At 31.4% G+C, this 72,089-nt stretch overlaps 3 protein-coding genes across 7 annotated transcripts; 2 read left to right on the top strand and 1 right to left on the bottom strand.

Annotated features, from left to right (window-relative positions):
• Positions 1 to 24,800: 24,800 nt before the first annotated feature.
• Positions 24,801 to 45,616, bottom strand: LOC107416512 (structural maintenance of chromosomes protein 3). Of its 3 annotated transcripts, none has more exons than XM_048467926.2 (30): positions 45,288 to 45,616; positions 45,075 to 45,120; positions 44,905 to 44,980; positions 44,001 to 44,039; positions 43,803 to 43,870; positions 43,625 to 43,696; positions 42,097 to 42,176; positions 41,914 to 41,992; positions 41,687 to 41,804; positions 41,419 to 41,594; positions 39,407 to 39,652; positions 39,183 to 39,304; positions 38,468 to 38,612; positions 36,730 to 36,902; positions 36,551 to 36,650; positions 35,224 to 35,360; positions 34,880 to 35,081; positions 31,168 to 31,255; positions 30,935 to 31,084; positions 29,979 to 30,130; positions 29,677 to 29,868; positions 29,404 to 29,587; positions 29,247 to 29,317; positions 29,021 to 29,172; positions 28,545 to 28,713; positions 28,294 to 28,440; positions 26,461 to 26,553; positions 25,980 to 26,154; positions 25,389 to 25,580; positions 24,801 to 25,075 (listed from the first exon to the last, which is right to left on the bottom strand). In XM_048467926.2, the coding sequence occupies exons 2-29, from the start codon at positions 45,087 to 45,089 to the stop codon at positions 25,390 to 25,392; spliced, it is 3,612 nt and encodes a 1,203-aa protein (XP_048323883.2). In that variant the 5' UTR covers positions 45,090 to 45,120; positions 45,288 to 45,616; the 3' UTR covers positions 24,801 to 25,075; position 25,389. The 3 variants fall into 3 exon arrangements, with proteins under 3 accessions (XP_048323883.2, XP_060667725.1, XP_060667724.1); XM_060811742.1 differs by lacking the exon at positions 45,288 to 45,616 and adding an exon at positions 45,238 to 45,259; XM_060811741.1 differs by lacking the exon at positions 24,801 to 25,075 and having other exon boundaries at positions 25,099 to 25,580.
• Positions 45,617 to 55,256: 9,640 nt separating this feature from the next.
• LOC107416507 (protein disulfide-isomerase 5-1) lies at positions 55,257 to 60,121 on the top strand. 3 transcript variants are annotated; one of them, XM_025073201.3, is made up of 7 exons: positions 55,257 to 55,559; positions 56,132 to 56,251; positions 56,399 to 56,561; positions 57,199 to 57,257; positions 57,372 to 57,547; positions 59,538 to 59,641; positions 59,848 to 60,121. In XM_025073201.3, the coding sequence occupies exons 3-6, from the start codon at positions 56,448 to 56,450 to the stop codon at positions 59,630 to 59,632; spliced, it is 444 nt and encodes a 147-aa protein (XP_024928969.1). In that variant the 5' UTR covers positions 55,257 to 55,559; positions 56,132 to 56,251; positions 56,399 to 56,447; the 3' UTR covers positions 59,633 to 59,641; positions 59,848 to 60,121. The 3 variants fall into 3 exon arrangements, with proteins under 3 accessions (XP_024928969.1, XP_024928970.1, XP_015880479.1); XM_025073202.3 differs by lacking the exon at positions 56,132 to 56,251 and having other exon boundaries at positions 59,818 to 60,121; XM_016024993.4 differs by lacking the exon at positions 56,132 to 56,251 and having other exon boundaries at positions 55,261 to 55,559.
• A 2,879-nt stretch (positions 60,122 to 63,000) lies between these two features.
• Positions 63,001 to 70,972, top strand: LOC107416523 (exocyst complex component EXO84C). Its single transcript, XM_016025018.4, has 7 exons — positions 63,001 to 63,173; positions 64,624 to 64,718; positions 65,220 to 66,261; positions 66,842 to 67,360; positions 67,975 to 68,163; positions 70,317 to 70,453; positions 70,538 to 70,972. The coding sequence occupies exons 1-7, from the start codon at positions 63,078 to 63,080 to the stop codon at positions 70,782 to 70,784; spliced, it is 2,325 nt and encodes a 774-aa protein (XP_015880504.2). The 5' UTR covers positions 63,001 to 63,077; the 3' UTR covers positions 70,785 to 70,972.
• The last annotated feature ends 1,117 nt before the right edge of the window (positions 70,973 to 72,089 follow it).

Here is a 72,089-nt window from a genome sequence, read left to right as displayed (position 1 = left end):
TTTCTAGCTTAATGCCTTTTTTGTCTAGTTGCTGGAATTGTATTTCCAGCAACATAAGTCCACTTCCTTGGATTCTATTTGAAGTGGGTTTGGTATTTGGACCTGAATTTTGGATATGATAAACTAGATATGCAGAGAAATCAGCCGAAAAAAGAATGGCCCAATTTGGAGCTGGGAAGGCTGAGTTAAGCCCTAAACAATCTGACCCTTGTGCAGTGTTGTTGCCCAGAAAACTGGGCAAAACTGCCTCGGGTTTGATTACCTTTGAATGGCTAAATGGACTTTGTTTTATCTGGTTTTTGGATAGAACATAGTTTAATATTCAAAAAGGCTTCCCTCCAATTTTCAAGTCAAATGGAGCTGGTTTTCAAATTCAAATGCCTTAGACAAGCTGAACTGCCCATTAAAGAAGGTTTCTTGCATGCCCAGCACATTGATTAGTGTTAGTTGAGGTAGTTTGGCTTGGTTGGTTACTTTTAATGCTTTTGCATTTATTGCTCAATATGGCAGCATGCCTTATTGTCTTTTTGATGTATTTAAAAGTATGAAAATTGTAATGAAAAACGTTGAGAAAGAAAATATTCAAAAAACAGATTTTGAAAAACAACATTTTTGGCTCTCTCTCTCTCAACTACTACATTTTTGGTTTCTTCTTCTTCCCAAAAGCTAACAACCTTCTCAAGAATCCTAAACCTCCATTAAAACCAGAAACAAAACCTAAACAAACCAAAAAAAAAAAAAAACAAAATCAAGAACCAAGAACCAAGAACCAACAACAATCATTCTTGACTAACACCTTAAATGATTGTGCTCTAGGGTACAACAACATAAACCTACACCAAATTCCATCAGTTTATCCATATCTGAAGATATAAGACCCGTGATACGAACCTATGATGACCTGTGCCTAAACCCGTATTATATTAGCCTAGATCTAATTATGTTCAAGTTCTGATGGTCACCTTGATCCCTAACCAATTTGTAATTAGAAACCTTGGTATATAATGAAGATGACACAATAGGTGATGGAAGGCCTCTTGATCAGTCAAACTAAAATATTCATTCACTAATGGTGTTTTAGATGTTCAAAAGAACAAAGAGAATTCAATTTCACAAATAATTTTCTGTATAAAATTCAAGCTTGATTTCTCATTGAAACTAAGCCTTGAAATAGGCTAAGATTACAAAGCAAAACCCTAAAAAATTAATTCAAAACCGAACACAAAGTGTTGAGAAAAATAAAGTAGAGAAAAGGAAAGTATAGAAAAGGAAAGTGCCTAATTTTTCTTAGTTTCTTAAACTAATTTGGATTAATTAATTCTTTTATTTTGAATTAAGAATTAATTAATTTACAATTGAAATACTAAAATAATAACTTTCCGAAACTTATTTGTCCAGAAAATTAATAAATAAAAATAAAAATAAAAGACTAATTTCCTAAGACGAAAGGTTAAAATCAAATTAGGAAACTACTTGACTAGTTTGGCTACTAAGGTATTTTTGACCAATCTCCAGCTTGTTTGGACTCCAAATCAGCTTCTATATGCCATGTAGGATGCCAAATATGATTAATAATGATTACCACAGATTGCCCCTTGATTGGAATAAGTCAAACAAGAAGAAAAGTCAAAGCCAGCGGCAAAACAACATTTTCAGCCAAATTGAGAGGCTGTCCATACAAGTCCTTTTTAGATGCTTTTGATTCTACCTTGGCTGGATTCCATATCCTCTTAATGATATTCATTGTGTTCATGAAGGGTTAGAACCATTTTTTACTTCCCGGAGTCCAAATTTACAAGAAAATAGCTACCCGGGTCGATATTGGTCTCCATCACTTGAAGGTTTAAAACGAGTCTTGCATCTTCAGGTATTGTCACGCCCTCTTGAGATTGAATCACTCCATGAATAAATCTATCCAATTTGTCATTAAATCTCTTAATTTGTGCCCTAGTGATTGGCCCCATCTTCATTTGTATAGGATCCGTACCCCAGCGGGTAGTCAGTTGAACGGGCACGAGCGGAATCACATCAACCCGTTTTATGCATCCAGGTGGTGAAGGCCGATACGGACCCAGATAGCTGTTTAAGTATATTTTTGGATCCCGGGCAACAAAGAATGGCTCCAACACTTCATTAATTCAATGAATATTAATAATAAGTCATAGAATCAAGACAAGACAGAATCAAATGAATCTAAAATGGTGGTTTGCGCATAGAAGGAGTTTTTGGTTGAAAATACTGGTCTTGTTGCTGGTTTTACTATATTTTGTTAATTTGGCATTTTCTCTTTATTCCAATCAAGGAAAATGTATGGGGATCATAAATAATCCTATTTGGCATCCTACATGGCCTATGGGAGCTGATTTGGAGACTTTACAAGCTGGAAACTGGTCAAAGATACCTTAGTGGTCAAACTAGTAAACAAGTTTCCTAATTTGAGTTTGACTTTTTGTTTTACAAAATTAGTCTTTTATTTGGTTTTTATTTATTTATTTTCCAGAAAATATAACTTAGGAAAGTTATTATTTTATTGTTTCCATTGTAAATTAAGCAATTCTTAACTCAAAATAAAGAAATTAATTAATCAAATTAGAATTAGGGAAGGGAAGGAATTTCGGCCACATTAGGAAATTGACAATGCTTGGCCGGTTTTGTCTTATCTTTTTAGGGTTTATTGTTTGGTGATTTTAACCTATTTAAGGGTTATTTTTAAAGGAAAATGGACCTTCAATAATTTTCAAAAAATTATCTGTGAGATAAAATTCTCTTTGTTCTCTTTGACCACCTAAAACACTCACTATCTAATGGTGTTTTAGGTGTTCAAAGAGAACAAAAAGAATTATATCTCATAATTAATGTTTTGAATATTATTGAAGGTCCATTCTCCTTGAAAAATAACCCTTAAATAGGTTGAAGTCACAAAACAATAAACCCTAAAAAGCTAAGACAAACCGGCCAAGCATTGTTAATTTCCTAATGTGGCCGAAATTCCTTCCCTTTCCTAATTCTAATTTGATTAATTAATTCCTTTATTTTGAATTAGGAATTAATTGATTTACAATGAAAATGATAAAATAATAAATTTCCTAAGTTAAATTTTCCAGAAAATAAATAAATAAAAATCAAATAAGAGACTAATTTCCTAAAACAAAAAGTAAAACCCAAATTAAGAAACTAGTTGACTAGTTTGACCACTAAGGTATCTTTGACCAGTTTTCAGCTTGTAAAGGCTCCAAATCAGCTCCCATAGGATATGTAGGATGCCAAATGGGATTATTTATGATCCCTATACGTTTCCCTTGATTGGAACAAAGAGAAAATGCCAAATCAACAAAATACAATAAAGCTAACAACAAAACGAACATTTTCCGCCAAAAACTCCTTGCATGTGCAAACCACCACTTTAGATGCATTTGATTCTGTCTTGTCTTGATTTCATGACCTCTTAGTAATATTTGTTGAATTCATGAAGTGTTGGAACCATTCTTTGCTGCTCGGAGTTCAAAAAAGCACTAAAACAGCTACCCGAGTCCGCATCGACCTTCACCACCTGGATGCATAAAATGGGTCTTGTATCTTTGGATATAGATAAACCATTTTTAGAATTGATAACTCCCTGTATGAATCTAGCCAGGTTGTCCTTAAATTTCTTGGCTTCAGCCCTAGTGATTGGCTCGGATTTCAATTTTATAAGATCTGCACCCCGGCGGGGTTGTCGATTGAACGGGTACGGGAGGATTCTCATCATTCCCCTCTTCTTGAAAACAATTTGCCCTCAAATCAAAATCATCACCTGTATCAAAAGGAGATAAATCAGCAACATTGAATGTAGCAATAACATTATACTCACTCGGTAAGTCAAGCTTGTAGGCATTTTCATTGAACGCTCCAAGAGTTGAAAAGGTTCATCCCCATGTGGCATAAGCTTTGACTTTCTTTGTTTGGAAAACCTCTCCTTTAAATGTAACCAAATGCAATCTTCTAGGTCAAACACTATCACAAAAAATCCTAGAAATACCAATTTATCTTTATGGAAATCACATATTTTAAAGTTAGCAAATAATCTCTCCAAAATTTTCAAATTTTCACTAAGTAGAGCTCTTAACAATGCAGATAAAGTTCTATACAACAAAAGCACCTTTAAATGAGCATCTTTATAAATCATGACCAGTAATGGTTTCTTATTCAAAATTGCTTTATTAACATCTCCAAAGCATAGATAAAAAAATTTATTTTTCTTTTCTTTCTTCTTTTTTTCTTTCTTTCTCACAGCCATTGCTTTCTTTCCTTCACTCTTGGGTTTCTCACTATTCCTCTTGGCTTTCTCAAGTTTCTCCTCACTCTTGGGTTTACCTTGGTTTTTCCACTTAATTTGAGTTATATAAATCTTATCTGGTTGCTCATGTTCAGCCTTGCCCCCTTGAATGGGTGTTGAAGCTGTGGGTACCTACTATTCCTTTCTTTGAGCTTTTCAGCCTCCCTCCTTTGTTGCATTTGAAGTTGATCTCTAAATACCTCCTTTGGAGTTAATGACTACAGCTTAACCTTTTTCCCTTTAAATTTAAAAACAATGGAATTCTCTCTTTCATAATGTATGGAATCCTTATCAAATTGGCATGACCTACCCAACAAAATATGACCTCCATGCATTGGAGCAACATCACACAATACTACATCCACATATTTGTCAATGCTGAATTTTACTTTGACTTGTTTATTTACTTTCATCTCACCACTATCATTAAGCCATTGTAATCTATATGGTTCTGGATGTTTAATTGTTGTTAATCCTAATTTCTCACCCACAATAGCACTAATTACATTACTACAACTTCCACTATCAATTATCATGCTACAAACTTTACCTTGGATTTCACAATAAGTGTGGAAGATGTTCTCTCTTTGTATTTGATCCTCATCTTTGTACATGGTCAAGACTCTCCTACTCACCAAACTCAATTTGGCATTTAAGGCATTTAAGGTCTCAGCTTCATCTACAAGTTCTTCCTTTGCTTGCTCGGTTTCATTTCCACTTTCTTCACTTTCGGATTCTAACTCACCATTACCTTTCAGCACCATGATCCTCCTGTTTGGGCAGTTATTGGCAATGTGTCCTCATTTCTAGCACTTAATACAAACAATATCATGAGTTCTAGAAGTTTAAGGATCAGATTTACCTTCATTCCTTGGTGCTTGGACAAATTCGGTTTTAGCCTACTTTTTTGGTCGATTGGTACTTTCATCATCTAGCTTCAATTTTGGCTTATTGTCATATGTGGGATTACTTCTTCAAACACTTGGATTTGACCTCCCACTATAGGATACTCCTCCAAGCCTTGTACTTGTGCCCCTCCTCCTGAATTAATTCTCAAGTTTGATAGCCACATGTAACATCTCTTCCAACTCCACATATTGTTGTAATTCCAATTGATTGGTTATCTCTCGATTCAACCCACCTAGAAACCATGCCATGGTTGCTTCTCTATCCTCATTCATGCTCAATCTCATCATGAGCATCTCCATCTCCTTATAGTAATCCTCCACGGTCCTACTACCTTGTGATAATAATTGGAGTCTTTGATGCAGCAACCTATGGTAATGACTTGGTACAAACCTCTTTCTCATGGCTCCTTTCATTTGTCACCAAGTAGTAATCAATTCATCACCTGCTCTCCTTCAGGTACTTTGTTCTAATCAATTCATCACCTGCTCTCCTTCAGGTACTTTGTTCATTTACTTTGTTCATTTACTTTGTTCATTTATCCACCATTGGAGTGCATAATGACTGAACTCCAAAAAGCTGCCAATTAAACTTTCTTAGCCTCCGAATAGTTGTGACAATCAAAGATCATCTCCATTCTCTCTTCCCACTCTAAATAGGCTTCTGGATCACTTTTTCCCATAAAAGGTGGAATGTTGATCTTAATATTTCCAAGATCTTCATCCTCATTCCTTGCTGGTCTCCCATGGATTGGTCTTCCTTGGAGTGCAAAAATATCATCCACTTCCTCTTCAAAATCATCTCCAAAGTTACCTTCTCTGAATTCTTCTCTAGGTCAACCACGGCCTCCTCGACCTTGACCTCGGCCTCCATGAAATTCTTGTCTCAAATTCAGCCCACCTTGTGAACTCTCTAACATGTCCATCCTTTGATCTATGTGGTCAAAATGAACATTCATCTGCTGCAATTGCTCCAAGACCCCCATCATGTCTGTGTGCTCACCTCCACTCCCCGTAGCTCAGGAGTCACCCTTGAATCCTACGTATTCCTCTTCATTATTTCTTAATGAGCCATCCACTCTTCTCATTCTTGAATCTGACATGTTAGTAAAAATATTGCAAAATAAAATAAATTCTCACCAAGATTCTCTCGCTCACGTGTTTTGCTCAAATAAAGTCTCGACGTTCATGTTTGCACATTAATTTTGGCTTTTTAACCATCGTTTAAGCTCACACTCCCTTGCCTTTTTCCACTCAATGAATTAACTCAAAGTTCTAATTAAAACATACTTTAACAGACACAAGATCACAAGTGTACCTTCATTTAAACTTATCAACAAAATAGCAAAAAAATAATAATAATAATAATCAAATACCGAGCGGAAAGAAAATACCTATTCTCGGCTTTTCTAAGCTAAAACAAGGTAAATCATAAGCAAATTTTTGGAATGAAATAAAAGCTGTCTAGAATATGAATGAACTGATAATTCAAGGATAAAATATAGAGAAAGAGATTCAAACATGAACAAGAATCAAATTGAACAAAAATATAGGATAGTTGTTGGTTGTTGTTCTTTGTAATTCAAGTTTTTGTATCAAATCCTTTAATTAGTTTTAATCCAAATAGTTTTAGCACTCAAAATTCAAATATCCAGCAACAAATTGAATTTCCATAAACTACAAATATTGAATAAATAAGCAACAACTCAGCAGTTCCAACAAAATTTCCAGCAAACAAATTCAAACTCAAACTTTAAGCAAACCGGCCTTTTTTGAAAATTTTTTTGTTTATCACTCGGCTTTTCTTCTTCTTCTTTTTTCTTTTTATTTTTTATTTTTACTCACAAAACTTAAAACACAACTCTAGTAGCAAAAATCAACAACAAAATTGCAATTCCAACACCAAAATTTCAACAAACCCGTGGCCTCCAAAATTCAACGTGCAAATTTTGTAATTTTTTTTTTTTGTTTGTCGTCGCAAACCCCCTTTTTTTTTTTTTTTTTTTTTTGTTCTTCTTCCTTTTTTTTATTTTTTTTTTATCACAAATAGAATAAGATAAACACAAATCCCAGCAGAACAAAAGCAATATTATTCACAAACTTCAATGTCAAATTCAACAAACTCGATTCTCCAACAAAAAGTAAAAATAATTTCACAATCTTAGATTTTTATGCAATATGCTTTCAAAACTCTTTTTTTATTTTTTTGAATATATGAATGTAGCTAATTAAGATTAAAATATCAAAGAAAAATTGACAATAAACTAAATTACTAAGAACAAAGATGGAAAACAACCACCAAACTAGGAAGCAAAAATACAGTATAACAAGGAACCTAATTTCGGCTATGAATGAAATTTTTTTTTTAATATGCAGAATGTGTATGATGATAGAAGCAACCTTAACCTAATCCTAAAATCACAGATTAACACAAAACAAATAAAGCAAATAAAGATAGATCAAACCTTAACAAAATCTTGGTTCTGATACCAAATGATATGAATCTAGATCGACTCGTGCCTAAACCCGTATTATATTAACCCGGATCTCAATGAAGTTCAAGTTCTTATGGAAAAAAATTAACCTAAAACCAACCTGTGATTAGAAACCTTGGTATAATGAAGATTTCACAATAGGTTATGGAAGTCCTCTTAATAAGTTAAAACTAAAACACTCACTCTCTAATGGTATTTTAGGTGTTCAAAGAGAACAAAGAGAATTCTATCTAACAATTAATTTTCTGAATATTATTGAAGGTCCATTGTCCTTAAAAAATAACCCTTAAATAGGTTAAAGTCACAAAACAATAAACCCTAAAAAGCTAAGACAAAACCGGCCAAGCATTGTCAATTTCCTAATGTGGCCAAAATTCCTTCCCTTTCCTAATTCTAATTTGATTAATTAATTCCTTTATTTTGAATTAGTAATTAATTAACAACTTTCCTAAGTTAAATTGTCCACAAAATAAATAAATAAAAATCAAATAAGAGACTAATTTCTTAAAAAAAAAAGTCAAACTCAAATTAGGAAACTAGTTGACTAGTTTGACCAATTTCCAGCTTGTAAAGGCTCCAAATCAGCTCCATAGGCCATGTAGGATGCCAAATAGGATTATTTATGATCCCCATACATTGCCCTTGATTGGAACAAAGAGAAAATACCAAATCAACAAAATACAGTAAAGCTAACAACAAAACCACCATGTTCGACCAAAAACTCCTTCTATGCTCAAACCACCATTTTAGATGCATTTGATACTGTCTTGTTTTGATTCCATGACCTATTAGTGATATTCATTGAATTCATGAAGTGTTGAAACTATTCTTTGCTGCTCGGAGTCCAAAAATGTACTAAAACAACTATCCAGGTCCGTATCGGCCTTCACCACCTGAATGCATAAAATGGGTCTTGTATCTTCAGATATGGATAAATCCTTTTTAGAATTGATAACTCCCTGTATGAATCCAGCCAGGTTATCCTTAAATTTCTTGGCTTGATCCCTAGTGATTGTCTTGGAATTCAACTGTATAGGATCTGCACCCTAGCTGGTTGTCGGTTGAAGGGGTATGGGCGGATTCTCATAATTCATACTCCTCAAAATTGTCCCCAACTTCTTCAAATTCCTCCCGATAATCTTTCTAGCCTCCTTTACCTCGACCATGTCCTCCTTGTGGTCCTATCCTAGGTTTTGGCCATCCCTGCGAGTTTTCAAACCTGTCCATCCTTAGATCGATTTGATCAAACCAGGCAGTCATCCTTTGTAACTACTCTAGTACTGCCTACATGTCTATAGGTCTTGCTGAACTACCTGATGCTTTAGATTCCCCTTTGTACCCCATGGATTCCTCTTTTATTACTGTTAACACTTCACTTCCTTTTTCTCCTTCTTGGATATGTCATGTTAGTGAAATATTACAAAAAACCTTACTAAGTTCACTCCTTTACATGTATCACTCAAATAGGGTCTTGTTCACTCATGTTTAACACTAGTTTTGGCTTTGTCCCCTCTTATAAGCTCACGCTCTCTTATCTTTTTCCACTCTAAAAATTATCTCAAAGTTCTAATAAAACACACTTGAAAGAGCAGCTAGCTCATAAGTATATTCTAATTAAACCTATAATAAACAGAAGCAAGAAACAAGCAATTTTTCGAGTGAATTTATCAAACTTAATTCACGGCTTTACCATCCAACAACGAGGAAAATAATAAGGCAATTTTTGACTTCAATAAGAAAAATAAATAGAATATTCAGAGACCAAAATTCAAGGATAAAATTTAAAAAAGGATTTCAAACAATTAACATGAACCCAATTCAAATAAAAAATGAGATAGTTGTTGGTTGTAGTTCTCGTAATTAAGTCTTTCTCTCAAATTCTTAAACCAATTTTAATCCAATCAATGAACACACAATATTTCAATGGCTAGAAGCCACTAATGAATGAATAAACAACAACTCCAACAATCACAATTGAATTTCCAATTCCAATCCAAACTCAATTTTACAACCTTTCAAAACTGGAATTTTTACGCCAAACTGTTTTTTTGATTTTCGACTTTTTTTTCGTTTTTTGTTTTTTGTCCACTAAAATAATATCTAAAACTTTTCCAAGAGCACAATCACCACAAAAATCCAAACCTTGAATGCCAAATGAATTCTCAAATCCGATTACACCTTCCAAGTAAAACAAATTGCAAAATTGAGGGTTTTGTTTTGCAATATGTTTTATGAAATTCTTTTACTTTTTTTTTAATATATGAGTGAAACTAATTAAATTAAAACAAACAAAGGAAAATCAACAATAAACCAATTATGAAAAACTAATATGCAAAACAAACCAACAAACTAGAAAGTAAGAAAAATTCGCTAAACAAAAAGAAACCCTAATTCGGCTATGATGAAAGAAGAATGAATTTGTTTTTTTTTTTTTTTTTTTTGGGAATATGCAAAAGGTGTTGGATTGATGCAACCTTAACCTAATGTTAAAATTGTAGAATAACATAATAAAGAAAATAAGATAGATCAAACCTGAACTGAATTTGACTCTGATACCAAATGACATGAACCTAAGTCGACTCGCTCCTAACCCTGTATTAAATTAGCCCGGATAGAAATTAAGTTCAGATTCTAATGGCCACTTTGATCCCTAATTAAACTATTATTAGAAATCTTGGTATAGATCAAAGATACCACAATAGGTTATGGATTGTCCTATTGATGAGTCAAACTAGAACATTTGTTCTCTATTCGGTGTTGTAGGTGTTATAAGAGTACGAAGAGAAAATCTTTCTTACAAGTATTTTTTGAATGAATAATGATTTGTCTATTATTAAGAAAATAAGCCATTAAATAGCCTAGAGTGATAAAAATCAAATCCCTAAAGGAATAGATAAAAACTGGCCAATAATACTAATTTGTATTATTAATTCCTTAATTTTTGAAAAAGGAATTAATTAATTTACAATAAGTTATATTAAAATTCGACCTTCCTAAATTGATTTGTCCAGAAAATAATTAAAGAAAAACTACAAATAAAAAGTATTTCCTAATATAGAAAGTCAAATTCTAGATTTCGAAAGTGGTTGACCAGCTTTCCAAATAAGTTATCTTTGTTTAATCTTCAGCCAATTTTTACGCTAAATCCGATCCAATATACCATGTAAGATGACTAATAGGATTAGAACTTGTACCACTGATGAGGATCATCATGGAAGCACTCAAAGATGGAGTCATGAGCCATTGGAGTTGCCAACTGGAACAATTATTAGACCTTATGCAAAGCGGTTTAAAGAAGCATTGAATTGTCTTATCTGAGAGATGTTTCTCAATCAAGAAATGCAAGAGTTTTGCTAAGGAAGAATCAAAATTAGCAACGATATTGAGCATGGAAGGCTGCGAATAGGAAAGCTTGAAGGAAGACAATGTTAGAGGCAATTTGGTAATTTCTAAATAGCATGATGATGTGGCACTTTGATGACATGGCATCTCTGACGTGTGGCATCTAAGAGACTTTCCAACATGGCTTGAAAAGAAATAAATCAGCTTGTTTCCTTTTTAGGCCAATTAGGTATCTTACTTGATCATCAAGTTACTTAATCATTAAGTTTTACTATTTTAGTGTTATTTTAATTTTAAGAAACCTTTAATTTTATTATGTTAATTATTTTTTATTGGAAAATTAACTAGTTTCCTAATCTTAAGTTGCTATGTAATTAGTCACTTTCCTAAACTATAAAGGAGTTGACTAGTGAATTTTAAATTAAGAAATAAGTTAGAATTTAGGTTTTTTAGTTTAGAAAGGTATTTTGGATGGATTTCTTATTAATTTTGCATGTATTATTTGCCTATAAAAGGCTTCAATTTCATTAATACAATAACTTTTGATTTTTAGCAAAATTTAAGAAAATTATTTTAATGATCAAACTAACTTTGAAGAACTTGAATTGCCAAGTTCAATGATTTCTCTTTTGAAGGAATTTGGAGATGTATTCCCAAATGAAATTCCAAGTGGACTACCACCTATTCAAGGGATAGAACATCAAATTGACTTTGTTCCAGGGGCTGCCATACCAAATAGACCAGCTTATAGGAGCAATCCCGAAGAAACAAAGGAGCTACAAAAACAGGTTGATAAAGGATACATTCATGAGAGTTTAAGTCCATGTGTTGTTCCTGTTTTGTTAGTGCCAAAAAAAGATGGTACATGGAGAATGCGTGTTGATTGTAGCTATAAATAACATTACCATCAAATATAGACATCCCATTCCTAGATTAGATGATACGCTTGATGAGTTGCATGGTGCTTGCATGTTTACAAAAATTGATCTTAGGAGTGGTTATCATCAAATTAGGATGAAAGAAGGTGATGAATGGAAAACCGCATTCAAAACTAAATATGGGCTGTATGAATGGTTACTTATGCCTTTTGGATTATCCAATGCACCTAGTACTTTCATGAGGCTTATGAATCACGTAATGCGTCCATTTATTGGTAAATTTGTGGTTGTTTATTTTGATGACATTCTAATATATAGCCGAAATTTGGATGACCATGTGGATCAGCTTAGGCAAGTTTTGCAAGTTCTTAGAAAGGAAAGATTGTTTGCTAACATTAAAAAATGTGATTTTTGCAAAGATAACTTGTGTTTCTAGGATTTGTAGTAAGTGCTGCAGGAATCAAAGTTGACCAAGCTAAGGTGCAAGCAATTCAAGAGTGGCCGGTTCCTACTTCTATCACCCAAGTGAGGAGCTTTCATGGCTTGGCAAGCCTTTATAGAAGATTTGTCAAGGATTTTAGTACCATAACAGCACCATTGAATGAATTTGTCAAGAAGAATGTCGGCTTTAAATGGGGGAAAGTACAAGGAAAATCTTTTAATTTGTTGAAAGAAAAATTGTGCAATGCACCTTTATTAGTTTTGCCAAATTTTTCTAAGACTTTTGAAATTGAGTGTGATGTTTTGGGTGTAGGTATTGGAGCTGTCTTAATGCAAGAAGGAAGACCCATAGCCTACTTTAGTGAAAAATTAAATGGAGCTGCCCTAAACTACCCGACTTATGACAAGGAGATGTATGCTTTGGTGAGGGATTTGGAGACGTGGCAGCATTATCTCATGCCAAAGGAGTTTGTGATTCATATGGATCATGAGTCTTTGAAGCATATTACGAGTCAAGGAAAGCTCAACCGAAGGCATGCCCAGTGGATTGAATTTATTGAAACCTTTCCATATGTGATCCACTACAAAAAAGGTAAGGAAAATGTGGTTGCCGATGCATTATCCTGAAGGTATGTACTCTTTTCTACCTTAGATGCTAGATTGCTTGGATTTAAACAATTGAAAGAACTTTATGAGCATGATAGTGACTTTGGAGAAATTTTTAGAACCTGTTTGAAACATGGATTTAATAAAGTTTACATATTTGAGGGATATTTGTTTAAGGAAAACAAACTTTGTGTGCCTAATTGTAGCATTAGGGAATTATTGGTTTGGGAAGGACATGGGGGTGGTTTAATGGGTCAATTTGGTGTTTTAAAAACTTTATCCTTGCTGCAAGAACATTTTTATTGGCCTAACATGAGGAGAGATGTTGAGAGAATTTGTGAAAGATGTTTGAAGTGCCGAAAAACAAAATCAACATTGAAGCCACATGGATTGTACAAGCCTTTGCCGATTCCTACCTATCCTTGGGTAGATTTGTCTATGGATTTTATTCTTGGGTTGCCTAGATCAAAGACAGGTAAGGATTCAATATTTTTTGTAGTAGATAGGTTTTCTAAGATGGCACATTTTATTGCATGTAATAAAACTGATGATGCATCCAATATTGCTAATTTATTTTTCAAGGAAATTGTGAGATTGCATGGAATGCCAAGAACTATTGTCTCGAATAGGGATGCTAAGTTCTTAAGTTATTTTTGGAAAACTTTTTGGGCTAAGTTAGGTACTAAGCTTTTATTTTCAACTACTTTCCACCCACAAACAGATGGGCAAACCGAAGTTGTGAATAGAACCTTGTCCGCTTTATTACGTGCTTTAATTAGTAGAAATTTAAGAACTTGGGAAGAATATTTGCCACATGTTGAATTTGCTTATAATAGGTCTTTACATTCAGCTACTAAACATACACCATTTGAGATTGTTTATGGTTTTAATCCTTTGACTCCATTAAGATCTAACACCTTTACCTTTGAGTGAGCGTGCTAATCTAGATGGAAAAAAAAGCTGATTTTGTAAAACAGATTCATGAGAAAACAAAGGCAAATATCGAGAGGAGGACCGAGCAATATGCAAAGGTGGCTAATGAAGGCTGAAAACCCATGGTCTTTGAACCTGGAGATTGGGTGTGGCTACATTTGAGGAAATAAAGATTTCCCGAACAAAGGAAATCAAAACTCATGCCGAGGAGTGATGGACCTTTTCAAATTTTGGAGAGGATAAACGACAATGCCTACAAACTTGATCTACCGGGTGAGTATAATGTTAGTGCTACCTTCAATGTTGCTGATTTGTCTCCTTTTGCTGCAGGTGATGACTTTGATTTAAGGGCAAATCCTTTTCAAGAGGAGGGGAATGATGCGAATCTACCCAAGACCGTTCAACCGACAACCAGCTGGGGTGCTGATCCCATACAGATGAAGGTGGGGCCGATCACTAGAGCCCAAGCCAAGAAGTTCAAGGAAAATCTTGCTGTCTTTATACAAGGAATAAGTCATAGTCAAGAGGAGTTGCCCACATCTAAAGAACCAAGGCCTATTTTACTCATACAAGCAATAGAAGCCAAAACGGGCCCGGGTGATGTTTTTAGTGCCAAGATGGAGGTCGGGTTGTATGAATTGGATCCCCATTCTTATGGGTTCAATTCATATGGTGGATGAGTCATATAAACCAGCCAAAGCAGCTTCAAAGCCGAACAACATGGTGGTTTGCGCACAAGGGGAAGAAAAGGCCGAATTTGCTGTATTCCTTGCTGGCTTTACTGTATTTTACTGTATTAGCCTTTTTCTCATACTTCCAAGCAAGGGCAACGTGACGTGAGGAATTTCACAATAAGCTTATTTGGCATTCCACAAAGACTATTGAAGCTGATTTGGAGTCCAATTAGGTCAAAGAAGGGTCATTACCATCATGGCCGAAAATTACCATATTTAGTTTCCTAATTTGTTTTTACTTTTTGTTTTAGGAAACTCTCTTTAATTTTGGATTTGTATTTATTTACTTATTGAACAAATAAGTTTAGGAAAGTTTTTATTTATTATTGGGTTTGTAAATTAATTATCCTAATTGAAAATAAGGGAATTAATTAATTAGGTTAGGAAAAGGAAAGGTTCGACCAAGCTAGAATTCTTCCTTGTGTGGCCGATTTTTCCTAGGGTTTTTAGGGTTTATTTTGTTTCTTTCAAAGCCTATTTAAAGGCTTATTTTTCAATAAGAATACAACTTTGATTTGTTTAAGAAAATACTTATGAGATTAATTATCTCTTTGTTCTTTGAGAACACCTAAAACACCATTAGAGAATTGGTTGTTTTAGCTTGACTTATCAATAGGTTTTCCATCCCCTATTGTGGCGTCTACATTATACCCAGATTTCTAACCACAGGTTGGTTAGGGGTTGAGGTCCATTCCATTAGAACTTGAACTTAATTAAGATCCGAGCTAATATAATACGGGTTTAGGAGCAGGTCGTCCTAGGTTCGTATCAAAACCCCTCTTGAACAATGATGTGATTCCGCCCAAGCCTGCTCCACCGATAACCCGCTGGGGTGCTGACTCGACACGGATTAAGACTAGGCCAATCACAAGAGCTCAAATTAAGAGATTTAAGGACAACCTGGGAGTATTTATACAGGGGGTAATCAATCTCAATAGAGCTTGTCCATACTTGAAGATACAAAGCCTATTCTAAGCATCCAAGTGGTGGAAGCCGATACGGACCCGGGTGACAGTTTTGGTACATTTTTGGAGTCCGGGAAGCATGAAATGGTTCCACTGCTTTATGGGTTCAATAAATATGCCTAATAGTTCATGGAATCAAGTTAAAGCAGCCTCAAATGCAATCAAGAAGGGCTTGTATGGACAGCATCAACAATTTGGCCGAATTTGCTGTATTGCTTGCTGGCTTTACTGTATTTTACTGTATTAGCCTTTTCTTATTTTTCCAAGCATGGGCAACGTGTGGGACTTCATATTCAGCTTATTTGGCATCCTAAAAAGCATCTAGAAGCTGATTTGAAGCTCAAAGAGGTCAAAGATTGATCAAAGTCAACTTGACCAAAAGGCTAGCATTTTTAGTTTCCTAATTTGTTTTTACTTTTTGTTTTAGGAAACTACCATTACTTTTTGGCTTTTATTTATTTATTTTCTGGACAAATAACTTTAGGAAGGTTTTTATTTTATTCTTTCCATTGTAAGTTAATTAATTCTTAATTTAATATAAAGGAATTAATTAATCAAACTTAGATTAGGAAAGGAAGTATAGTTTCAGCCAACTAGGTTTCTTTATGTGTGGTGGCCGGTTTTCTTTATGTTCTAGGGTTTTATTTCATGGATTTTTAGCCTATTTAAAGGCTTATTTATCAATAAGAATTAACTTTGATTTGATTAAAAAAATACTTGTGAGATTAATTATCTCTTTGTTCTTTGAGAACACCTAAAACACCATTAGAGAATTGGTTGTTTTAGCTTGACTTATCAATAGGTTTTCCATCCCCTATTGTGGCGTCTACATTATACCAAGGTTTTTAACCACAGGTTGGTTAGGGGTTGAGGTCCATTCCATTAGAACTTAAACTTAATTGAGATCCGGGCTAATATAATACGGGTTTAGGAGCAGGTCGTCCTAGGTTCGTATCAAACAATTAGAATTTTATTTAACAGGGAAACAAAATTAGCAAAGAAAATGAAATTCAAGCATGGAAAGGAAAAATGAAAAACAATTACTTTTTTCTAAGAATAAAATTGGAAAAAGATGGAGATTGGGAATTTCAGAGGAGGAAGATGATATGTAATTAATATCAAACTAGTAATCTTCTTGTTCTCCTAGTGGATGACTTATATATGCACCCACAAAAGTATATCCAGAGAGATTCAATTGATCAAAAGAAAAATAATTAATTAATTAGATATGTTGATAAATGTACACATATATAGATATATAGATATACATATATATACATATATGTATGGCTTTTTGTGTTGGAGTTTGGTGTGGTTTTGGGTTTACTTGGCCAAGAGTGTTGTACACAAGGTGTTAGACTTGTGCACAACCTTTAATCTGGTTTTCTGTTTGATGTATAGGTGATTTTCGTGTTTGTTTTTGGTATGGTGATATTTAGGATTGTTATGGTTTTGGTTTTGAAGGAAGAAGAAGAAGATGAAGCAGAAGAGAAGATGTTAGAATAGGCCACACTAATACATTTTTCTTTTCATTCATTTGTTACATATATAGATACAAAACTTGTCTCATACATGTAAGGTGTGTGTGGGACCAAATGAAAAATTATGATACATAACCGTTCAACCACCAGCTCACATATGAGTGCATAATTATGACAAGGGTTGTTCAGATTTGAATTTAAAAAAAAATTGTCTCCACCTAATCCTGTACTACTACTTTGACCAAATCGAAGGCTGGGATATCTTCATCCAAATTGCTTGAATTTTGGCATGTGACATGTTTAAATATCAAGGATGAAATCTAGAGAAGACCAAGTCCAAAATAATTGGGTAAGGCCTCCAATTCATCTCAAACCCGTGGGCCATAACTGCTGGAAATCTCAGCAGTTATGCCAACTTGCAACCTTCATATCTTGGCCTTCCTAAGACCTTTTTGAGTCATTCTTTTTTCTATATTTTTTTTTACATATCTATTACAACATATCTAAAAATCATAATCTTGTTCTAAAATCTCAGAGAACGCCAGTCCCAGCAATAGACCTATATTGCTGGAAACACTGTTTCCAACACATGGCCATTTTACAAAATAAAATCAATACCCAACAAAGAAACAATTCCTAAGCTAAATCTAATAAAACCTAGGCATTCAAAAGACATTGAAAGGAATATAAAATATAGACATAAATATTGCATTAGTTCATTCACAAAATATTTTTTTTAAAGAAAGAAAGTTGGTGCAAACCTTTGTGGATTTTGGTTTGCACAAGGTGGCAAGATTACCACATTTTCAACATTTTGGTCATCTTGATTAGCAGCTAAGCGATGGGGCAGAGCGTAGGATGAAAATTAGAGTAATTAGAAAGAGCCAGAAAATAACTATTAAAGAAGTAGTGATTGATTAGATTCTAATCGAAAACCTCCTAATATTTTTGTTTGATTCCTCTTTTAGATTTCAATTCAAACCTAATTACAAATTATCCAAGCCTATCAAAAACCAAATCCCAAAAATTAATTGTCGTTCCATCCTCATTGTCATCGCCAGCCCCAGCAACATGTTGCTTGTCATATTTGCAGATTGGGATTAGACGAAAAGAACAAAAGAAAAAAAAATTTGGAAAAAACCCTTTTTTAAAAAAATTTGTTCAATCTCTTTTTGTCTCCTACAAAGTTTTCTGGAAACCATAGATCATCCATAGGTTTAAAAAAGGGATTAAAAAAAATATATGAAACAAGAAGGCATGGTTTCCATCTATAAATTTATAAGAGGAAGAAGAAAAAAATTGTTTTTCTTTCAATAAAAATAAATTCATTGTTAAGTCAAACTGTCTAACAAACTCTCTAAAAGTAGAAGGTCATTCGAACAATGTCTATTATTTTTTTTTTCCACATCAGCTTGATAAAGCTTGTAAGAGCATCTACAGTAGTTCTGTTCATTGAAACTTATGAGGTAAGAGATTTGAAAAGAGTTCTGAAAGTGTTCAAACTTAGGTGGTATAGTATGATATCCCATGTTGGTTGGAAAGAAGAACGAAACATGCCTTATAAGAGGGCGTGGATATATTTCTCTTGCGAGGCCTTCCCATGTGGGAATGTAAAACCTTGAGGTTATGGTGAGCCAAGCAAAAGAGGACAATATCCTAACTTGTTGAGTGGGTGGGACCCCTAACTCGTACGAAGCCTTTTAAAACTGTGCGGACCGAGCCTAAAGCAGACAATATCGCATACGGGTAGACTAGGTTGTTACAGTTGGTATCAGAGCCAAACCCAGATCGGTGTGCCAGCAAGGACGCTGGACCCCAAGGGAGGTGGATTTTGAGATCCCACATCGGTTGGAAAGGGGAACGAATCATGCCTTATAAGAGGGTGTGGATACCTTTTCCTTGCGAGATCTTCCCATGTAGGAACGTAAAACCTTAAGGTTGTGGTGAGCCAAGCCAAAGAGGACAATATCCCATGTTGTTGAGTGGGTGGGACCCCTAACTCATGCGAGGCCTTTCAAAACCATGCGGACCGGGCAAAAGCAGACAATATCGCATACGGGTGGACTAGGCTGTTACATATAGTATCTATCAATAGACAATGTTATTTAAATTATTCTCGAATGGATCATATTTAGAATTTTAAATGAAAGAAATTGGCATGCTGGGAGGGGAGATAAGAGGAGAGAGAAAAAAGAAAAGACTGAATTTATAACTCACACTAATATACCTTCCACAAATAGAGGACTTGTTAGACAACTTCTATTTCACTTTTTTTTATTGTCATCTCACCCAAAGAAGAAAAATCGAAGATGTCATCGAGATATCGCTGACAACATCGAGTATCGCTGGCCACCGACAACGATAGAGGGGGAAGAAGTTTCTATCAGTAATGTCATCAGAAAGTCACTGGTGCCGTTCAAAGTCTTCGTTGTCTGAAGAAGTCGCCGAGATGTAGCCGAAATCAGTGGAAAGCCGATGAAATTTCATGGAATGTCGCCAAAATCAAGTGGGTTTTCAAGTGGGGTGCAATCGGTCCTGGATTAACAAAAATGAAAATCTAGATTCTAGAAGCAGAGGTTTGAATCCAGAGACCAAATCAAACTTTGAACCAAAACACCCGTCCTTTTTCTCCCTCTCCTCAACCACACAAGTCTTTTCAAGTTTCAACAAGGTCTTTCTCTCTCTCTCTCTCTCTCTCTCTCTCTCTCTCTCTCTCAGTTGTTCGGGACCTTTCCTTTTCTTTGAAAACGTGAAAAAGAAAAAAAAAAGAAAAAAAGAAAGTCAAAATGTGAAAAAGAAAAAAAAAAAACCCTAATTAATTTTGTGTGGGAGATATTTTTTCTCTCCTTTGTTCTCAGCTCTCTCTCCTCAACCACATGGGCCACATGGGATTCTATATTTGCTTTTGTGGCAACCAATTTGATTCTTTGTTTTCGTAGGGTTTTGAATTGAAGCTTGTTAAATTAAAGAAATAAAATTTTAAAAAAAATTACTGGGAGGGAATTTTTACATATTCTTTTTTTAATACTCTTTTTGATATTAATTTTGTATTATGAATTATGTTTGATAATTTTATGTATCTTAATATTATTTATTAAATTTTCTATATTTTGGTGATAACAAATATTATATTTTCTTTACTTATAATAATTTTTAATGTTTATGGACTATATTACTATCCTTGTATTCTAAATATTATATTTTTTATATTATTTTACTGTATTAAATATCTCATATGTAAAAATCTGTATTCTAAATTAAATATTTATAATTTCCATAATTTTGTCGACATTTCCATCAATATCGATATTTCTATCGATATTTCCATAAAATTCTACTCTCAACATTTATGTAAATATCAATATTTTCATCACTGATCTCACCTTAACAAACCTCTTGATATCACCACTGGAAAATGGATTTTTTTTTTAAATGCTATCGATATGATGTGGCAAAGATTTTTTTAGATGAATAGAACCAATAGACATTTCACTGGATATACTCTATGCAAACCCATTGGAGAGATTTATTTTTAAATGGTTATGTGTTTGTTTGATGTGGCAATGAAACGTTAATAATAGATAGAGTGATTATAGATGCTCTTAGAATCATTAAATCATGAGGATTCATATGCCATTCTACTTCCGCTATGAAATTTTCAATCAAATTTTTATGGAATCTTCAAAGAATTTTTTTGGTATCTTGTGAGAATTCTTATAGAATTTTTCTAATGCATGTTCTAATTGAGCTAAAATCTTAATTCCCATCATTTTTAAATGCAAAAAATTTAAATTTGGAGTTATTTCTACCAAATTCCTTATTTTTCTTCTAAAATTTGAAAAAAAAAACACAATTAATAACTTCTTATAACAATTAAGTACAACTTAGCAAATAAAATAGCATAAAATCATAGATATTTATGTCTAACAGTAGCTACTTTTAGTCACAAGGGGGAGAGAGAGAGAGAAAGAAGTGGATAATTCTTTGAGTTTGACTTAAGTGGGAAAAATGGCAGAAGAAGGTGAGGGCCTTCATGAGCAAGAGTATAAGAACACATTTTTAGCTCAGAAACCAATGAAAAAAAATTGGTGATCAGACAAATGCCCGTGGCTTTTTCGCAATAATTATGATGTTTTATGCCTAACAATAGCTGCTCTCAATGACAAAAACAATTGAAGTGGATAATTCTTTATTTATATTTTTATTTTTACTTTTTCATCCACCAGAGTGGTGTGAATTTGATTTAGAGGGGAAAAAGGGTAGAAAAAAGTGAGGGCTTTCATGAGCAAGAGTGTAAGAATACCAATAAAAGGTTTTGAACACAAAAATCAATGGAAAAGAAAAAAAAATGGAGATTGGTGGAATGCGCGTGGCTTTTTTGCAAGAATTAGGATTTTTTTTTTTTTTTCTTTTCCACTTTTCAGAAGATGGTAATTTTAAGGTGCGGTTTCATTTTAGCATGGAAAGAGAGAGTGTTGAGTTCATGAAGCAAAAGCTTTGGCTTTTGTTGGTAATTAAAGAGCATGTCATGAATTGAAGGTGACATGTCTCCATGACTAATTTTAAGCTCTCTATACAAATTAAATAGGAAAACCTAACCCTAATTCAATAAAAAAAGGAAGAAAATAAGGCAAGTTAGTAAAATTAGTTTTATCAGACTATATGTAAAGTTAATTTGGAACTCAAAAATAACCCCAAAAAAAAAAAAAAACTTCTTTATTATTTTCTCATACCTCAAAAATACATATTAACATTGTAAATGTAATGGCTAAATTCTCATTTGAAAAGCCTTATTTAATAAGGAGTTGCCTTATATACCATAACTTCTAGATCCTAGTAAATGAAATATCCAACACTTTAAAATTGTCTCAACCAAATAACCAAACAATGAAAATTTCAATAATTTAGAAAATAGTAATGACATCTTACATGCATGTACGAAAATTATTCTAGAAATTTTCAAAAAGTTTATAGAACAAATGAATATGACTATATATTATTTCTTGCAAAACCTAAACCATGACAAACAAGAAAAACAGTGTAGTAACACCGAATCTCACTTATCTCATGATATTATCCATAAAAAGTAACCCTCAATAGCTGAGAAATTATCAACACAATATCGAGCATGTACAAACACATACAAACTAATAAGCAATACAACATGGCAAAGAGGGATTAAAAACATCATTTGCCTCCTTCCTTCTTCATTCGGTTTATGTGGTCCTCACTCCCCCTACCTTGCAGCCAACATTTTCCTCCTCTTCATCTCTTTTCTTCTTGTTTTTTCATTCCTCTTGAACATGTGCCTTGAACTTTGATAAAGTCTTGAACCTTGAAAAAAGCCTTAAACTATTAGTAACCACTTGAAGAACTTTTATAATTCCTCACAAAACCATCTAAACCTACACCACCATGTTGATTTACACTTTAAAATTTGTCTTGACGTATTTAACCTCCTCAAGTCAAAACATCCGCACCTATTGTGACCTTTCATTCCACAATGATGACAAACAAGAATAAAACTGGATATAGGAAGATGATAAATAGAAAGATATTTTTGTATCGAAGGAAATCTATGGCTATGAAGGGCTGTTACTCTTAAGACATTTTTTCTTCACTTGAGCTCTGCAAAAAATCTTCTTCTTTTCTAGCCCATCAGCATGAGTTTCGCTTTCAAGAAGATCTTTCACTTGGTTTTTTACCTTTTCTACTTTTCTACGACTTTCTCACATGTACTGGAAACAATGGGAACACTGTCTTGGAACTAGAAGCAGAAGAAACTTCATCAACAAAACCCATCCCTCTTTTATCACTAGAACCTTTTCTAATACTCAACAAGTTGCTCTGCCTTGTCGTACCAGTAACTAACTTTTATGTATGGCTTTCTTTAATTCATCAAGCTCCGTGATATCAAAAATTTCTTTCTTTTTCATCTCATCCATCACCAATTTCGCTTCAAGCAAACTAATCTTCAATGTCTCCAAGTTAGATTCAAGCTCAACTTTGAAGGTCTCCAGAATTTTCAACTCATCACTTTTGAATTTCTAAATTTACAAATTTTTCAACATTCTTCAAGGATAAGTTTTTTTTTTTTTTTTTAAATTTTCAAACTCCACATATTTCTTATCCTTCTTTTTCAACTCAATCTTCAGTAATTTATTCTCCTTTGATCTCCTTTGATTGCTTCTAAATTTCAACTTGATCGTAACAAATAAATTAACAAGCTCTTAAATACTTGGGAAATTAGGAGGAACAACGAGCTAAATGGGGAACCACAAATTGAATATGACTTGAGCCAAATTTTGGTCCAAAGAAAGATATATTATAATAATAAAAATTTTAAAAAATTAAGGAAAAAAAAAAGATTTAGTGTTAAAAAATAGATTAACAGTTTCCATTAATTAGGGGTATAAATAGGCTCAAGTAACTTGATCGACTCGATTTTAGTTTATTCGAACTCGACTTGTAAAAAAAAAAAAAAAAAATGCTAATCTCGAGGAAGAAATGAACCTTGTGAACTAATATTGAATAATAAATCAAATTGAAAATAGTTCAAATTTGTTATTTATATACATTAATATATAAATTATATTATAAATGTAAGCATGTTTAATATTTATTATGCATAAATAATATTTTATACTTATAATTTTTTAAAAATAAATTAATTTTAGAGTAAATTAATAGAAAAGTAAAATTTATTAATTATTAACGTTTTAAGGAAATAAAATGTTCAAGTTTTTTTCAAGTTTTATATTATAAGTCGAGCCAAGCCGAACCAACTAAGCTTGAGCATTTATAAACAATCCCCATCGAACATGGTAAATTATTTTAATATTTGACTCATTTACCCCTCTACCATTAACGCTAAACGGTTTAAAACTAAAATGCAATTTTTTGAAATTTAAAAAATGTTAAATGTAATATATATATATATATATATATATGTAATCAGACAAATGATATCATTAACATGGGGATTAATATGAAATCTTCACTTACCATTACTTAAACCGTATCAAAAATTGACATTTAAACTTACATTTATTAATCACCGATTCATTATAGAATTAAACTTTTTTTAAATAAAAATTTAATATATCATTAAATATGTATTTGATCAATTTTTAAATTTTAAATTTCAACATTTGATGTAATCTAATAATTAACAAAAACATATATTACTTTAATAAAATAAAATAAATTTTATTTGAAACTGACTATATAAATATATATACAAAAATAAGATGGTACGAAGCTTATGGAGGAAAACTATGAAAGACAATATTTACAATTATTAAATTTACATTATTTTGGATAATTGTTCCTCATAGTTTCTCTCCATAAATCTTTAACCATATCAAAACATATATGTATATATATATATATATATACATGGGCACTTATGGATAATCGTTCCTCATAGTTTTTCTCCATAAATCTTTAACCATATCAAAACGTATATATATTCAATAAATCTTCCATCAAAATGCCTAGATGGAGTCAACATGCAAACTCAAGCATATCTTAATATACAAAATATACTTGAGCCAGCACCATAACTCCATAAGAACGTCTAAGTATATAATTAGGAATATAACCTCCATTCATATTAATCACCAGAGTCGTCTAGAGACTAAACACAGGCTCACATTATTTCTTTTTTTTTTTTTTTTTTTCAAATGCAACTGAACATCCAAGATACACAGCAATGATAACTGCGACTCTGTTAAAATGTACAAGCAACTGTATTACAAATATTATGTGCTGAGATAAGATGAAGAAAGGCATTCGCATTAAAAGAACATCAAACAACGAAACTAGAATCTACTTACAAACGTCTGCTTCCTACATATTTAGTGGCTATAGCAGCAAACCTATATAGTTCAAAATTTGAGTTGCTTCAACCTCTTAGTGTAAACATCTAACATAGAAGAATAATTCACAACACAAATATGGTGCTTCCATGGAACCTCACTGCACAAGCCAACGCATTTAGGTAGGTAAGGAAAAAACAATGTCATCACTGACAATCCACTAGAATACAAGTACACAATAAAAGACACGATGAGAGTCTCAAGACACATTCCACAACCACAAATTTAATGTTTTGTTTCATACAGTTGGGAGATCAACTTTTCCTTTATACTAAAGCAATTCCACGTAACACATCATAGCGATCTTTCTCAAACTAATTCTTGACCAGCATTTTTAACAGACTCAACAAATCTTATACCCCAAATTATATTTTAAAAAAAAATAATAACAATGAAAAAACAATGGTCTTTACCTTAATCAGTATTGTGAGACTGGTCATGCTCAATGAAATCGAGTGCATCATCCTTGGAGACAACGTTCACACGGCTCACCCTGTTTTTATGGGTGACTCCATATATTTTGTCAGCAACCTTCACAAGTTCTGGTCGAAATGTTGTAGTTATAAATTGAGTATTTGCCATATCAGCCAACCGACGAATCATGTCTAAAAGTATGTAGTAAGTAAAAACCTGGACCATTATATGTTACAAGAACAGAGAGCTCACATGCATGCTGAGAATGTTCAAGACAAAACATCAATGGGGAAAGAAATGTTCAACCACGGGTAAACTGACTAAGCATGCACCACTAACCACCAGATGAAACTACTTTAAAATAGGAGGCTGAAAGTTCAAATCCCCATGGAAAGACATAGGGAACAGGACATTTTGAGGCAAGACTTTAAGATAAGAGCCCATATTTGACCATGGCACAGAAGTGGTTAGGGCATGTCTGGTGGTCTTGGTTTGTCGTTCAACAAAAGAATTACTATTATATAGAAAATAATGCACTAGAAATATTAAAAAAAAGGAAAAAATAATACAAATATGTCAAAAAAGGATACTTCCTACGGCAGTCCTGTACTGAGGATCCAGAGCAGCATCTATCTCGTCAAAAAGATAGAATGGAGCTGGATCGCATCGCTGGATGGCAAAGATAAGTGTCAGTGCAACAACAGTTTTCTGACCGCCGGACAATTGTTTCATGGACTGAGTCTCCCCTTGTCCAGTAAAAGAAACCTGCCAGAACACAAATAATCTAATTTACATAACTTACATAAAATCAAAATGCTTAGAACTTTGTTATGAGACTTTGTAGTAGTAGCTAGAAATCCTAGTTCGAAGTCTCCCAAGAAGCATCCATACCTTCCACTTGCTACAATTGTAGCCTTGTACAATTCAATAACTAGAATGGAACTCATTAAGTTATCAATTTTTTTTCAATTAACAGGCTCCAATGTTTGTACAGTACATCAATACAAAGATGGGATAAGAAACTTATTTTATCGTAGTGGAACTAGATGCTTATGTCAAGGAAATACATACCTTCACTTTCACACCAACATATTTCTCAACCCTACCCTCCAAATCCGCTTCACGAGGTCCATCCTCATCATCATCATCAGCGTGTTCACCATCCTGTTTAAATCAATAACCATAATAAAGAACATCAATCTTCTTAAACATCTTTCCAATTGTGAAGCACCAAAGATGCAAATCAAGCAAAAATAAACATCACTCAACCAATGAATGATGGGAAGATTACAAACCAACTTGCTAAATTTTCCCCATTCACTTTCTGAACAAAAAGTAGAGAAAAAAGCGGGTACATCTTTCAGGCACATGTTTTTCCCAATTCTTGTGTTCATCTCAAGAAAGAGGAGCAAAATTTGGTTGCTTTGTAATCAAACTACTAAAAGCTGACCTTCAACACTGTTTCAAAAAATTTTATCTTAAGAAACCTACACCAATCCAAGCGGCAACAGAGAACAAAAAGAAGTCTCACATTAGACTTCCAAATTCAGATGCAAAGAATTCTTTGTTTTTCGGATAACAGTAAGTCGGTAAGTCATTTTGTCTCGACTCTTTTTATGAGTTTTAGCATCACATCAGGCTCTACATTCTATAGGATAAGACTTTTTTCTTTTAGGTCTACCTAGCATATCTTGCGTTGTCTCTTCTTTCTTTTGCCATAGACAGTCATTATTAGATCAATATAAAAGTTTTTACAACTTCCTAAATCGCTAAGATCAAATTTTCACATATTAATTTCATTTTTAATGACATCATTATCATCATCTTTAAATGCAAGAAATTTTCACCTCCTAATTTTGACCAAATTGCACATATTACAAGAAATGTCTATTTTACACAAGAAAACATAGTTTTTTTAAATAATATAGATCCTGCATATCAGTTTATCTGGCATACCCTTACCAAAACTATCACGTAATGAAAACAACAATGTAAGATATCCAATATAATTTATGTTACATTTTGTTCTCTAAACAATATGACATTGCGAGGATACCATGTTAATTTACTATTAATACCAAAAACATAAAAAAATTTAATGTGAGCTTAACTATGTATATGTTTATGCAAACACAAACAACTACATGCAGCAAGCTAAGCCCATTGTTACATATGAAGGGAGCCCAACCAAAAATATTAGCCCACGACCTAAACATTACTCTCCTAATTCAGGACCTTCTTCCAATTGTTTTCATTCTCCCTCACCCCATAACTGATGCCCTTGTCAGGTGGGTTCCATAATCAATGTAGGACGCACTGACTTTTTGGTTTGTCTTTGGTTCGTATTAAAAGGCACGACTTAGACCCGGTGATTTTTTTTATTTTTTATTTTCACTTTCAAGATAAGAAATTTTATTTGTTTTTTTTTTTTTTTTTTTAAACGTAATGCTTAAATTAACATATTTTTCTTAATCGAAAAGGCTAATAAAAGTATATCTTAATCAAAATGTCTCAAAAATTTTGTTTTGAACAGAATTTCCAAAATGATTCTGCCCAATCCATCAATCATGAACTATCCCAGATCCAGGTTCCAGGACTCCGGACCCCAGACATAACCCTGGACCCAAAACCCAAACCTGCACATGGGACCAAAGGTCATGGTCCAAATCTAGGGTCCGAGTACAGGAATCAGGACTTTGTTTTAGGACAAATTTTCAAATATATAATTTGTATCTATCTTAAATGGTGGTTAACGATTCAGAGTAATTTTATAGTTTTAATAATCCAATTCTATTTTAAACCCATGAACTTTCTCATGTTACTATTTAGGTGGTGCTTTTAAGCGAGTAATAAACCTCATGATTGAAAATAAAAAGAAGATTCAGCTTAAGTTCATTGACAAACCTTTTTCTTCATCATAACCAGGTGACCATGCCCACCTTGCACGAGTTCAGTGAAAACTTCTCGGAAGTGCCTAGCAACACCTTTGAAAGTACGCTCAATTGATTCATCCTTCCTTTGATCTAAAACTGATATAAGTTCTCTAATTTTCTGCAGAACTTGGAAGAAAGTGTCAAGAGAATGGAACCTTAGGAATTTGATACACAAAATGATTCAAGGAAATCCCATAGGGAAATAGATCAGTGAGTTAATACCTCATCCCCTGCATCAAGTTCTGCTTGCCTTTTCTGAAGTTCTTCACGCTGCTCTGTGAAATTTACATACTGGTCAAGTGCTTTCTTGTTCACATGGCTGAACTGTTGCAGCTGTTCATTGCACCTATGGAGCATTTTCAGCAATTCTTTGACATTCCTTCGCTTATACCTACCATTTTCAAGAGAGAATAAAATAAACCAGAAGCAGCCAAGTGGCTTACATCAGAAGTAAACAATATTATAACAAGACTACAAAGAGTTGACATCAATGTGCTTAAGAGAGAATGGGTAGAACTACATTAATATATAATTGCAAAAGTATTCAAAATAATTATGAAAAGTAATATATCCAAAGGAAATTTACAAAGCTATTATCAGAGAGACATTAGAGTATGAAACACATGTTATGTGCTCCAGGTATTAATAGCACTTAGCAGTTAAGATTCGATAATTGATTTAAAAGTAGAGAAGGTTACGTTTCAAAAGCATCTGATGATAATGGACCCAATTCCCTGATTTTCTTTGAGTACTCATCTTGTTTAGCAAGAAATATATTCCTTTTACTTAATAGTTGTTCCAACTCTTTGGCTTCATCCTGAAGTGTCCTCTCATAGTTATCTTCCAAATTCTGCACTTATAAAAGATCATCTTAGAATTAGGAACAGACATCTGTGGCTACAACTTCAACCCAATAAAGACTACCTTTAACTTGATCTTTTCATCTTTAATCTTCCTGAGTTGTTTTGTTCGATCATCAATGCTTTCAGAAACTCCTGATGGAAACAACTTTAGTATAAAGAAAGAAAGAAATATTAAAACTTGAAAACTTGGAATACCATGGAAGCAGACAAGGCCTCACTTTTAAGCTGCTCTGTTGCTTCATCAACTAATAATTTAGCATCATCCAATTCTTGCTTCTTTATTTCAGCTTCACCACCAAAATTGTCATTTTCTGCAGATGCTATTATAGCCTCTAATTCTTGCCTCCGTCTCTTGAGGTTGGTTGTTAAATTAGTCTCAAGCTCAGCTTTCCTTGTTTCCGTCTATCATTTGCAAATATATGCACTTGAGGAACAAGACGGACATATATTGTTCTATATATATATACATAGAAAAGATTTCATATACTAACCTCAATGCGATCCGTCTTATATGTAATAAGAGTCTCTTTAAGATCTGTTATTTCAGGGTTCAATCTTGAGAGAAGATGCTTTTCCTCTGGTGTTAAGTGATCAATGAGTTCTGTTCCCATTTCAGCCCGTTTCATGGCCATACTGGCTCTCAGCTGGTCAATCTGAGTTTGTACATCTGCAAGTGATTTTTCCTACAAGCAAATAAAAGATTTTATGAAGCAGAGAAAATTACAAACCCACGTCTAATGAATAATGGATCCGTAGGCAAGGCATATGTGATCAGCTGGAAGCCCGAGAGCACCTTATTTTCCAAAGCTTTAGAAATCAGTTGTTTCTGCTTATTAGCATTAGCAATATCTTGCTTAAACTGTTCTAATTCTGACTTGTCATGACCTCGCTTGGCATCTATTTTCTGCTGCTCAGTCACAAGTTCAGTAATTCTCTGGTCTATCTGTGAGATACAGTTAATAGACACAAAGCAATTGGCATACACAAAACAAAACATTCATGATTTTGAAGACAAACCAAGCTGCAGATATTAGAGAACCATATGGTACTCCCATTCTTACTTCCATACCTTCACCACCCAATGACTCCATAACTTAACAATCTAATATTGAGATGTGCCAAAGTAAATATATTGAGAGGATAATAAATTGCACTGAAATTTCATTTCAAAATTTTATTGAACAGAACAGTTCAAAGAATAGACACTTAGCAAAGATACTCACCTTCTACTATGGTAATTATCAACCAATGCTAACCTAAAAACAAACAAACTAAAACACTTAAGAGTTTTTAGCTTTTATCATCGTCTCTGATTTTTTATTTTTTATTCTTCGAGCTTTAGTTTCTTGACCACATACACAGCGAAACTGAATTCAATAAATGGGAAAAAAATACAAGTTGATTTGCAAATGTAAAATTCCCAAAGGTCAAAGAGTTTTAGTCAATTGGAGATACAAGTAAATTTGGCAAGAGGATTTGACAGTTCAATACTATTGGCTGGTAGGCTCCACCAGCCGATTCAATTTAGCCTAGAATATAACCAATACAAGAATGCGTACATAGACATAATGAGTAAGGCACTCTTTCTCTACCATCACTCTTTGCAATCAGAAATTTGGAACTAATACTCAGGTAACACAACATACAAGAATGAATAAAAACTCTTAGAAGACAGCCATAAGTAAACTGAACAGAAATGGAAATGAACCTAGCAAGAAAATCACATTAAAACATAAGCCAAAAGGATATCTTGAAGTTTAAATCTAACTTTTTCCAGCTCTTCTTCCTTCATTTGGATTGATTTCGTATTCTGCATGATTATATTCATGAACTTCAATTTTGATCGTCTATGATCATAAAATCCACCAGTCATACCCCCTTTCTTGCTTACTTGATCACCTGTTAAAGGATGGCGGCTTGTGAAGGCATCTAAGATGGACCTAAAAACTCTTAAGACTAATAACAAAGATAATGATGCTGACCTTCCAAAGTTATGCAGTCTAGACCATCATGCCGAGCAACTCTAGTGGCAACATCCAGATCTCGACAGATCACTGTTCTCGCAAATACCTAGGAAAGTTAAAAATAAAGGATTGAAAGGTCACTTTCTCCAACTTAAGATTTAAAAACACGGTATCGGTTTGAAATCAATAATGATAAGCCATAGATACAAATAGACATAATATGTGTCTTCATACTTAGTAGTCTCTTATAAGCTACCCTCCATCCTTTTACACACAAAATAATAAATTACAATAACCAAAAACAAGACAACTAACGAGGCTTTGATACCATGTTAGCTTTCCATCAATCCTAGATGCTTAAGGTCACAGGAATTGTACCCAATTATGCATATCAAGCCAACAAAGCAAACACGTAACATTTTGATGGAGAACAATGAAGATCACATAGGATTATAATTACTAGGGTTTTATGATTTTTAGGGTTTTAATATTATGATGTTTATTTGATTTCTAGAATTTTAATATTATTATGCTTATTAGGGTTTTTAGTGTCTTTATGTTTTAAAGAAGTTTTGTTATTTAGTTTCCTTATCTAATTAGGGTATCTTGCTTTTAGTTTCCCCATGTTGTTAGGCGCTTTTATCATAAATAGGAGCCTTTATAATTCTTTTAGAAGTTGATTAATAATACAAATATTTTTCTGAGAGTTATTTTTCTGGTTTTGTGTGATGCAAACCAAAACTAGGTGTGATGCCTAGGGATTTTAGGAGTGATTCCTAAAATTGTTCTAGTGTGATGCTACAGCCTATCTTTCAATTTTCAATTTTCAATTTTCTTTCCTTCCCCACCTGTCCGACATCACCTTTTTTATTTTAATAAGAAAAGACCTTTTATAGATAGGAAATCAATTTAAAGGCTTAAGGAGAGGATAAATTCACAAAAACGGAAATACAGCAAAAACAAGAACAAAAAGAATTAAAAAAAAAAAATCAAAAACAAAAACAAAACAATAAAATTAACCATTTTACAATTAACACTCACTTAACAATTCCAATTACTATTATACTTCATACTTAACAATTTCAATTTTACAATTAACATCCACTTAACAATTTCAATTACTATTATACTTTGTATTTGAACCCCACTTAAATTGAAATTTGATAAATAACAAAAATTGTTATTTAATAATTAAGCTTTTGTTAAGTTACCATTGATCTCAAAAGCTTAAGCTAAGAGTGGTGAGCACAAGTATGCATATCCAGCTAATTTTAACAGACAACTTTAACATTGCCCTCATGCATAAGCCCATTAATTCAGAACTTACACATGCATAACTATTAATGGAGAATCGGGATTCAAACACAAAATCTGACCGCTAACAGTGCTAGTTAACTATAAACATCAGATTAACACAGACAGAATTAAAATGTTATATTTGAGATTTTAATGGATTTGGCTTTTACAGATTTTGAGAGTATGTCCAATTAGAATTGCCATTTGGTTTGAGTTAGTTTCCTGTTGGCATTGGGATTACTCATTAATAAACAAGGTTCCATGAAACACTAGAAGACTGGTCACACTTGACTGACTGTTGAATAAAGTATTGAATTCTCCCACAATGTTTCCAGATTTCTCCTTTCTTCTAATGCTAATTCCCCTTTCTTCCTCTTTCTCTCTTTCTCCCCAACTCTCTATTTCCTCTCTATTATAATCCTACATCAAAAGGGTTAAACGCAAAAAAGAAGTTTCTCAATGACAAGTTAAGATATTTTATCTATCATTACGAAAATGAAAATGAAACACCAAAACTGAAACCAAACTTTTGATATCTCAGTTATACTTAAAAGTCATATTTCACTATTCCCTTCAAATGAGGAATGTAAAGAATTATGCACTTTACTAGAATATACCAATGTAATAATACGTTAATCAATCAATGTTATTTTGAAACATTGTTGGTTATCAAGAAACTAGAGAAATTTGTCATGAGACTCAAATCTGAAGCCCCTCTATCCCTGGGAAAGACTGCCTAACTCTTCAATGTCATCCATTTTTGAAAGCAAAAAACAAAAAGACAAATACGTTTCACTCCCAGGTGTCATGTTGTTCTTATCATCCTTAAGTTCATAAAATGTAAAGTTGATAACCTAGCAGCTTAGAATTTGGTTGTCAAGAGTAAGTCTAGTGGAGGACTTGGAATTGTGAAAAAGAAAAGAATTGCTTTTTCAGGAAAATGGCTTTGGAGATTTCTCTTGGAACAAAATTCTTTATGGGGCATTGTCATTAGAAGCAAATAAGGTTAGATCCTAATGGCTAGGATTCAGACTTTGTGACTATACGTTCATTCAGAAATCTATGGAAATTTATACCTCAGGGCATTGTTTATTTTCTTAGATTTGTTAAGAGGGAACTGGGAACTGGGAAGAACAATATAATACATTTTCGGGATGTGTGATGAGGAGAACATCTTTTTGCTGTCATTTTTCCAAGACTTTTCAGATTGTACATTGTTCATAATGCTCTTATTTCTGATGTTTATTCTTTGTCTAATAATAAGAGTAATTAGAATTTTCCTTTAGAAGAAAATTGGATGGTAGAGAAACTAAAGATCTGTGTTCTTTGAAAGGTATTGTAGGAAATTTTTATATAATCATTCAGCTCCTGAAGGAAGAAAATGGCCATTTGATTCTTTGAGATTTTCATTAAATCTTATGTTCATGCTATCATCGATAGTGGTGAATATTTGAATTTTGAACCTTTCAATTTTATTTGGAAATCAAGTGTTCCTTATAAAGTCTTTGTCTGGCTGGGTTTTCATGGAAAGCTAAATACGTTTTAAGTGCTTCTTTTGTGTAAAAGAGGACAGAGAAACAGTAGATCATTTATCTCTTCACTTCGCTGTAAAGTTGCAACATGCTTTTGGATGAGATTGTCACAAGAAGCTGGGTCTTTTTGGGCATTTTCTAAATATTTTGGGTCATTGATTGATGGAAAAACCAATTGGTTTTGGTACTGATAGTTTGGCCAAGGTGATGTGGAACTCTCTGTTTTTTCTATGTTGTGGGTAATTTGGATTGAAAGGAACATTAGAATTTTCAAAGATAGAGATAAGAAGTGAGATCTATTCAAGAAAGCTAAATACTTCATCATCGTGGACCTCTACAAATAAAGCTTTCTAAGATTTGCAATTTTCTTTGATTGTTATACATTGGAAAGATGTCATGGGCAGCTGATATGTTCTTAATTCTTATTATTGTTTAATGTTCTGTTTTTTTTTTTTTTTTTTTTTTTTGGGCTGTATTTACGTTTTTGAGGATTTCTCATCCTCCTTTTTACCCTCTGTATTGATTTTCTATTAATAAAAGGTTGCTTTTATAATTTTTTTTAAATAAAAATAATAATAATAATAACCCTTAAGTCATAGAATGGCTCGTCAAAGCTTCTCAACCTGACAAAACTTCAGCCAACTTGGAGAGAAGAATGTGATTGTCCTCAAATTAAGAACAATGGCCTCAAGCAGAGGCCAGAGAAGCAACACAAATGAACAACCTATAAAAACCAGCACCACAAGTACAAATCTATTTGTTCATATTACTAACAAAGTAATAAGAATTCTACCAACTCAACAAGTCAAACACTAAATCAGTAAAAAGGTAGCGACTTAATCACTTGATCCAACATATATCACTGATTCTACAAAAAAACAGAACCAAAGGTAGACTCTGACCTGGGAAAATGCTGGGCCATAATTTGGAGAAAACTTCAATTTCCTTAACAAAGGTATCACATCAGAACTCTGGGGATAATTCACACGTGGAGCTTTCACCCTGTTCAGTGGTATAAACGTAACTCGTCCACCTTTCAAAGAATTAAGGTGCCTAATTATCTGGGTTGATATTTCATCATTTTCAACCACCACATGAAATAAGCTGTTCGAGATACGAAATGAGTCAAAACAAAGAAAGTCTCAATCATGAAATTTACATAACAAAAAGGCCATAACAATATGGACTGAATGGCCATATGCAATCATGTATCACTAGACAAGAAACCTTTGGAAGAAAGTGTTACCTGTTTCCTGCAGTAACCTCAACTGCAGTGAAAAATCTTTCATCACAATCAAGTAACTCAATAATTGGACCATATACCCCAAGAATTTTATACTCTCTGCAGATCCTCCGAACAGAATTCAGTCCTCTCCTCACATCCTGAAAGTATTGTAGCCAAAATAAGAAACAATATATATGTCCAATTCAATTTTTAATAACGCTGTCACACTCTCATCATAGAACTCTCAGCCTAAGATCACCCATGCATACAACTACCAAAAACAGTACAGAACACAATAAAAGATAAAGACGAAACAATCAACTGAAATCTATCAAAGGTCAGCTAAGGCTTTGACACATTCTTACATATAATGGAAGGAAACTCAATAATGAATTAGAAAAAAAAAAAAAAAAAAAAAATACCAGATATTTAGTGGATCTTTCCTCCTCTAAACCAGATAGTTCTGTCATTCAATGGCTCTAAATTTATAATTTTTTTTAAAGATTCATGAGCTTCATTACAAGCTTTTAAATCATATATCAATTCCCTTTTTAAGAAAATCTATGAATTGTGTAGATGGATATGATGGACATAATAAAAATGTAGGACATAATAAAGATGTAGGACATTTATTATGTTTGCAACTTAATCGTTTGCATCATATTAAAATAAAATTTTAAAAATTTAAAAATATATATATATATATATATACCATAGAATTAGATAATTTACTAAAATAAGACATTCACATTCTTCCCTCCACAAGTATAAAGATTCACCAATTTTCCCATTAAATTCAACATTCCATGCTTTCATATCTGAAAGAACATTACTTCATCACCACTTGTCAATATCATGGAATTTAAATGCTCAATCAACTATATGATTCAGTACAGTATGGTACATTCACTAGTTTCATTAAAAGTATCTTGGTTCTTTTCACTTTTTCTTTACTTATTTCTTCTCTTCATATATGACTCTTAAGAGGTTGAAAAGGTGCTGTAAATTCTTTCAGAACATCTTTATTTATTAATATTTTAATTTACTTTGTTAATTTAAAATATAAATACCCTTTTGAAACATTATATGTTAAGTATATTAAAAAGTTACATTCATACGATGCATTGCAAATTAGGACAATTAAATGCCTGTTTGCCACCAGAAAGACAACCTACATGAGAAGTTGTGTGTCTGTGTGTGCGAGCAAGTAACTGCTTAGTAAATTAGTCTTGCTCATGGCATGCACATCAAAATCCCACTTGTTCAGAAAGTGCCATCATGAGCTTCATGCAGGTTAAATTTCTGATGGTACATCAAACACTGATAAGTGAAAAGGAAAAATACTCACACCAGGAGTTGCATGATCAAGGCTTTTTTCTGCCTTCTCAACTTCTGTTCTCAGTTTATCAATTTCAGCAGAAAGTTCCGTTTCTTGCCCCCATAAGACCCTAGACAAATAAACACTTTTATCATATTAAAATACCCATAACAAACATAACCAATATAGAAATACAAAACAATTCATACTTCCGCTCATCTTGCAACTTGTCTCTCTGTGCTTTCTGATGATTAAAACCTTCACGAGACTGAGAAATGAGAGACTCCAAATTTGTTATTTCAGTTCTGCGACTCTCAATGTAGACATCCCGCTCTTTCAACTCATAATTAAGCCGGTTAATCTCATCCTGAAGTTTTTCCTCCTGAGATACAAAAGTAGAAGATCAATCAAATTGAACGATCTTTAAATAAATATAGATATCATCAAGGATAATAAATGTCTAGAAAATTAGCAACCTAAGCACAATGACTTCAAAACACAATAGTCGAAGAGCTGGAAGTAGAGAAGTGAAGTAAACTAATGGCATGTTTAATTTCCTCCAGAACAACCAAATAGAAAAGGGGCTTAAAGATTGAAAATGCTAACAGAAACAAGAAATTTTCAAAGCCAACATTAGAGAAAGAGAATTATCTTTGCCAAAATCATTGATCCACGTAGACAACTGAAAAAAATAAACACCTACTTTATGCAACTGCTTAACACTCGAAATTCTCATGAGAAGACAGATTTGATATTTACTGACATAATCAAAAATAACAAAACGACATCACACCTTCAAAGCTTAAACTGAGAAAATTCACATTTATTGTCAACCACAAGAAAGATATTATAAGCAGCAAACTGAAGAGTCAGTAAATTCCAATTAATATAGGCGATTAGAGCTTTGTGAACAATGCAAGATGCTCCCCATCAAATTGACTTAATTAAGTAGCAAGCAGTTAAGGAAATTGACAATGTCAGCAAGCATTCAACAACTATATTGAAATTCCACAGTAAGGAAAAAGGATTTCTCCCATATCACAATGTCTCAATGAAACTGTTGAAAGTTGGCTACAATTTTACTGTTCAATGTGATTAAAACTTAAGGACTTCATGGAGCTGCAAAAAATCCAGTGAAATTTGCGAATAGTTCAATGAATCTATGGGAGGAAAAGAAGCTCAATTAACCAGCTTTCAAACTTTGAATAGAACTTTGATTCTAGCATTTGTATCTAAAAGACTGGATTAAAAAAAGGTCTTGAACTGACAATGGAAACTGGCAGTGAGCCTCTATTTATGACAGAGTTCATGTTCAACCCGTATTGACCAAACCATGGCACCAGCCTTCCTTTGGTTACTGCTAAAATTTGAATTTCACTAAAGAAAAGTAAATAAGTCAATGGTATTTGAGGATTTCTTATCCTCTCTTATGTAATAGGTTCTTTCTTCTTCTTCTTCTTCTTCTTCTTCTTCTTTACTGTAATAAAGATAAGTTTTCTACCGAAAATATAAAAACTGAGTCAAAAGTTGAAATACAGGAAACATTAGCTCTCAAGATTTAGAATTTCAAAATACTACACATGATAGAGTGGAGTCTGACGGCCTTAAAAGCTGTCAGCAGATAGGGACATGAATATAATAAGTAACCGATAGTCTTAGACCAATTAGTGATGAACTTAATAGAAGTATTATTTGCTCTAAAAAGAACAAGAAGATAAAAGGTTTGGATCACGTGATTGATGATAGTGCTTTTGGCCCAGTAATTGCATGAGCAGCTAAAAAGAAAACCCACCAAGTTTTTCCAGTGATGTTTAAAAAACTAGGCTGTTTTCAGAATATTTCTTTTCTAAATAGTAATTTGAACAAACTAAAAAACCTGACAATCAATCCATAATGTTTTAACAAGCTGACACAATATCTCAAGCATTAAAGAGACAAAAAACTTGCCTGTGCCAAATTTGAAGAAAGAACTCGTTCAAGATCATCAATTTCTTTTTGAAGCCATTTGTCACGAGCCGCTTTACTAGAAAACTGGGTGGCACGTCCTTGTTTCTGATAAAGAATGCTAAGTTGCTTTTCACGCTCCATTATCCTATATAGCATGAGAACCAATCACGAGGAAAAAATTACTAACGAGAACAGAGGCCTTTCTCAAAGGGCAGAGTAACTCCAGAACATGAGACAGACTTTATAATTTATAAATGCTAATGAACTAGAATAAGGCAAATAAACATAGAAACAAACTAAAAACAAAAAAAACACAAAAAAAAAAAAAAAGCAAACCGAAAAGCAAAAGTAAGAACCCTAAATAAACCTGTCATAATAGCTGACTTTTACCAATTTTTAATACATTAATGCACCTACCATACTAATAACCAATTATTGCACTCCGTGCAGAACAAAGCAGAAAGAGCAAGGGAAGTGATGTAAGCAGGTCAGATAGCTAAACAAAAGATGTGTCCAAAAGAGTGGACTGGATGTAAAAACTGAACTATACATACTGATTAGCAAGGAATATTAAGAAAGATATAATCTACACAACTTGTGCAGAAAAATAGAAAATACATTTGATCATAGAATGCAATAGCAAACCTTAAGAAGCTGATATCAGGTTCAAAATGCATAAGAATATTTTCAACTCTCCAGCATCTCATAGACATACCCTTTTGTTATCTCCTTTTCCTTTAGAACTTGAGTTTCATACAAAGGATTTATTTTGTCAAGCTCATCCATTGAGTCCTGAATTTCTTTCTGCAGAATATGAAGTTGCCTCCCTGCATCTTCCTGTATGTAAACGAGATACAAAATTAGAAGCATTCATTCTCTCTCGTTACAAGAAAAATAAAATAGAACGATAATCGTACTGAAAACAATTAAAATTAATACTTTGGCTCGTATATTTCCAGACATTTTCTCCTTTAGATCTTTCATATCAAGTTCAAGCTCAGTGTGCTTCTTTATTGCTTCCGTTCTCTGATTTTCCACTACTTCTTTCTCTTTGTTTAAAGCTTGAACTTCTTTTGTAAGATCTTTCATTGTCTTGTCCAAGTCTTTGGATTTTTCATGGGCATCCAGCACACTATTATACATCTTTGCTGATGTTTCAGAAACCTTGGTTCGAGCCTCTTCCACCTGAAACAAATTAAACACTACAGCTTTAGCCATTAAAGCCAATTCTCAAAAGTCATAGACATATTATTATATTTTAGCACTTTTCTCCTATATTATTATTATTATTATGAAAGAGAGTAAAGAAAGTACCACCAAGGACAACAAAATGGTATATTTTAAATTTTGAAGATTGAGCCTCTAACATATATTTGAGTCTCCTTATAAGCAAAGAACTATAATAAGAAGATGCAGTTACCCCAAAAAAAAAAAGAAAAAGCAAAGCAGATTTGGTTTTGACAAACAAAAAGACCATGCAATCTTAACTTCATTTTGTCCCAATCTCTGAAGAGAAAAATCATAGAAATATCTAAGTCATATCTACGAAATATTAATCATAATCCTTGCCCATCACAAACTATCATATTACATACAATGAACAATAAGACCATACAATAAGGGAAGAGAAAAGTGACACTGACAGCAATATAACCGAACACCATGCAAAAGCTACATGTGCCCACTTAGGCTTGTTTTGGTATTGTTGTAGCTTCTAAAATAATTAATTTTAGCTATTCTGAAGAAAGCATTGGTTGTAGAAAAAATTGGTCAAAGTCTTCAATAAACAGGTGTTTCAAAATTGTTGTAAGTTTTAAAATCGGTTAATAATGTTTAATTGTTGTAACTATATATAATGACCAAAATGGGCATTGATCAATATTGTATCTCTAATTTTGCGCATTATTTTAATAAAATGGAAGGAAAAAGTCAAGATAGAAAATTATAAGGAAAATCAACATTTTTTAAGGAATTTCATTTCCTTGAAAACCAGTGAAGAAAGTTGGAATTTTCTGGAGGAAAACTTATTGGGAGGTCACACTCAAAGCATTTCAAATTCCATTCTCTCCTTTCTTCCCCTCTTTTAGTCTTCTCTCTGCTCCTATCACATCCTCCCTTTGTCCATGCCACCTTATATTTCTCTCATCCCCTCTGATATTTAGCCCCAATGCAACCATCACATACTACAGTAGTAAAACTTCTCCTTTAAATTGCTTCGAATAACCAAATGCAGAAAAAAAAATATATATATAGATATATAATTAATTTCATTTCTTCTCTTATTTTCTTTTCTTTCTTTTTCCTCTCAGTTTTTTTTTTCCCTTCACTCTTTCTCAATACCAAACAAAGCGTAAAAGATTCCTAAAAAGATGCCAAGAACTTAATTCAATCCACATATGTAAACACCCTTCCATTTCTTTCCAACCAAATGACCTAACAAGTAAAGCATCCACCAATAAGAATTAAGGTCTTACAAAATTAGGAATACACCCAACTTTCTCCAGCTTATCTCACCAATGTAGACCAACAAAATATAATCAATAAGGAACCAAACTTTTAGGACATTCATTTTTCTTCTCCACTTTATCATACAATACACAGCTGCCAATATACTATTCATTATGAACTCTGGTCATATAGCAAACATGTGTCCACCAATACAACAGCAATTATTGGGCCGGGGGGGGGGGGGGGGGGGAGGTATTGTGCCACCAGTAAAACTACAGAAACTTTTTTCTCCTCATCCTTGTTAATGCATTCTATATGGTACAATGGCCAATGATATATTTTCAAAGCAAGAAAGAAATATTGAAAGAAATATTTTATATATAAATAAAATAAAATGAAACAGAAAATACAAAAACTGAATTTATGTCAAGAAGAAATACTGCATATCAAGTTACATAAGTGCTGAGAAAAAATAAAGCATCTAACATATGACATCAACTGACCTCTGCCAATTTCTGCCGAGCATCATGAAGTTCCTTGTCATAAATAGTGAACTCCAGAGATTTCCGCTGCTTATCAAGCTGTTGATACTTCCTCAGTTCCTCTTTCTCCTCATCCAATTCCTTTAGTCTCTCATCTAAGTACTGAACAACTTGGATAATCTGCTTTCTTTTATTACCTATTACCAAAACCAGTGTAAGAAAACACATATAAATACCAAAAACAACCATTTCTCATGTGTCACTGGAAACAAATTTAATTATGACTTGCCAGTTTCCTGCATAATTTTCAAACTTTCTCGTCGCCTCTCCTCATATACACGAGTGCCACCAATTTCCTTCAGTAAATCCAGCCTCTCAGAGTCTTTCATCAACGTCAATGATGCTATCTATCAAACAGTCGCCCAAAAAATTTGAAAAAAAAAAAAATTACTTAAAATGTCACATAGAAATTCATATGAAAGAAAATTTAGGCTCAAACTAGTAGTAGGGAAATACCTTTCCTTGCTGCACAACATAATATGGATTGGAACGAGAGAACCCAGCACTTTCAAGTAAATTCATAACTTCTGTTTTCCTGAAAATCATTTTACCTTTCGTCAATCAACATAAAAGGTCAAAGACTAATGAGAACACCACAGAAATATATAATCCACCCTCATATATTCATAAAAGACTTACGTAATGTGCTTGCCATCCAAGAAATACTCATCCTTCTTTAACCCAATTGTTCGACGCAATCGCACTTCCTCCTTATCAACCTGAGAAGTGGATATTCTAGAACCATGAAAAAGAAGACGTATGTGCAAGTTTGTGCGCAATGCACCACTTGTATTGAGAATGAGACGAAATACAATCCTTAAACTTAAAACAAGAGAATAGTCTACATGTGCTTTTTTCAGCATGTATCACTTCTAGAAGTATATGCGTGAACAAAATTGAAAACCCAAAATTGGTTTTAAAAGAAAAAAAAAAAAAAAAAAAGAAGTCTCACTTGGGAACTAATTCCATAAACTGCATGAAGATTAGAAATAGATGGAACTTATTAAAAATTAGAAACCACTCTATTGCTAGTATACCCCTTTCGTTAGTATCCATAGTACATTGGTCATATAGGGTGCTTAGTTTTGCTTGCCACATGATAGATATGAAGTCTCCAGCCATGCACTGGTAACACTAGGCGGTAGGATAAAGAGCTTGGCTCAAAGGTGGTGTTAAGATGTTAAACAACCTATTCAAAGACTAGATATTTGACTGCAACACAGGTTTTGTTTAGCATGTATACGAGTGTCCTAAGGCAAGAAACATCGCGACCTCCAGTAAAGAAAGGAAATGATTCCAATACCACCTTAAAACCAAGGAAGAGCTCCAGTTACACAAAATTATCTATACAGTTCGTCTTTGATAAATTCCAAATGGAGAAACTAAAAAGCACATAAAAACTCCATTGTAGTAAAAAGGAGAGAAAACAACCAAAATTAAAAGATGACAAAGGTTACAGAATCCTCTTTAATTGCCATGATATCATATAAGTGAATACCAAAAAGGCAACAAAAGAAATTAACTTCTCCACAAATTATCCTCACTTCCATCCAGCAAAATAAATTATTTGACCAGATCACTAGTACGTTTCAAGCATTCAACTTCTGCAGTCCAGAAGGCATAGTAATATTTTTTTATTTTTCAAATTCTTTCAGATATTCAAACCAAAAGGCCAAACAATAAGCATGGCTGCACAGGTTGATAACAAGCATATATCACCATCTTAAGATAATGAAAGAAACTAGTTTCCATGGATTAAATGCTTTTGATAAGAAAAACAATGCTTATTTTCTGCTCTTTTGCTCCACAGTAATTTTACTATCAACTCTCCAAAGTATCGCACAAAAGCACGCACGCGAGAGAGAGAGAGAGAGAACAACAACAAAAAAAATTAAAGCTGGAAAACAACACATAAAACATATTCTGTGACAACAATTTAATTTTTTAATTGATGTCACTTGCATTAAATTATAGCAAACCACTAGAAGATAGCTTCCACAGTATATTTTGAGATTTACAAGAAAAGAAACATAAAATCATTACGCATATAACATCTATACATACAAATACTTTATATAAATATAATTATAAAATCAAGTTCACAGAAAATTAAAATACAAACACAAAAACACAGTAATCGGAAATGCTTTTATGGTAAGAGTACTACCGGGATACGATTGTCAGAGTTATCAAACACAATCTCAACAAATGCAGACAAAACTTGGTGTCCCGCTCCTTCCTGACCAATGATGATATATAGAAGATGTCAAAGATTTAAGAGAAGAATTACAATGAATGCTAGTTCAACAAAATAGGCTAATATTAAAAAGAACAGTGTAACATACATGAAGTAGGGCATGCCTATCTTCACTCCGCAGGTTGTGAAAGAGGTCGCTTAGCACAAAACGAATTGCTATACAACATACATTCCAAACCCAAGGAGATTAAATAAAAAAATAACAATAATGTTTACTGTTTTCTAGAAAAAAATCACATGATAAAAGACCAACTTAACAATGATCTAAAGGTAATCAAAAATGTACCATGGAAAAAGTTTGTCTTCCCAGATCCATTAGCACCAACTGTAAAACACATTATCGAAATGAGTATACACTTCTATTAGTAAACATTGTAGACAATCCCATTATGACAGGTACAGTAGACATCACGTTCAATTGACAGTCATCCGTTTGTAAATACTTTAAATAGAGAGAACAATTAGATGAAGAAATGGAAAGGAATAAAATGTAAAATATAGTAAAAAATACTTAAAATGCAATCACCTTTTATTTGTTTGAGTTAATTCTTCATCAATTGTTAACTTATGAAGTCTTGAAAGAACAAAGATGGTTCTTCACTCATTAATCATATATAAAAATAAAAAATTCCACTAGGACCATAAAAATCAAGCTTTTAAAAATGAAATAGCATCATATTTTTACTTGTTCCCGAAGAAATGATGAGACATGTGTCTCTATGAGGCTTAGCCCAGCACCTAAAATAAATATGTAAGACATAAAAACGTGTCTCTATTTTCTAAAAACATAAAGGCATATCGAGAAAATTTGCATAAGAGATGTGATTATAGTATTTCCCTTTCAATAAACTATTACACTATATATGCTTTTACTAAATCCACTTAATATATTATAAATCTATTAAACAATGCAAATTCCAGTGTACCATTTCTCTTAACAGTGAAAATCACAGATAAAGTATGAAAATTGTTACGTTATAGTTCAGTGATTTGAAAGGTACAATCGCATGATGTAATGCCCGCTTCGAACAAACGCAAAGTCGATGTCACTTACTAGTTCAGATAAGCATATATAAATATAGATATACATCACACACTAATTATACTTTAAGATGGCATCGATCCAAACAGAAGAAGAGTATATATATAGGAAAAACATCAAGGACAATTGCAAGTAAGAACAATATTACCAACACAATTAACTTTGGCACTGAAAGGCTCAGTGGCAACTTGTTCTCTATAGCTCTTAAATCCTTCGATTATAACCTATATCCAGAAACCACCGAAATCAAGAAAGCAACAAAAATTCATATGGATAATAAGAATTGTTTCAGATTAAAGAAACTGCTAAAACACCTACCTGCTTGATGTACATGTTGAAATTGCCAAGACAGTCCAACCGACCTCTGTAAGAGAAAGAAAAAACGTAGCACTATCGGATTCAGTGATAAGGATTTTCTCAAAAACCACAAAAGTTAAGTACAAGCAAACAATTCTTGCTGTTCGAGTAGAAGAATTTATACATATTTTTTACTACGTTACAAATGGACTCGCCGTTCACAACCAAAAATACCTGTACGCGTTGGACTCGTCCCTCTCAAAGAGTTGGAAGGAACTGCAGGAACAGAAAGGGTTTTTCTACAATGGCTGAAGATGCAGAGAGCTAGGGTTTTGGAAAAGGCGTGGTGGAAAATCAAATAGAAATAGAGTTGGGGACCATGAAAGAGAATTGTTTCCCTAATTTCTTTCTTCCAATCTGGGCTGACTGTCGCATGGCTAAGGGGAAGAAGACCAACCAACAATATCACCTTCGGGCACTCGATTAAAATAATAAATACAATTTGGGGGAATTTTTCATTTCTGAGGAAGTTTTTCTACAGTACGGAGTTTGGGACGTATGAGATGCACAGTGCAACACAGCCCCCGAACTGACACGTTGCAAAATTTATTTTTAGAAACAGACAAAAATCTTATCGAAATAAGAAAAGCAAATGAGAAATCAACCAGCGCATAAATTTGAAAATTGAGAAAGGCTGTCTTTATATCCAAAAATGCCAGGCGGTATAAATTTAAAAAGAGCGATTTTCACAATTTTAAAAAGATTTTATACCGTTTTCATTTAAATAAATTTATCAAAATACCTTTATTTCATTAGTATTTTTTTTTTTTTTTGGCGCTGTCCCAGGCATATTTATCTTCCGATAGATTCGAACCTAATATAATAAGCATATGTACAAGTACTCGTACCAATTGAACTACTATATTTATCTTATTTCGTTAGCATTTTGAAACCTTCATATTAATTTTCCTTTTATTTTTAATATCTTTTTCCATGGTGGCTAATTACTTAATTGTCTTCGGCATTGGTCGACCGCATGCACAAGGATGATCATCACTTTTTTTTAGTTCTCAATTTTTCTTTTATTTATTTTTGTAAAAAATTTCAAATTATTCTGATGTAGCCCAAAATGTTCATTTCGTTTACAAATTACAAATTCAATTATTAATTCGTTCAAAAATTATATGCTTATCAAAATGACTCTTATAATTTGGTAGCCAAATATGACAAGGTGAATCACACTTTTCACATTCATCGGAGAATCCAAACTGATCCAAACAGGTAAAATATAACATCCATATATCTATATAATATATAAAAGAAAAATTATATACGCCACATGTCATACATCATTTTTCCAAATTTTTTTCAAAAGTATTCTTTTTTAGTTTATTTATTTATTGTTATTATTATTTATTATTCATTATCTTATCTTATATAGATACAGCTAAATATATAAAAAATTAAATTTTAATATAATTTAATTACATATGTTAATAATTTTGAAATATTTTTTTATTTTATTTATTATCATTTATTATCTTATTTTTTATAAATATAACCAAACATATATATAATTAATTTTTAATAAAATATTTGATTTGATATTATTTACTAAATATATATTTATGGGTTTGTGTAACCATAATTAAAGATATAGGCTCTTGCATGTATAACATGTATATAATCGTTGGCTTTTATCCCCCCAATTTGATTTTATTATATTTTCAATTTTATAATTTTCAATTATTTCTCTATTTTTTTGTTAAGTTTTTATTTTATTATTTTGAATGATATTTACAAAAATATAAAAAATAATATTAAAAAATAATTAAAAAAATTAAAAAATTGGAGAACCAAAGCCAATGTTGTTGGGATGTAATACCGTTGGCTTTGGTCTCCTAATTTTTTAAATTTTTATTATTATTTTCTCTTTTTAATTCCTTTGTAATTTTTTTTATATTTTTACAAGTATCATTCAAAATAATAAAATTCAAACTTAACAAAAAAATTAAAAATCAAACTTAACAAAAAAAATTGAAAATCAATTGGAAATTATAAAATTGAAAAAATAATAAAAATTTAAAAAATTAGAGGACCAAATCCAACGCTACTGGAATGTAATAGCGTTGGCTTTGGTTCCCCCAATTTTTTTTATTATCTTTTCAATTGGTTCTCAATTTTTTTATTAAGTTTGAATTTTTTTATTTTGAATGATACTTATAAAAATATTAAAAAAATTACAAAAGAATTTAAAAAAATAACAAAATAATAAAAAATTGGGAGACCAAAGCCAACACTGCTGAGATGCAATAGCGTTGGCTTTGTTCCCCCAAGTTTTTTTTTTTTTTTTGTTAAGTATGAATTTTATTATTTTGAATAATATTTGTAAAAATATAACAAAATTACAAAGGAATTATAAAATTATAAAAAAAAATTTTAAAAATTAGGAGACTAAATCCAACGCTGTTGGGATGTAATAGAGTTCGTTTTAATCCCTTAATTTTTTTTTTATTATCTTTTCAATTTTATATTTTCAATTGGTTCTCAATTTTTTTTTTGTTAAGCTTTCATTTTATTTTTTTGAATGATATTTGCAAAAATATAAAAAAAAAATATTATTAAAGAATTGAAAAAAGAAAATAATAACAAAATTTAAAAAATTGGGGAACCAAAGCTAACGCTGTTGGGATGTAATAGCGTTAGATTTGGTTCCTTATTTTTTTTTTATTATCTTTTCAATTTTGTAATTTTCAATTGGTCCTCAATTTTTTTTGTTATGCTTGAATTTTATTTTTTTGAATACTTGCAAAAATATAAAAAAAATTATAACAAAATTTAAAAAAATAATAAAAAAAATTAAAAAAATTGGGGGACCAAAGCCAACATTGCTGGAATGTAATAGCGTTTGCTTTGGTCCCCCAATTTTTTAAAGTTTTTTATTATTTTCTTTTTTTAATTTTTTTATAATTTTTTTATATTTATGTAATTTTCAATTGGTATTCAATTTTATTTTTTCAATTGGTACTCAATTTTGTAATTCCATTATCTTTTCAATTTTGTAATTTTCAATTGGTACTCAATTTTTTTTTTTTTTAGTTAAGTTTGAATTTTATTATTTTAAATGATATTTGTAAAAATATAAAAAAAAACAAATTACAGAGGAATTAAAAAAAAAAAGAGTAAAAATAAAATAATAAAATATTTTAAAAAATTGGAAGACCAAAGCCAATGCTGTTGGATGTAAAAGTGTTGGCTTTGGTCCCCTAATTTTTTTTTATTATCTTTTCAATTTTGTAATTTTCAATTGATGCTTAATTTTTTTTTTTTTAAGTTTGAATTTTATTATTTTGAATAGTACTTGTAAAAATATGAAAAACTTACAAAGGAATTAAAAAAAATAACAAAAAAATTAAAAAAAAAAATACAAAAGCGTTAAAGCTTCCAGAAGTCTACGTTCTCAAACCTCATTTTTTCCAATATTCAATTCGACCCACAACACCACCATTTCAATTCTTGTTTAATGAAATCCCACCACTCTAACTTTCTATGATCGCCTGCTTGTCCCTCACAGCTCAATCGAAACTCTACAAGTAGGAACTCCTTAACCTCATATTCAATTAAGATCAGGGCCTCAAGACTCAAAAGAACTCAACCATAAGACACTCAATTATCAAGGCCATAGACGCCCTTTCTGCTCTGGGCAGCGATATACCACCGAAACTTCACTTTCAACCACGTCAAGACTACTCTGGGCCACCAAGAAAGAGCAGCCCTTAATCTGGAGGAAAATACCCACTTGTTTAGTACCTAAGCTGATAATGTTTTATAAGTCATCGATGTCGTTGCTTTTTTGTTCACACTTAAAAAAAAAAAAAGGCTCAAAAAAAAAAAAAAACCAATAGCTCACAACTACTAATTTTTAACCCAAGTTCTAAATGGATTTTGGATTGTCAAGGAGAAAGCCCGGGCGGTGGAAGCAATAGAAGAGTATCTGAGGTTAGAATAGTGGAGATGGTGGATTTTATTTGGGAATTTTGAAATGGTAAAAGCAGAAAGGTTTAAGAAATTTTTTTTAAAATTGCAATTTTTACACGTGTGACAGGAAAATATCTGAGCCATTCACTGGATAAGTTGAAACCTAATGATTGGTCATTTTTGCATGTTTTTGGATCGTACTATTTTCATCATGTTGGTCCTGACCATAGAAGGACTATATATATATATAACACAATAGTAGTTAGGGATTTAGGATTTTTCAATAATCACTTAATTAGTGCTTGTTTTTGAATTACCAAATAGATAATTTTCCAATAACAAAGTCATTAAAAAGTCGTTTTATATTTTTTTAACAAAATATTTTATGAAACCATTCCATCTATTTAAAAGTGATTTTAGTTTTTCAAAATTACCTCAAACTGACACTTATCCTCTGTTTGGTAAAAGCAATGGAAAATAGGGAATATGAAAGAGGGAGGAAAGAAGGAAAAATGGAAGGACAGAAAGACGTATATTCACCCTTCCTCCTTTTGGGTATGATATGAAGGACTTTCTATCCTTCGTTTGGTATTAAAAGAAAAATAGAAGGAAAAGATTTTAAATATCAAATGATAATAATAATAAATGTTATATAATTACATTATAATTCGTGTGGATGTTATATTGTTTAAACGAATATTATTAATATGAAAATAACCAAATGACAAATGATTTCTTTTTTTTCTTAAATATATTTTTGGTACTCAATTTTTTTCCGTTTTACTTGAAAAAAATTTTTATTCAATAAGTATAACTTCAAAGTCAAAGTGGCTAAATTATTTTATTCTTCTTTTTTTTTTCATTTGAATGATTGGATGGAAATTTAATTGTATGACACAAAGGGTACAACATTTAAAATAAAATAAAAAAAAAACTTAATGTCCTTCTAATTGCACTTTTTTTCATTCCAACTTTCTTTTACTCAAACTTGTTTCTTAGTAATTGTCATAAATTTGATGTATTAAATTGCTAAAAGACACTAACAAAACTCTTTTGACACTATAATTAATAAAATAAAATAAAAATAAGTGAACTTCATATACTATTCTGAAAAAAAAAAAAAAAACACTGAGTCTAGTATGAGATATATAATAAATCTTTCTTTACATATAAAGAGACAAGCGGTATTTGGTCCATTAAACTTATAAAAAAAAACAAAAGAAAAAAGAGCAAAATAATGCTGTCATATACCGGTAAAAAAAAGTTTAATAACATATTCATTTCTTTATTTGTTCATATAGTTAGCAAAACTAAAAGGCCAAAACCTCTTAAAAAAGGGGTCAATATCATGTAAACCTATAAATTTACCTTTATTTCAAATTATACTCAAAAGTTTCAAACATTTAAAAAATATCTCCTATCACTGAGTATATTCCATTAGACTCAACTTTAAAAAGATAAAAAGGTATGTAAACCATCAAAAAAGGAATGTGCATTCAAAATAGTGAAACTTTGTCTCATATGTCTTAAAAACTGTACTTCTAAATATATTATAATAAAATAAATAGTTATTTGTGCATTAACTAAAACTAATTATTATATTTTATAAAATAATTCAAAAATAACAAAAAATTAATTTATGTTCCAATTCCCAAAATAAATGCTCTATGATTCAAAAAATTAATTGTTAATTTTTTCTTTGACTGAGAATTCATAAACTGATTATTATATGTTATAAAAAGGAAAAAAAAAAAAAAACTAGTTGTTGATCTCCCAAAATAAAATGTTCTATTACCTAAAAAACTAATTATCCTCCTTAATTTTTTTTTTGGCTAAAAATTAATTAACTAATATTATATTTTATAAAATGAAGAAAGGATAAACAAAAAAAATTAGTTGTTGCTTTACCTAAATAAAATGCTTTATTACCTTAAAAATTATTATCCTCCATAATGTTTTTATCTCTAAATTATGATCTTTAATTCAATATTTACCAACTTTTTCATATCATCTTACATATATATATATATATATATATATATATATATATATATTTATGTAACACATAATAATAAATTATTAGAAGTATTATTTTTTTGTCCAATTTATAATTTTTGTATTTCACTTTGTTTTTGATTCTTTTTCTATATGCTGTAAGAAAAAATAATTTCTTTAATAATTCCTTTTTAATATGATTCCAAATTTATTTAATCAATTTTTATTCAATATGTGTATCTTTAATTTCTTGTCTATTTTTTTGGTATTAATGTTGATAATTATGTTTGTATTTCTAATTTACTTATTTGATAATTGTTTTTTGAATAAAAAGATTACATGCAATATTTGAGAGTGAAAAGTAAAATAACTAATGGACAAATAATAAGAAATTTTTATATGGTATTTAACACGCCTTTTTTCTTAAAAACCAATCAAATTTGTTTTTCCAAAGAAAAATTAATTTAAAAAATATTTTGATATAAAAAGTAAATAAGAAAATCGAAGCTACTTCTGATAGAATTTTTTATATTATATAATAGAAATCTATTAATATTTTAATATCTCAATGTAGTCATTTATAAGACATATATATATATATATATATAGTTTTAATTTTATTCCTGGATTATATAGATATAGTTAATTTTCAAATTTAATTAATCTAAATATATAAATTCAAATTTAAAATTTTTTATAATGTTTTTAGAATCTATAGTTATTTAAAAAGTCATTAATTTAAAAAAAAATTAAAAATGATGAATTTTAATAGATTTGAAAATATTTTGAAAGTAGAATTGTGAAGAATATTATTAATATGAATTCCAACCTTTGCGTTAAAGATTTCATTGAATTCTTATAAATTATTTATAAAATCTGTGGAATTCCATAATAATCTATCAAATCCTTTAAAGTATATAACCCATTTTAAATCCATCAAATTCTTAATTGAATACACTCCCTTCGAGTTTGAAATAATTTTAAAAAGTTTAAAAGTATTTGATTTAAATTTTAAATAATTTTATACAAGTTCAATGATATTTAATTTAAATTTTAATGGATTTTTTAAAAGTTTATTAAAATCTAATTGTATTCAATGAGAATTTTATAGAATTCTTTTAATATCTAGAGGTATTTAAAAAATAATTAATTTTAATTTATTTTAAAAAATGATAGATTTTATGGATTTGATTGGATTTTAAAATGAATAAAGTTATTAATACGAAATCCAACCTTAATTTTAAACAGTTTGTTGGATTTTTATAAATTTTTTATGAAATTTATGTAATTCTATAATAATCTATTAAATTCTTAAAATCTATAACTTATTTTAAATCCATTATAATTTAAATTGAATACATTCTCTTAAATTATTAGATAAACCTTAAAAAGTTTTAAGTGAAATTAACCTAAAAAAAAAACAAATGACAATTCTTTGACGATTTTTGCCAATACCTCTAGCATTTGCAATACCCAAACAATTATATTAATTTATCAGTAATTGACTCATATTAATTAACTAGATATTAGCAATCCTTACTATCACCCTCATGAATCCCAAAAGCAACTCATATCTTCTTTTTGTGGAACTGCAAAAATAAGTAAGTGAATTATTTTTCCTAACATGCTGGATATCATTCCATTCATGATTGAAACAAAGTAATCTCAACTAAATACGAATAGCATATTCAAAGATAACCTTAAACAGTAATACAAAAAGCCTATGACCAAAAGTAGAAGAAAATCCCAACAGAGGAAAAGAAAAGAAAAAGTCCAAATTATCCGAGTGCTCAAAAGCCATACATGGTAATATAACTTAATCTTTTAAAAACTGTTCCAATCACTATCAGCATCATCACGAAGCAATTATACTAAACCAAAATCCAAAATCCCCAATTAAGCATCCATAAATAACAAAAACAGTACAAATTCATGATTGGACTCTGAACCAAAAAATAAAAAAAAAGGGTGAAAGAAGGAAAATAGATGTCTAAATACTTGCAAGCTCTAAAAATAGGAAGGATGCACCAAGTGGGAAGCAAATGAGGAAGCTTAGAAAATATATTTAGTAATATTGGACCGAAATTATTTTTCTAGCTACAAAATTGCTAGTTTACAAACCTATATGAAGTCAGATTGGGAGAGTATTAGAAATCATAAATCACCAGGGAAATAATGGAAGTATTATGCATATTTATGCGATCGAAGGAAGAAAGTGGAAATCATTAGGGATCCTCCATACAAATGAGATAAGGGTGTTTTGGTACCGAGAATAGGTAGGAAAATTTTGGTTTATGAGGCAAAAACTTTTTAATTTATGGGCTTTGGAAATTTTTGTCTAAATAAGGGCTTTGAAATTTTGTCTAAAATATCTAAAAAGAGAAAAAGATGAAATAATAGATAAAAATAATAATTTCAAAAACTTATCCCGTAAATAATAATGGTTTTAGTAAGTGGAGGATTAAAAAAGTAGTCTTAATAATTTTTAATATTGGTATAGTTTATCCCTCTATTAATCCTACACTTATGTGGGATTATTTTGGATGGAAAGGGCGCTCTTATCCTTTCTATCCCTCCTCTTTTCCATTCTAATAAGATAATGGATTTGCTCGTCTCCCTTCATTTTTCCATTGTTCCCTTTCTTCTTTCCATTCTTGCACTCAACCAAACAAAGCTGTAGAATCTGTTTGTGAGTGATTTTTAAAAGTCGATTCAATTGATTTTTAAATAATCACCTAATTTTTGTTTTATATAGAATCACTGAATATGTGATTTTTCTACAACAAAATCATTAATATAAAAGAATTTAAACCAAAAAAAAAAAATACATATAATATTTCTAACATAATAATAGATAGCAACTATGGATCCTTCGACTAATTTTTCAAGAGTTAATTAATGCTTATCTTATAATTACAAAATAGGTGATTTTTCAATGATAAAATCACTAAAAAGTGGTTTTTATATTTTTTAATCAAATATTATATGAAATACTTGTATTATTTAAAAGTGATTTTAGTCTTTTCAAAATCACTTCTAAAATGATATTTACAGTCTGCTTTAAGTAATTTTGAAAATATCAGCTAATTAGGGCTAGTTTGGGATTGCTTTTAGAAGGACTAGAATCAGTTCTTCTAAACTTCAGAAGCATTAACATGTTTGGTAAAATAATATGTTTCTGATTATTTTTTTATTTTTGGACAACTGCACAGCTGCTTTTACAATTAAAATCCAATTCTTTTATAACGAGGACAGATAAATTTGAGTTCCCAAAATATTCTTAATTAATTAATATAATACCACATCATATTTACAAATTAAAACTCTCTTATAGATATAAACTTAAATGAAAACTCTAATATAATTATTGATAATTTATTACATATTCTAATTAATACTTTTTAATTCAATTTTAGTATTAAAATATTATAACATAACTGCATAAAAATTATTATTTGAAAAATAACTTATATGCATTATATTTATTTTAGTAATTTTAAAATTTACCCCAATTTAGTTTAATAAATTATTAAACATTTATATGTAACTTTTACATCTTATAACACTTCTATAAATATAAGTATCAAATATTTAATTAATTATTTGTTCAGCAGTCATAGGTAATTGTTTATTTAGCACAATTATAATTAATTCTTTTAAAATTTAAATAATACCAAACTAGATCTTAATGGAGTGTTTGGATAATGAAAAAATTAGTGGAAATTTAAAATTTTTTAGGAAAGTAAAATTTTTTCATGTTTAGATATTTTTTAAGAGAAATAATTTATGAGTTTAAGTAAAAAATAAATGTTATAATGTGGTAAATTGACGGAGAAAATAGCTCCTATTAAAAATGTATCATTCTAAAATTTTCTGAAAAACTAATATTAAGTATTTTTTTAAATACAATTTTATTTTTTAATTTTAATATATAAATTTATTTAATTATTTATAAATCATATTTTCCTCTATAGTTAACCAAATACTGTAAAAAAAAATACCAAAAAAATTTATTATTAGAAAACTGAATTCCAAAAATCAGTTTCTTTCAATACTTTCCCTCTTACCAAACAATCCATAACATTTTTTTTTTTCCAAAACCACCAAATAAATAATTTTTCTATAACAAAATTACTAAAAAATGGTTTTAGATCCTTTTTGTCAAACATTTTAAAAACTGTTTTTGCCCTTTCTACAGGGTTTTTAAACTCCAAAAATTACAACCAAACGGGCTCTTAGTATGTAAAATAATTCAAGGGGAAAACAAAAGGCGGAGAAAAAGCCTAAGAGCATCTCCGGTGCCCTTTATTTTGAAGCCGAAGCAGTTCCTCTTTTTCTTTCTGTTTCTTTCGTGTCCGACTTAGAGATCTCTCATCCCAGTCTCCAAAGCTCTGTCTGCACTCATGCCATTCGGTGGTTGAATCGACGGCACCAGAGTATTCGTCGGCGAAAATCTAAGCGACTAGTCACTGGCTGCGCTGCAGTGGAGGGTTCTCTTCTTTATTTGATCGAAGAGTGGTAGCGGGACTGATTGTAAGCTTCTATTTTTTATTTTTTTTTCTTTCCTTTGAAATCTTCTAGATGATGTTGAATGATGGTTGCATTGCAATTGTCGTTGCTTAAATTGCTGTGATTGAAAAGGCTCGTTTAATCTACGCATGAATGAGAGATGATGTGGAAAATTCTGATATGGCTTATGTTTATGGGTTTATCTCATCAAAATTTATTCTGTGCTTTTTTTTTTAAATTATTTTTTTTATTTTTATGGAATATCGCTGCAAGTATATGTTGTCTCCTTTTTTGTGGTGGATTTGTGGCGTGGGCATTCATGGTTTAGAATCTTCTCAATTATACTGATAAAGGATTAGAAAGAAAATAGCTGCTGCTGACGATATTCCAAGTTTTTTGGGGATTTTAATTCCATTCCTCGTATGTTGTAATTATTGCTGGTGTTTGAAATCTGTTTTTGGATTGCTGCTTGATTATAAAAACTTGTAAACTTTGTTTTAATGCGTCTCATCTTCTTCTTGCTATGGATTGAAGAAAAGGTTATGATCTGCATTAACTTGTTTTTGATGAACGCTACACTTACTTTTCCATTTCAGATTAATGTCCACGCATGGTTGTGATTTATGCTGTGTTGGTATTGTAACTTTCTTACTTAATGAATCAATAGAAGAATAAAGACATATTACAGAATTGGAAATAGTCATAATCTTTCTTAGGTGGAGTTTTCATTGTGTTTTCCATGCTTTATATATATATATATATATATGTATATATATATATACATATATATATTTATTTTATTTTATTATTTTTCTCTCAATGACTAAGCTTTCATCAAGAGGTTTGACATCTATTTTTCTCAGCAACATCTTCCTGCATAAAGGAAAAGGATTACGAACCTGAGAATCAGCTATGAAAGCCCACTTAGGTTCTTTTGTTCTCCTCTCATTTCTCCTTGTCCTGAGTCTAACAGTTCGTACTAAAGCTGAGGTTTTAGCACTTACAGCTGACACCTTCTCTGACAAGGTTAGCGCACTGAAAACCAATTTTAATTTTAGGCCTTTGAAATACTATGTTCTCATTCAAAGTCAAGTATGGATACACCATTAATGCACTATACTTTGAGCAGCACTCTGTTTAAAGTTCCAGAGGCATTATAGTTCAGTGCATGTTATCTGATTTCACATAAATCATATTTATTGATTGGTTAACTATGCTCAAGTAGTAGAGTTGAGTAACATTTTTGGTGCCTTAGTATGTTTCACAATTTGGTTCTCCATGTTGATATATTTGGATTTCGCATCATGTAATTTGTATGCAATTGTTAGTCAGATTTTGATTTATCGTCGAGTGTGGATGTCCTTCAATTATATCACCCATTAAGGGCCAAGAATTTATTCATAAAATATTTTTTCATGGCTATACTGTTTTGTTTTGGTTTGTTTTTGCTTTTTATTTTTTTTCCCCCTTCTTTCTTTTAGGAGGAAGAATTTGTTAGATTTTGTACTAGCGATAATTGAATGGTTTTCTTCGAAAAGTCTGAGTGAAATTGAGTATTTTAGTGAGTAAGAAGTAATTCAAAAATGTATCCCAGCCAATGAACAAGAAGGTGAAGACCTTGCTTTTGCTCACTGCTTTTGTGTTAATTTATGTGTTCTTACAGGTGAAGGAGAAAGACACTGCGTGGTTTGTTAAATTCTGTGTTCCATGGTGTAAACATTGGTAAGTAATATCCCATCTCTGTCAAACTTCTCAAATTCTATAATTGAGCCAATTCATTTTAAAGACTGTTGCTTTGCACTGATGCTTGCTTGTAATGATAACCCTTGGTATTAGTAAGAACTTGGGTTCACTATGGGAGGACCTTGGAAAGGCAATGGAAGGTGAAGACGAAATAGAGATTGGGGAAGTTGATTGCAGTACAAGTAAACCAGTATGTACAAAAGTTGATATCCATTCATATCCCACATTTAAGCTATTCTATGAAGGTGAAGAACTTGCGAAGTATCAAGGTAATGATTAACGTTCCATCTTTGCTGGATGAATTGCTTTGTATTTTCAACTTTTCATCCACTGTAATCACTGTTAACATATGTACTCTCTACTTGCTTGGATTTCAATAGTTAGCTGCTGTTTTACTTTTAGCATTGTTTGGATCATGAACTGTTCATCCATTGTAATTCTTCACTTTTATGCTATTTGAATTTATCTGGACTTTGCCTTTCAAATATTGCATTATTACAGACCCTTTTGCCTTTCTTTTTATTTTTTATTTTTTTTATTCTTTTTCTCTGGTCTGTTAACAATTCAGTGTACTTAAGTGTTAGTGCTTTGCCAAATACAACTAAAGAACTTTGCTCCTTTTACCTTTTAACTTCTAAAAAGGCCATAGATTAGGTTTGTAATTTGTGTTTCATAGGTGAGATAAGGGAACTCGCAATACTAATTTTACTTCCTGAGATCTAATGCTAACACTGGTTCTAGATGCTTTTTGAAGGTGATCCATGTAAAAGTTTTAAAGAAAAGAAGTAAATTAATACGTGTTTCATATGAACTCATAAAATTGTTGACTACCATATTTACAATTTGCAAATGATATATTGACGCCAACAATTACGGATGTAATCAAAGTTATTGGTATGAAGAGAATGATACATATATAAGCTTTTTGTGATGCTGGAAAGAAGATAAACAATATATTTATATACAACCAGACTCATATTAAGTTGACCTATTGGTTTTGCCTTAAGGACTTCCATTATTGGAAATTTAAAATATAGGATTCACTTTGCTCACATTGGGTTTAGTAGTTCAGTAGCCCCATACAGGCTACTAATACATTTTTAAGTGTTAGCCCTTGAAGCAGTATAGGGTTGATAAAGGAGGTTTATCCGGTGAACCTTCTTTGAGCCTGAATCTATTCATGTATTTTTTTAATTCGTTTAATGTTATTCTTGTATCAGTAGAGTATTGCAAATTATTGAAAGGCTAATCTCTACAAAATTCAGTATGCAAAAAAGATTGAAATGCTCTTTGCAGTTCTGTTCTATTCTTCTTTTTCCCAAAAGATTGTTGCAGTTCTGTTTGAAGTGATACACATCAGAGACTAAGATTGAAGTTCAATTCGACATTTTGGATGAAAGTTATCATTTTTGAGCTCCTAACTTTTAAAGTGTTGAATTTAAGCTTGAATATAAATACTAAGTTACACTTGTTTTTTATAAATGCAATCAGTAGTTTCACATTCATTAATGTGATAACCACGAAAGAGGTGAGGATGATAATGATCTTGAGGTCTTGATAATGGTCATCATAAAATGTGAATTTCCATTCAGTGCAACTGGTATGGTGTGAATGGTGTTTAGTGACATTGGCAATGATTTGATTGTGATAATAATGTTATTTATTCAACTGATGATCATGATGATAGCATATGCATTGTTGGTAACCTTGTGAAACAATGGCAATGTCATTGATGCTATGGTTGTGGCAGAATATATGCTTTTCTGATAGAAACAGTTGGATGCAATGGTGAAACTTCTTACAGTGTAGTACAGTTTTCCAGGACCAGGATCTAAGTTATGTACAATGATAAAATAATGGTAATAATGGTGATGATACCAGCTTTGGCCATTCATATTTGCGGTAATGGTGAAATGGTATTGTGTCTTTTAAATGAAGTATGATACCACATATTAGAGCAAATATCTTAGGTGTCTTGATCAAAATTTCACTTTATTTTCTATCCTTTTCACAGTTTTTCAAGCACCGAAATGTTATCCATAGGTGTCGTTGAAGTCATATGTTTTTCCTGTGATTTGATTTTCTCTTGGGCCATCATCCCTTGAGAACTAAGTGGATTATTTCTGTAGTATCACTGTTTAAAAGTACCATCTTCTCTGTATTTTATTTTGTTGGCTTGAGTTAAAAGAATTCAATAAATTATTAGAACTAATGTAATCGTAAATCTTGTGCATTTTTGTTTAACATGCATATGATCAGGCAAACGGGACCTGGAATCACTTAGAAATTTTGTCTTGGAAGAAGCTGAAAAAGCAGCTGCAAAGGCACAGCTTGATGATGATAAGGAGTTGTGATAATTTGAGGTAGTGCCTCTTTTTTTATTAAGTTGTTTTCTTCTCGTGTGTCGATTCCCTAATCACTCATAAAGCTTGAGTCTAGAACCTGCTTTTAAGAATTTCATTGTCTTAATGAAATCTTCTCAAATATTATGAGTTGCGGGAGAATAGTTCTTGCTCACAGAAGTTTTTTTGGTATCCAGTTTAATTGAAGATCCTTTTACATGTTTCAGTTTTGGGGCTTCTAACAAATCAGCATGGGAATATGGAGCGATGATGTCAGATATGGTTTTTTGCAGTGTCATAATATTTTGTTGAGTTCTAGCCGAGCATGTTATCAGGAATAAGTAGAACTAATCCAGCCAGTAATATGCCAGTTAGAATTGATTCTTTTGCTAGCACAAACATGTATTTGTAAAACTTACAAATTCATAATCTCCTCTCTATTGAGTGTTTTTGTATGCTTTTACATAATTAATTCTGTTGAGCTCAGACTACAGTTTTGTTTGGATAGTTGCTTTATTTTGTTAACTGATTTATTTTTTATGTTGAGAGAGATTTCTAATTATAATTATATGCCTTAATCCAAAAAAATACAGAATATTAAAGGGGAAATAACCGTTAGTATTACAGTTAACTTCTAAACTACAAAAAACTAACAATTAAGAATAAATTAGTAAATTTGTATTAACAATTTAGTATACCACAGACATCAAAATGTTAAAAAAATATTTACCAAAGGATACATATGATATATTATTGGTTAAATATTAGCTTTCAATGATAAGTAAATTAAAATAAATAAGTCAATTAATTGTTACAACATTATTTTTTTTTATATTATTTGATAAATAAGTTTAATGAATATTTTGTTAACTTTACATTATTATTAAAAATTAGTTCATATTTTTTACAAGCCGAGGTATTTAAACCACGACACGAATATGAATGGATTAATGTTGCATTTGACACCATAAATAAATAATTGCTTTAATAAAATATATATATATATATATATCAATATATATTTATTTCCTTTCATAGTAATTAATATATTATGAGTCTGGAAATATTTGATGAATATAATGCTGTAGATAAATTTTTTTTTTTAATAATCTCAATCATATTAAACATAATTTGTTATATAAAATGAACAGAATTTATCACAACCCTTTTTTCTAATTATAACTTTTACCATTGTGTTCCTGTTTAAAGTGAATGTATCTTTAGATAAGAATATACACAATGACATAAAAGTAGTAAATTTTTTTTTTTAATGGTAATATAAGTTGTAAATGAAATACATATTATCATATTTTTTTAATGGTGGGCGAGACTATACCAAAATTTGGGACCGGAAAGCAAATAACTAGATAAAGAATTTTGTTAGCATGTTTCTTGTACCGGTGGACAAAAGTAGTCATGTTGGAGAGTCTTGATTTGTTCCCCCTTTTTTTTTTGTTTTTTTGTTTTTTTGTTTTTTTGTTTTTTTGTTTTTTTTTTCCCTTTTTTTTGTTTTTTTGGGTCAATGAGAGTCTTGATTGAATGCAATCCAATTAAAAAAGATAAATAAAAATAAAAAAGAGTAATTCTCACTGTTAATCTTTAAACTTTGAACTATAGGACTTTTTTCATTTTGGTCCCTCATTTTTTTTTTTTTTAATCTCACTTTAGTCCTCAAATAAATGGAAAGGTCTAGCATTGGTTCTTATCTTAATTTCCTAATGGAAATGACACATGAATGTCATTTGCATCATCAATTGAGAGTATAGTGGTTAAATTACAAGGATAAAATTGAGATTTGCAGGGCTTAGTGACCAAAATGAGACAATTTGGTCCCTATTTATTTATTTATTTATTTTTTTGGACACACTTTGGCACTCAACGCCATAAAAAAAATAATATTACAAACGTTTTTATTATTATATAGATCTTTTAATATTTTTCTTTTCTAAATAATTATTTTACAATTTTTATACTACAACATTAGATTGTAAGTTTTTTTAAGAATAAATTTTTTTAAAAAAAAATTAATACACATATGACAGCAATATTTTTATCAAATTTAAAAATAAAAATTACATTTTATGAATAAAGGTACTATAAAAAAAATCAGTTCTCAAACACATTTCCAAATTCCATTCACGAAATTCATTATATTCTAATACAAATTATACAATAACAAATATTTATTAAGAATAAAATATCTTAAAAATCTACACTAATATTTAAAAACATATATGAATGGAATATTTAATTTCATAACTTATCAAAAGAACTAAATTTTTTTAAAAGAAAACAGAAAAAAATTAATATTTTTACAAATTTTAATTTCTGAAATAATTTGAAAATTGTCCAACTGATAAATAAATAAGCTAATAAAACATCGAAACATTTTCTTTTATATATATATATATATATATATATATATAAGCTTGTAAAGTATGCTTATGTTTATTTTTAATTCTAATATGATTATGTTTATTTTTAATTCTAATATAAACGGTTTTCATTTGATTTATTATAAATGGATCAGAATATATCATTTGAAATAGCTAAAAATGAATAATAGGTATTGGAAACAAAATTAGTTATATGACTAAAACCGTACGAGAATTATTTTTTTCTACTTCCTCTGTTTTATAAAAATAAATATTTTTTGAATTTTTGAAATTTAAAAAATAAATATTTAGTAGACTTTTAAAAAAATTATTCAGAAAATAATATTTTTAAAAAACTATTCCTTTCAAATTTCATTTTTTTTTAGATTTATTAAAAGAGTAATACTTAATTAGCTTTTTTTTCTTTGCAAAAATATTTACATTAGCTTATGAAATAATTATCTTCCATAAATAATTTTTTTTTAAAAAGATATATTTGTGCACTGATAAATAAAATATAAATTGATATGTTTTTCCCTACTTCTTTAATTCAAACAAATTTCAATTTTTTATTATTTTATAAAAGAAACATTTTTTTAATATACATACAGATTTTTAAATTTTCATTTTTAAATTTTTTTAATATATATATATAAATATACATATTTTTCCAATTTTATTATTTTAAAAATAAACTTATTAAATGTTTTGAATGCAAAATGTTGCGTTTTGATTTCTAAACCATGCAAAATTTCATTTTTATTTGTGTGCTGGCAATATTGCCTGCCAGTGCCAGTTCCCCAGTGATAATAAATCCACAGTTTCTTCGGACAATAAATCCCATATTCGAATCATTACGCTCTAAATAAAAAATAAAAAAAATTAAAAATAAAGAATTTGTTTGAATTAAAGGCATCTATTTAATATTTATTACCAAAAAAAAAAAAAAATGAAAAAATGAAAAAAGAAAAAAAAAGGCTTCTTTATTTATTTATTTATTTTCAATCGTTTTAAATCTCTCCACTCTCTGATGGTTTAGCTCAGCTACCGAAGGTGAAACTGAAACACAAGCGAAGTCGAAGATGGAGAGCAGTGAGGAAGATGACGACTTCCCATGCATAGAAAGCATAACTCCACAGTCCAAGGTCGACTCTCTCCACCAATCGCACACTGAGAAGGTTTGCTCTCTTTTCATCTTCTCCTCCCCATTCTGTTACCAACTGTTTGGTCTCTGAGAAAATGTCTAAAATGGATATGTGCATCGAAACAAAATTTTATCTATTCTTTTGGCCAATCTCTATACAAGATTCACAACTGGATTTTCATTTGTTTGTTAGTTTGTTTTCCCTTTTCGTCTGCTACCAGCTATCCTTTTACCCAGTTCATATGCTTTTCAAACCAATTTCAGAATTGTAGATTATTTAGGCCAATTTTTTTGGTTTCCATTTTCCATTTTGGTTTTACAGTCTAAAGTACAATAATAGACGGGGGAGTTGCTTTTTGCTATGTGGGTACTGTGTTTTTCAACTTGCCTTGTATGTTGTTCAACAAAGTTGCCCCGTGGTATTTGGGTTTTCCCAAATTTGAATTTTTTTCCCCCCTGCAAAAATGAATGATTACTTATTTGGTTGATTGCTGATAGAGTTCATTTTGAGTTTTATAATAAAAAACGTCATTTTTTTAGGGTAAGGTATTAGTAGAGACTTATTTTTGGATTAGCTGATATAGGTGTTTTATATGGAAGTCCAGGTGGATGGTTCTATGCACATATATTCTCAACTATTTTTTATTTGATCCTTTTGTTGTTTTAGCCGTTTGAGCTCTCAAGTATCTACTTAATGGTTTTCATTCTAAATAAAGTTTTCTTATCAAAAAAAGAATTTGTTGCCATTCATTTTGCATTCAACTTTTGAAGATTACTTCATTTTGATGTTAATGATTTCATTAATTTTGATGGTCATGTTACCATTTACCATTTATAAAATTATAATTGAATACCCCAAGCTGATTGCATGTTACAACCTAGCTTACATATTCTTAAATTGGATATTCGTATACTAATTCATTTTACATTATGCTCATCATTGGTAACGCTGACTTATATAAAAAGTCCAATTTGCGTATTCAACTGGATTGTTCAGCCATGATATGTGTACTGATGGATATATGCTACTATAGATTCTTGTCATGGGTATTTCAATCCCAATTATGTTTATTAGTTTCATGCATTATTAAGGTCTGTACCGACATAATAACATTTATATAGAATATTATTATTATTTTTTTAACAGTTTGTTTTGGATAGTGTGTTGAGTCGTATGGTTATTTCTTCCATAATTTGCACAATAAATTTGCTTTCCTAGGTTTAAGTCAATGAGTTTTGTCTTCCTAGTAACTTTTTGTTATTATTTATCTATTTATTTATTTATTGCTTCTCAGCTCTTACGACCAATGCAAATTGACTCCACAGACAGTGTCCTGCTCATATATATGGGGAGTGCAGATGTTTTTTTGCACTAGGTCATTGGAATTGTTATTGTGGTTTACCATATGTTATATGTGTGAAATTGTGTGTGGGAAGATACTAAATTTGCTGGATGGATCTTTTCTGACTGATTGTTTCTGCAGGGAATTAGACAGCTTTGCTGCGAGCTCTTGGATTTGAAGGATGCTGTGGAGAACTTATGTGGCAATATGCAGACAAAATGCTTGGCTTTCTTGAGGTAATCCCATGACACTAAATTATGAGGTATATGTTAAAGAAAAGATAATGATGTTTCTGCCCCTTGATTCATTATTCCTTATCAACTCAATGTGTATACAAATTTTCTGTTGTTTTTCAAGAAGTGTTAAGAGAGTGAAATTCTGGGGTACATGTCGCACTTTTATTTCCAATCCTTGGGTTAAGTATCTCGTTAAGGGTTAACTGGTTAAAATTTTAAAATTTAGTGATTCATTTCACCTAAAAAAAAAAAAGGAATTAAAAATTGGCATTCATATTTGATATTAATAGAGGGCCACCAGAATATTTAACCCTATATGTGTAATCAGTCTATATCCCCTTTTTCTTTTTTTTATTTTTATTTTTTTTAAACAAGGAAACTTAGAAAGCGACTGCCTTTGAAAGTTTCGTCCTATGTCTTTACTTTCTGTTGTTTTTTGCTTCTTTACCTCCAGCAAACTGTGTATGCATATTGTATTGTTGATCTTTGTGATAACTGTAGGCTATCTGAAGAAGCAATTGAAATGGAGCATGAATTAATTGAGCTGCGAAAAAATGTTTCAGCTCAAGGGATTCTTGTGCAGGATTTAATGACTGGAGTATGCCGTGAATTAGAAGAGTGGAATCAAACTACTGGTGACACCCATCAAGTTCAGCAAGACCCTGACAATAATGAACTTCAAGATCCCTTGCTTAATGAAGTAGATGATCACAATTCGTTTTTGGAAAATATTGATATTCTCTTGGCTGAACATAAAGTGGAGGAAGCACTAGAGGCTTTAGATGCTGAAGAAAGAAACTCTCCAGAGCTGAAAATCTCAGAAGATACCTCATCAACAGTAGGATCCTCATATAAATGTGCTTTCTTGAGAAGAAAAGCAGCACTTGAGGAACAGTTAGTTGGCATTGCTGAACAACCTTATATTAGTGTTGTTGAGTTGAAGAAAGCCTTATTAAGTTTAATTAGACTTGGGAAAGGTCCTTTGGCACATCAGTTACTGCTGAAGTTTTATGGTGCTCGCATTCAAAAGGGTATCGAGGTTTTTCTTCCTTCTTGTTCTGTCTGCCCGAGAACATATCCAGCAACATTATCTAAGATCGTGTTTTCTATAATCTCACTGACAACAAAGGAATCTGGTTCGATATTTGGTGACAATCCTGCATATACCAACAGAGTTGTTCAATGGGCAGAGTGGGAAATCGAATTCTTTGTAAGGATGGTCAAAGAGAATGCTCCATCGTCCGAGTCAGTTTCTGCTTTACGTGCAGTTAGCATATGCATTCAGGCTAGTCTGAGCTACTGTTTAAAACTTGTGTCTCAAGGACTGAAACTGTCAAAACTGATTTTGGTTCTCTTGCGTCCTTTTCTTGAAGAAGTTTTAGAATTGAACTTCAGACGAGCTAGAAAAGTTGTTCTTGACTTGGTGGAACCTGATGGGAGCATGCCATTTTCACCTCGCTTTGCATCTCCATTATCTGCATTTGCAACATCATCAGATAATGTGCTTGTTGATAGTGGAATAAGATTTATGTTTATTGTTGAAGTAAGTTCATTTGACCTGGCTTCCACTTTAAGAATGATTTAGACCTTTGCATCCATCTTCTTAAGTCACCAAAGAAGTTTCCTTTTTGCACATATTTTGGTTCTACTTAAATTTCAAACTTGAGTAAGACTTAAATAATTAACTTGTTACTTCAAAAGAAATATTCTGAAAAAAAAGTTACAATTATCATCGAAGAAACGGTATAGGAAATATGATCCTTTCATAGTTGACCCCAATTTCTTAAGAGGGTATTTTGGTCATAATCCAAATTTTGTATTTCATTCAGTATTTGTTCCTGGCTTTGTCCGATCTTCACATGAGCATCCAGAAGTGAAATTTTTATAATTTAAAATCATTGAAACAGCTGTTTTTGGACATTTCAATGATTCTATAACTTTTTATTTAGACATGCCTAAACAGACTTGCATCTTCTTTCTTGTGAATGTCTTTGAATGTGGGCACATCTAAAGTTCCACTTGTCAGATCTATAGAACTTAAATTTAATGATTTGTCAAGGAATTCTTTGGTATCAGTTTCTCTTAATTTGAAAATATAAATGGGAGCTGAAAACCTTTTGCAGGATATTTTGGAACAGCTTACACCATTGACGATTTGGCATTTTGGAGGAAATATTTTGATTAGAATTGGAGAGCTATTTGATAAATACATGGATGCTTTAATCAAAGCCCTACCAGGACCCTCTGATGATGACAATCTCACAGAGCTGAAAGATGTGGTGCTTAGAGCTGAGACTGATGCAGAACAGCTTTCAATCTTAGGAATAGCATTTACAATCATGGATGAACTGTTACCAAATGCTGTGATAACTGTATGGAAGCAACAGAGTGAGAGTGAGGAAACAGGAAGTGGATCTGCTGAAAATATTATGTCTCATCCAAGCACTGCTGCAGAATTAAAGGAGTGGAGGCGCCGTTTGCAGCATTCATTTGATGAGCTTCGAGATCATTTCTGCAGGCAATATGTTTTGAGTTTCATCTATTCAAGAGAAGGAAGAACACGATTGGATGCACAGATATATGTAAATAGGGATGGGGAGGAACAATGGGGATCTGACCCTTTGCCTTCTCTGCCGTTTCAGGTCTTGTTTAGTGCTTTGTTCTTCGGTACTGCTAAGATTTTAGGTTCATGTATATGTAGCTTCTATAATAAATTTGCAGTATATGTACAGTTACTTTAACTATAGTAACTTACCTCATGTTTCTGTCCTTCATTTGTTAAAATGCCATTCACTGTGCTCTTTTCATTTTATGACAAAATTGTATATCAACTTGTTTGAATTGAGATATTTACATGCAATGGCTTGTTAGGACATTGGCACCCTTTTGTGTGGGCTCATTTGGCTGTGTTAAAATTTCTTGCAACATATTATTCTTTGTTTTAATGCCAGATCAGCCTAAAAAATTACAGGTTGGGATTGTGTTTTTATAATTTTTACTTCTCTTTTGTTGGCAATGAATCTATTGCTGGAAAATAACAGGTGCTTTAAGAAAGTGCTGTTGAAGGATATATGTGTATTTGTACTTTGTGTTTCCTTTTTAAGTGTCGTTGGAATATCTAATTTAGCTTATGGGTAGCTTTGAAAATAGCATGAACCATTATCTTTCATTAGCAATCAACTTCTTTATGTTGTATACATGCCTTGCTGCTCTCTATTTGTGGTCTGCATTATGAGATCTATTGCTCTTATTGCAGGCATTATTTGCAAAACTGCAGCAGTTAGCAACTGTGGCTGGAGATGTTTTACTTGGGAAAGAGAAAATACAGAAGATTTTGCTTGCTAGGCTGACAGAGACAGTTGTCATGTGGTTATCTGATGAACAAGAGTTCTGGGGTGTTTTTGAGGATGATTCAGGTTCTCTTCAGCCATTTGGGTTGAAGCAGGTGCTTATTGTTTCAAATCTGCCCTTTTTTATGTCCTTTCCTGGCTAAAATTTTATTTCCTAGCAAAGGCTTGTTTTCTTTGTGTGGATAAATTCTATAAATTTGGATGTTATTGGAAAATTATCTTTGTTGGGTCTTTATACTGCATGCTAATAAAAATGGGGACAATTTCACTATAACTCCTACTGTTTTCCCCCCTTTTTTTTTTTTTTTGAAAAATTTCATTATAGGCCCCTCACATTTTATTTTTGTTTCAGTTTATCCCCTAATGTTAGTCAAACTTTAGTCAACTTATATTTTTTCACTCAAAATAATACTTTTACCATGTTTTCTTATCCACATAAACAAACAACCTATTTACAAAGAATAATAATATATATATTTTTTATTTATTAGCTACAAATTCCTTTTTATAATATTTATGTCTAAAAAAAAAAAATTATAAAATGAGATTATAATTGTTGTTTGGAGTGAAAAAGTTAATTTAAATCAAAATATTAGCTGATTAATGGTTTGACCATTAAATGGGGCTAAAGCAAAACAAAAATAAAATGTGTGGGGCTATTTCCAAAGTAGAGATACATTTCAGCAAAAATGCAAAACAAAAGAGGCTAGAGTGAAATTTACCCTAAAAATAACTGCTAAAACAATGGCCTTCATGACATAATATTACATGGATAGGTTGAAAACATTAAGAATAAAGGCTTTTGGTCCTTTTGGCCTGAGAACAAGACTGTTCTCATTATATCTGACGTAACCTTTTATTAATAGAAGAGAAGTTATCATGTTTGCTAATACCAAGGCTGTTGATATGGTAGATTTGTTGTGTTTGTGTATGCTGGCATGTACATAACGAAAGTTAGTATTTTATCCTTAGCACGAAAAAAAACTTTTTTTGAATGTTTCTTGAAGTCTGCATTCCTGAAATCAGTGTTTTCATTTTATGATGATTATAACATTGGGAAACGAGGATTTCAACTTCTTTTGTTTTCTTAACAGTTGTCTATTCAATACTTTCTATTTTATATCTAGTGCAGGCCGTGGATAGAAAAGATGGTAAGGGCATAAGAACTACTATTATTTATGACTTCACTTAAGGCTATAAGATTATCCATATTTTTGCTTAATGTTTATCCTTTTCTGGTCTAAGGTGAATTCTTGTTGAGTAGCTGAGTTCTAAAACAGTGAACTAGGCTCTCTAATTATTCTTTGGTGGCTTTCTGAGAATTAGTTGTTGGTTTTGTGATGGTAAGGGCATAAGAACTACTATTTTTTATGACTTCACTTAAGGCTATAAGATTATCCATATTTTTGCTTAATGTTTATCCTTTTCTGGTCTAAGGTGAATTCTTGTTGAGTAGCTGAGTTCTAAAACAGTGAACTAGAGTTCTCTAATTATTCTTTGGTGGTTTTCTGAAAATTAATTGTTGGTTTTGTGCTTCTTTCATGTAAGTAATGCTGCTTAAATGTGTAGAGGTGATATAGAGCCTAGGGAAGGTAAAGAAAAGAACACGAGTGGAGGGAGAAAGGAGGAAGAGAAAAAGAGAGAGAAAATCTATCTGAAATATTCAGGAATCATGGTCTACATCTTTTGCTATTTATATAGAAGGCAATCCTAAACTAATAAGGAAATGAAATCCATTAGGAATTTTAACTAAAAAAAACCTCTTGATTAGATTCCATAAATCAATAAAAATATTAATATGAATGATAAAGTCTACTAATTTAATTCAAGTGCCTGCTGTCTATAATATCTGGAAGCCCTTATCAGTTGCCAGGATCTCCATCAAGTGGCTTTCTAGGAAATTTTGGCAAATGTCCCTGCAATATTATTGAAAATGGTTTTGTTTGCTTGCTGTGCATTGCTGAAGGATGAACCTTATATATTGCTATGTGTTTTACTGAAAATATAATTAGTGAAGTTATTACCTCGTTTCTGCCTTGGGTTCAAAAGCTAGTGTAGTCATGCTCCAAGTTCAAACATATCATGGTTTAAATGCTCTCAATTCTTAAATTAACTTTATCTCGAAATACTCTACCACAAGATTATCATCTAGAAGTGTTTTTTGGGGCAACTTTTGTGTCAACAGCCATAACAATGCCCATAACAATGCTAGATGTGGATCTTGATCGTTCAGTCTTCTATGTTGCAGTTAATTCTTGATATGCACTTCACTGTTGAAATTGCACGTTTTGCGGGATACCCATCTAAGTCTGTGCACCAGATTGCATCAGCCATAAATGCCCGTGCAATTAGGACCTTCTCTGCTAGAGGCATAGATCCACAAAGGTAAATTCTGTTTGGGTGGCTAGAGTTCCATTTCTTTTCTCTTTTGACTTCTGTTTACTGACCTTAAATTGGTTTCATTTTTAGTGCGCTCCCAGAGGATGAATGGTTTGTTGAAACTGCAAAATCAGCAATTAGTAAACTACTTTCTGGAGCAGATGAGTCAGAGACATCTGAAATTGATGAAAATAACATCATTCTACATGACACTGCCGTCTCAGATTCAGATGAGACTGTTTCTTCACTCTCGACGGTAGAGTCATTTCAGTCCTTTGCTTCTGCAAGCATGGGTGAGCTTGATAGTCCCATTTATTCCACCGACCCTGAGGCTTAGAAATTTTACAGGCCACTAAAATGAATGGCAATGTAGATTGAATAGCATTGCATCTTCAGATGAGACTTAATAGTTCATATTCAAATGCTGGGTGCATTATAATGCTCTAACTGAATTTATTGTAGGAATTTATGTTCCCTAATGTACCAAATTATGTTTATGAATAATTGAAACTCAGTTTTGTTTTATTTGGGTTAACTACAGTTTTAACCACACGTTATTGGTAAAGGTTCCGGTTCTAGGAGAACGTTGATCCCAAAAGAGTCTTCGGTCCAGCTTGAGCTTGCTCTTGAGCTGGATTCCAAGGACTCGAACGCTAAACGGAAACGTTATGTTTATGAATAATTGAAACTCAGTTTTGTTTTATTTGGGTTAACTACAGTTTTAACCACACGTTATTCCTCTTAGTTTGCTCCCAATTTTAAATTGGGTCCATAATTTTTTTCTCTCAAGTGCCTGAATTTTAATTTTAATTTTAAATTGGGTCCTTTTAAGCTTTCAATTTTGAATTTTTTTAAGTGGGGTCCTCAATTTTAGTTCAAGTTTTAATTTGTGCATTGCATGGTTAACCTTTAGAGTTTAATTGTATTTTAGTATCAACTAATTCAGGAAAGTTGCATTTTTGGTTCTTAAATTTTAACGTTTCAATTAAGGACCTTAAATTTTAATGAGTTTGCATTTTGGTTCAATTGGATTTTCATAGACAACAGTTAAACAATTTGGGATATTAAAATAAATTTTGTCTAAATAATAACAAATTAAAACTAGAGTTCTTTTTTCTCCTTTTTTTGTTCTCAAAAATAGAACAAATAATAATAAAACTATTATAATATATAATCATTGAATATAAAACTATGCATAACAAAAATATAGCATTTCAATTTTTTTTTTCGTATACCATGAAAGAAAAAACAAAAATGTAACATTTCAATTTTTTTTTTCCATATACCATGGAAGAAAAAGTATAAGTAAAACACTTAATTTTATAGGATGCATTTTAAATTGTTATGGTAAAAAAGAAAAAAAAAAAAGAAATAACAAAGAAACAGATCGAAATAAAACAAATACAAAAGTAAATAGAGGGTATCAGAAAAATAAAACCTGATTTATTATAAAACAAAATAAAACTTGATTTATTGTAAAACAAAGACAAAGAAGCACATTGGCAAAAGCTTTATAATTATGTTGGTCATGGAAAAGAGGAGAAGTATATAAACAAAATTGTAAATCACACAGCTATAGAGAAGATGAAAGGGTTTTTTCTCTTTGTATTTCATTTAATGAGAGAAAATTTCCCAAAGAGCT

This window comes from Ziziphus jujuba, chromosome 10 (assembly GCF_031755915.1).
Source record: "Ziziphus jujuba cultivar Dongzao chromosome 10, ASM3175591v1".
Taxonomy (NCBI): Eukaryota; Viridiplantae; Streptophyta; class Magnoliopsida; order Rosales; family Rhamnaceae; genus Ziziphus; species Ziziphus jujuba.
This window is presented reverse-complemented; position numbering and strand designations above follow the sequence as displayed.

Coding starts and splice junctions, on each gene's coding strand:
- LOC107416523 (XM_016025018.4), top strand. CDS start 63,078: ATGGAGAGCAGTGAGGAAGATGACGACTTCCCATGCATAGAAAGCATA. Junction 66,262..66,841: donor GATTTATGTTTATTGTTGAA/GTAAGTTCATTT, acceptor AACCTTTTGCAG/GATATTTTGGAACAGCTTAC. Junction 70,454..70,537: donor AGAGGCATAGATCCACAAAG/GTAAATTCTGTT, acceptor TTTCATTTTTAG/TGCGCTCCCAGAGGATGAAT.
- LOC107416512 (XM_048467926.2), bottom strand. Junction 26,155..26,460: donor ATGTTGGTGTGAAAGTGAAG/GTATGTATTTCC, acceptor GTGTTCTGGCAG/GTTTCTTTTACTGGACAAGG. Junction 25,581..25,979: donor GTACAGGACTGCCGTAGGAA/GTATCCTTTTTT, acceptor ACATACTTTTAG/ACATGATTCGTCGGTTGGCT.
- LOC107416507 (XM_025073202.3), top strand. CDS start 56,448: ATGAAAGCCCACTTAGGTTCTTTTGTTCTCCTCTCATTTCTCCTTGTC. Junction 56,562..57,198: donor CTGACACCTTCTCTGACAAG/GTTAGCGCACTG, acceptor GTGTTCTTACAG/GTGAAGGAGAAAGACACTGC. Junction 57,258..57,371: donor GTTCCATGGTGTAAACATTG/GTAAGTAATATC, acceptor CCTTGGTATTAG/TAAGAACTTGGGTTCACTAT.